This window comes from Saccostrea echinata, unplaced genomic scaffold, assembly GCF_033153115.1.
Source record: "Saccostrea echinata isolate AGI-Se365-2 ecotype Australia unplaced genomic scaffold, CSIRO_AGI_Sech_v1 ptg000110l, whole genome shotgun sequence".
In the NCBI taxonomy this organism is placed as follows: domain Eukaryota; kingdom Metazoa; phylum Mollusca; class Bivalvia; order Ostreida; family Ostreidae; genus Saccostrea; species Saccostrea echinata.
Genome location: NW_026889859.1, coordinates 21,069 through 93,157, shown reverse-complemented (window position 1 = coordinate 93,157; position 72,089 = coordinate 21,069). Strand labels below are relative to the sequence as shown.

Here is a 72,089-nt window from a genome sequence, read left to right as displayed (position 1 = left end):
TGTGACCCTTGACCTTTGACCTTCAATATTTGTTCAAGTTCAAAGGTCAAGGTCATTTCAAATGTTTAAAATTTTCATTTTTTCTATCTTTCAAGCCATTTATGGATTCTTTTTTAATAAAGATTAACTTTAGAGAGTAAAATATGAAAAATATATGATATTTAAAGAAGGTGGAAAGACCTCTAATTGTTCGAGAACAATTAGTCTACTAGTTATTATTATTATTATTTTTCCGTTACCGCCTTTTGAACCGAAAGACTTTTCGAAGAACTTTATAGTTCATGATACTCGACATCAAAAGTTATTTCGAAAAACTACCCAACGAGTATGACCTATGACCCCTTTCGGAGTTCTTGCCCTTTGAACGAAGAACCTTGTTATCGCTACTCCTTCGAAACCATAAACCCCAGAGGTACGAAACCGTTACCAATGTTTTCGACTACTTGAGAGGACTTTTCAATCTTTCATTGCGAAATGATTTGTCGGGCCCTTTATTAAGTTATCGCCCCTGAGAGTTTTCGATGTTTATGAATAATGAAATATTTTTCAAAACGACAAGTCATAAAGACATGGGACCAACTGCATTAAATTCTTTGACATTTGACCTTGAAATTTATATAGAGGTCAAAGGTCAAGGTCATTCAAAATATGAGAAAATTAGCTTTTTAAATATCTCTTTTGTCTTTCGACATATACTGAATACCTTTGCATCTATAATATGTCCTTCTAAAACTATTTTAAGGATTTCATTCTTGTCCCCCAAGCTTGACCCATTCAAAAGTTGTCACCCCTTTTGCAATAAAACCTTGTTATCGCTACTCCTCCGAAACCGTAAACCGTAGAGATTCCAAACCTTCATCAGTGTCTTCGACTCATTTAGTACACTCTTCAATCTATGTAGTGCAAAAGGATACTTCGGCCCCTTGTATGAGTTAATGTCCCTGAAAGTTTTCGCTGCTTACATTTAATGAGCTTTTTTTCAAAGGGTCTATCCTAGAGACATGGGACCAACTGCATGGGCATGTTTGACCTTGAAATGTAGGTCAAGGTCAAAGGTCAAGGTCATTTAAAACCATAAGAAATTCCTTATATGTATGTAAAAATGTAACAATCAACTAAATGACCTTGACCTTGAACTTTGACCTTGACCTTTGACCTTGAACTTTGATGACCTTGGCCTTTGACCAAAAGGTCAGAATCAATAATTAAATTACTCCTCTTCTCAACAAAAAAAAAAAAAAAAAAAAAAAAAAAAAAAAAATCAAACCAATAGCAACGTAGAATATTTCTCAAAAACTCGTACAACACCTTGGATCGACATAAAATTTCGGGGGAACTGCAAAACAGACCTGAAAGAAACTTTCCTGAAAGTTTTACGCTGAATCTCTGAAGTATATAGAAATTATGAATGTTAACGGCAAACACTACATTTTTTCTCGTATCTGAAATTTAGGTGCCGATGAACATAAAAATGAATTGAAGCTTTTATCGGTTATTTCTTCAGTTGTTATGAATAGCAGTCGATTCTCTTGATATGATATGATATTTTAATACCAAGCATTCTTGATTTATTTAGTATGTGGAATTTATTTCAATTTTATTTAGAATTAATATTAATCGAATGAATGTCGAAAACAGCGATTTTTCAGAGCAAATAGATTTTCACGCTCTCATTGACACCTTTTTCTATCTAAAATGCATATCTGAGATTTTAATTTATGCTACTTACATTTAATTCAGTCCACACAGAGATGCTTATTTCAATCTTACCTAGTATTTCAGGATATTCAGTCATATCCGAACCCGATCCGATATTTTCATATATTTGTAAACAAAGTCACGGCACTGCAGTACTAATGCATCATAGGCTCTAAATGATTAACTCAATGCATTCAAGTTATACACCAACTCAAATAATTTTTTTAAACCGAAAATCTGCATTCGTATTATACACCAATCGTGTTTCTCAAAACTATCTAATACTGATTACTACATTCCATAACAAACAAATCGCCACGTGCTTTTAGATTCCTATTTATTCCTAAACAATATATTTACTACCTGCATCTTCATCGGAATGCATGGCCTAATGGTTAGCGCACCTGCCTTTCAATTCAAGGGTTTTGGGTTCCATCCCTGCTGGAGGAGCAATTTTTTTTTTTTTTTTTTTTTTTTTTTGCATTTTTTGCATTTTTCTTCTTTTTTTTTTTCAACCCAAATGACACGGAAATACTTAAAAAGGTGGAAAGGCCTCTAATTGTTCTCTGAACAATTAGTCTCCTAGTTATTCTTCTTCTTCTTCTTCTTCTTCCGCTGATTTTTTGTTTCGATGTTTATCGAAAAGATTATTCGTTGACCGTAAAGGTCATAAAAAGTTAGGAACAAATTTGACCCAACGCGTATAACCTATGACCCCTTTTGCAGTTATTGCCCCTTTTGATAGAAACCTTGTTATCGCTACTCCTCCGAAACCATAAACCGTAGAGGTACTGAACCTTCGCAAATGACTTCGACTAATTGAGGGGACTCTTCAATCTTTTCATTGCGAAAGTATTCGTCAACCCCTTTTATGAGTTATTGCCCCTGAAAGTTTTTGATGTTTACAAATAATTAAAAATTTTCAAAACAATAAGTTATAGAGACATGGGACCAACTGAATAAGATTCAATGACCTTTGACCATATAATATATGCAAAGGTCAAAGGTCAAGGTCATTCAAAATATAAGAAATTAAGCTCTTTTTATATCTCTTTTGTCTTTCAACATATACTAAATATCTTTGCATCATTAATATGTCCTCTTAAAACTATTTCAAAGATTTCGTACTTGTCCCCTAAGATTTACCCCTTTAAAAGTTATTGCCCCTTTTACTGAAAACCTTGTTATCGCTACTCCTCCGAAACCGTAAACCGTAGAGACACAAAACCTTCACTAATGTCTTCAGGGTCTTTAGACACAACTTCAATCTATTCAGTGCGAAAGTATCCATTGACCCCTTATATGAGTTATTGCCCTTTAATGTATTTGCGCTTACTATTAAACCTTATAACTTCAAAACTAAAAGGCATAGAAGCATGGGGTCAAGTGCAATGTGACCCTTGACCTTTGACCTTGAAAATTTGTTCAAGGTCAAAGGTCAAGGTCATTTCAAATTTGTTAAATTTTTCATTTTTTCTATCTTTCAAGCCATTTATGGATTCTTTTGGTATAAAAATTAACTTTATAGAGTAAAATGTGAAAAATATATGAAATTTAAAGAAGGTGGAAAGACCTCTAATTGTTCGAGAACAATTAGTTTACTAGTTAGGTCTTTCCACCTTTCTGTGGAAAGACCTCTTGAAATGCTTATGTTTATTAGGTCTTTCCACCTTTCTGTGGAAAGACCTCTTGAAATGCTTATGTTTATTATTATTATTATTCTTCTTCTTTTTCTTCCCGGACTTTTGAAACCGCAAGACTTATCAAAAAACTTTATAGTTCATGATACTGGACATTAAAAGTTATTCCGAAAAACGACCCCCCATGTTTGACCTATGACCTCTTACAAAGTTATTGCCCCTTTCGCAAGAATAGCTTGTTATCGCTACTCCTTTGAAACCGTAAACCGTAGAGGTATGGAATCTTCACAAATGTCTTTGACTAATTGGGGGGACTCTTCAATCTTTTCATTGCGAAAGTATTCGTCCACCCCTTTTATGAGTTATTGCCCCTGAAAGTTTTTGATGTTTACGAATAATTAAAAATTTTCAAATCGATAAGTCGTAGAGACATGGGACCAACTGCATAAGATTCATTGACCTTTGACCTTAAAATGTATGCAAAGGTCAAAGGTCAAGGTCATTCAAAATGTGAGAAATTAAGCTCTTTTTATATCTATTTTGTCTTTCAACATATACTAAATATCTTTGCATCATTAATATGTCCTCTTAAAACTATTTCAAAGATTTCATACTTGTCCCCTAAAATATACCCCTTTAAAAGTTATTGCCCCTTTTACTGAAAACCTTGTTATCGCAACTCCTCCGAAACCGTGAACCATAGAGGCACAAAACCTTCACTAATGTCTTCAGGGTCTTTAGACACAACTTCAATCTATTCAGTGCGAAAGTATCCGGTGACCCCTTATATGAGTTATTGCCCTTTAACTTCGTTACACTTACTATTTAACCTTATAACTTTAAAACTAAAGGTCGTAGAAGCATGGGGTCAAGTGCAATGTGACCCTTGACCTTTGACCTTGAATATCTGTTCAAGGTCAAAGGTCAGGGTCATTTCAAAAATTTATAATTTTTCATTTTTTCTATCTTTCAAGCCAATTATGGATTCTTTTTGTATAAAAATTAACTTTAGAGAGTAAAATATGAAAAACATATGAAATTTAAAGAAGGTGGAAAGACCTCTAATTGTTCGAGAACAATTAGTCTACTAGTTATTATTATTATTATTCTTCTTTTTCTTCCCGGACTTTTGAAACCGCAAGACTTATCAAAAAACTTTATAGTTCATAATACTGGATATCAAAAGTTATTCCGAAAAACGACCCCCCATGTTTGACCTATGACCTCTTACAAAGTTATTGCCCCTTTCGCAAGAATAGCTTGTTATCGCTACTCCTTTGAAACCGTAAACCGTAGAGGTACGGAACCTTCACCAATGTCTTCAACTAATTGAGGGGACTCTTCAATCTTTTCATTGCGAAAGTATTCGTCAACCCCTTTTATGAGTTATTGCCCCTGAAAGTTTATGAAACTTACGAATAATTAAAAATTTTCAAAACGATAAGTCGTAGAGACATGGGACCAACTGCATAAGATTCATTGACCTTTGACCTTAAAATATATGCAAAGGTCAAAGGTCAAGGTCATTCAAAATATGAGAAATTAAGCTCTTTTTATATCTCTTTTGTCTTTCAACATATCCTAAATATCTTTACATCATTAATATGTCCTCTTAAAACTATTTCAAAGATTTCATACTTGTCCCCTAAGATTGACCCCTTTAAAAGTTATTGCCCCTTTTACTGAAAACCTTGTTATCGCTACTCCTCCGAAACCATAAACCGTAGAGACACAAAACCTTCACTAACGTCTTCAGGGTCTTTAGACACAACTTCAATCTATTCAGTGCGAAAGTATCCGATGACCCCTTATATGAGTTATCGCCCTTTAACGTCTTTGTGCTTACTATTAAACCTTATAACTTTAAAACTAAAAGTCATAGAAGCATGGGGTCAAGTGCAATGTGACCCCTGACCTTTGACCTTGAAAATTTTCAAGGTCAAAGGTCAAGGTCATTTCAAAATTTTTTAAATTTTCATATTTTCTATCTTTCAAGCCATTTATGGATTCTTATTGCATAAAAATTAACTTTAGAGAGTTAAATATGAAGAATATATGAAATTTAAAGAAGGTGGAAAGACCTCTAATTGTTCGAGAACAATTAGTCTACTAGTTATTATTATTATTCTTTTTCTTCCCGGACTTTTGAAACCGCAAGACTTATCAAAAAACTTTATAGTTCATGATACTGGATATTAAAAGTTATTCCGAAAAACGACCCAACGTGTTTGACCTATGACCTCTTACGAAGTTATTGCCCCTTTCGCAAGAATAGCTTGTTATCGCTACTCCTTCGAAACCGTAAATCGTAGAGATACAGAACCTTCACCAATGTCTTTGACTACTTGAGAGGACTTTTCAATTTATTCATTGCGAAATGATTTGTCGACCCCTTCAATGAGTTATTGCCCCTGAAAGTTTTTGAAGTTTACAAATAATGAAAAATTTTCAAAATGATAAGTCGTAGAGACATGGAACCAACTGCATTAGATTCTTTGACCTCAGACCTTGAAATTTTTGTGAAGGTCAAAGGTCAAGGTCATTCAAAATTTGAGAAATTAAGCTCTTTTTATATCTCTTTTGTCTTTCATTATATACTAAATCTCTTTGCATCTTTAATATGTCCTCTTGAAACTATTTCAAAGATTTCATACTTGTCCCCTAAGATTTACCCTTTTAAAAGTTATTGCCCCTTTCACTGAAAACCTTGTTATCGCTACTACTCCGAAACTGTAAACCGCAGAGACAGGAAACCTTCACTAATGTCCTCAGGGCCTTTAGACACAACTTCAATCTATTCAGTGCGAAAGGATCCGATGACCCCTTATATGAGTTATTGCCCTTTAACGTCTTTTCTCTTACTATTAAACCTTATAACTTTAAAACTAAAAGTCGTAGAAGCATGGGGCCAAGTGCAATGTGACCCTTGACTTATGAACTTAAATAATTGTTCAAGGTCAAAGGTCAAGGTCATTCAATTTTTTTTCAAAATTTCATTTTTCCATCTCTCAAGCCATTTCTTGTTTCTTTTGTATAAAAATAAACAATAGAGGGTTAAATATGAAAAATATATGAAATTTAAAGAAGGTGGAAAGACCTCTAATTGTTCGAGAACAATCAGTCTACTAGTTATTATTTTATTTCTCACCAGGACTTTTGAAACCGCGAAACTTATCAAAAGAATTTATAGTTCATGATACTGGATATAAAAAGTTATTCCGAAAAACGACCCCCCATGTTTGAACTTTGACCTCTTATGCAGTTATTGCCCCTTTCACCGTAAAGCTTGTTATCGCTACTCCTTTGAAACCTTAAACCGTAGAAGTACGGAACCTTCACCAATGTATTCGACTAATTGAGGGGACTCTTCAATCTTTTCATTGCGAAACTATTCGTTGACCCCTTCAATGAGTTATTGCCCCTGAAAGTTTTTGAAGTTTACAAATAATCAAAAAACTGCATTAGATTCTTTGACCTTTGACCTCGAAATTTATATGAAGGACAAAGGTCAAGGTCATTCCATATATAAAAAATATATTTTCTTCTATAGCTCTTTTGTTCTTAAAGATTTATTATCTATCGTTACATAATTAATGTGTACTCTTTAAGCTATTTACAATATTTCATTCTTGTCCCCTAAGTTTAACCCTTTTGAAAGTTATTGCCCCTTGTGCAAAAAATCTTGTTATCGCTACTCCTCTGAAACCGTAGACCATAGGGACATCAAACCTTCAATAATGTCTTCAGGGTCTTTAGACACAACTTCAATCTATTAAGTGCAAAAGTATCCGATGACCCCTTATATGAGTTATAGCCCTTTAACGTCTTTGCGCTTAATATTAAACCTTATAACTTTAAAACTAAAAGTCGTAGAAGCATGGGGTCAAGTGCAATGTGACCCTTGACCTTTGACCTTGAATACTTTTCAAGGTCAAAAGTCAAGGTCATTTCATTTTTATTCAAATTTTCATTTTTTCTATCTTTCAAGCCATTTATGGATTCTTTTTGTATAAAAATTAAGTTTAGAGAGTGAAATATGAAAAATATATGAAATTTAAAGAAAGTGGAAAGACCTCTAATTGTTCGAGAACAATTAGTCTACTAGTTAGGTCTTTCCACCTTTCTGTGGAAAGACCTCTTGAAATGCTTATGTTTATTAGGTCTTTCCACCTTTCTGTGGAAAGACCTATTGATTTTCTTCTGTTTATTATTATTATTAGGTCTTTCCACCTTTCTGTGGAAAGACCTATTGATATTCTTCTGTTTATTAGGTCTTTCCACCTTTCTGTGGAAAGACCTATTGATTTTCTTCTGTTTATTATTATTATTATTCTTCTTATTATTAGGTCTTTCCACCTTTCTGTGGAAAGACCTATTGATTTTCTTCTGTTTATTATTATTATTATTAGGTCTTTCCACCTTTCTGTGGAAAGACCTATTGAAATTGTTCTGTTTATTATTATTATTATTATTTTTCCGCCGAATGGTTTTTTGTTTCAAAAGATATCGAAAAGATTCATGGTCCATAAGAATGTACTTTGTAAAAGATTTTTGCAGTTGACCCTGCGTATATGAACTTTGACCCCTTAAGGAGTTACAACCCCTTTCGCAATAAAACCTTGTTATCACTACTCCTTTGAAACCATAAACCGCAGAGGTATGGAACCTTCACCAATGTCTTCGGCTACTTGAAGGGACTCTTCAATCTTTTCATTGCAAAAGTATTCGTCGACCCCTTTTATGAGTTATTGCCCCTGAAAGTTTTTGATGTTTACGAATAATTAAAAATTTTCAAAACGATAAGTCGTAGAGACATTGGACCAACTGCATAAGATTAATTGACCTTTGACCTTAAAATATATGCAAAGGTCAAAGGTCAAGGTCATTCAAAAAATGAGAAATTAAGCTCTTTTTATATCCTTGTTGTCTTTCAACATATATTCTATATCTTTGCATCTTTAATATGTCCTCTTAAAACTATTTCAAATATTTCATACTTGTCCCCAAAGTTTGACCCCTTTAAAAGTTATTGCCCTTTTCATTAAAAATCTTGTTATCGCTACTCCTCCGAAACTGTAGACCGTAAAGACATCAAACCTTCACTAATTTCTTCAGGGTCTTTAGACACAACTTCAGTCTATTGCCCCATTCTATCAGTTATTACCCTTTAATGTCTTTTTGCTTACTGTTAAACCTTATAACTTTAAAACTAAAAGTCGTAGAAGCATGGGGTCAAGTGCAATGTAACCCTTGACCTTTGACCTTCACTATTTTTTCAAGGTCAAAGGTCAAGGTCATTTCGAAATTTTTAAAATTTTCATTTTTTCCATTTTTCAAGCAATTTCTGGTTTCTCTTGTATAAAAATAAACAGTAGAGAGTTAAAAATGAAGAATATATGAAATTTAAAGAAGGTGGAAAGACCTCTAATTGTTCGAGAACAATTAGTCTACTAGTTAGGGCTTTCCACCTTTCTGTGGAAAGTCCTATTGAAATTGTTCTGTTTATTATTATTATTATTTTTCCGCCGCGTGTTTTTGAGTTTCAAGATTTATCGAAAAGATTCATGGTCCATAAGAATGTACTTGGTAAAAGATTTTTGCAGTTGACCCTGCGTATATGAACATTGAACCCTCGAGGAGTTATAACCCCTTTCGCAATAAATCCTTGTTATCGCTACTCCTCCGAAACCGTAAACCCTAGAGTTACGAAACCTTCACCGATGTCTTCAACTACTTGAGAAGACTTTTCAATCTTGGTATTGCGAAATGATAGTTCCAGCACTTTGAAGAGTTATTGCCCCCTGAAAGTTTTTGTTCTTTTACGTATAATGAAAAAAATTTAAACGATTAATCGTAGAGACACGAAACCAACTGCATTGGATTCTTCATCATCTGACCTTCAAAATCTGTTCAAGGTCAAAGGTCAAGGTCACTCTAAATATGAGAAATATAGCTCTTTTTATATCTCTTTTGTCTTACAACATATATTACATAACATTAAATACATCACATGTCCTTTTAAAACTATTTTCAGATTTCACTTTTCAACCCCTAAGCCTGACGCATTAAAAAGTTCTTGCCCCTTGTGCGAAAAACCTTGTTATCGCTACTCCTCCGAAACCATTGACCGTAGAGATGCGAATCCTTCGACAGTGTCTTCGACTACTTTACGGACTTTGACCTTGAAATTTAGGTCAAGGTCAAAGGTCAAGGTCATCCAAAATACGAGAAATACAGAATATATGAAAGGGGGGGGGGGTGTTAAACCAATATAAATGTATGAAATAAACTATTCCACGCTTTCATTATCTTGTTTTCTTCTTAAAATGCATGTAGATCAGTTTATTTATCATAGCTGCATTTAATATAACCCACATGGAAGCTTGTTTCATTCAGGAATCTTCTTACTGAGCCTGCAACAATCTTCTAAAGGATCCGCAGTCAGGTCGCTTTGAGTCCAGTCCATGTTTTCCAATATGACGACCTACATACCATTAGCCTCGAGTCCGATTTATTTCATCGGCACTTTTCTAAGTAGTTTAACTAAATCAGAACATTTAACACCTCAAATTAAACCTTCGAATGCACAGTGCACAAAAATAGAATTACGATATGCACAGTAAAACACATGTCATGCATGCATTGTACTTCCATGGTAACTATGTAAACAAATGCCATCAACACGGAAGCAAAAAGAAAAAAGGAGAGAGAGAGAGAGAGAGAGAGAGAGAGAGAGAGAGAGAAAGGAAGAGAGAAGAGAAAGGAAGAGAGAAGGGGAAAGAGAGAAAAATTGGCCCCTAAATCGCAAAAAAAAAAAAAAAAAAAAAATCTTTTTTTGGAGCTGCGCGAAGACCTTTTGAACTCTACAGAGAAACGAGCCCGACAATAAATCTATAGCAAAAGACGAATTTTTTTAGTTTTATTTATTTTCTTGTATTTTTCTTCTTCTTCTTTCTTTCTTTCTTTTGTTCTTTTGAAAGCCAAATGATATGGAAACATGTTTCTCAAAACTATCTTATTCTGATTACTACATTGTACAACATCTTTTTATTCCTAAATAGGTATTTTACTGCATACATCTTCATCGGAATTCGTGGCGTAGTGGTTAGCGCGCCTGCCTTTCAAGCTAAGGGTTATGAGTTCGATCCCTGCTTGAAGAACATTTTTTTTTCCATTTTTCTTCTTTTTTACAGCCCAAATTACATGGAAACGCTTAAAAAGGTGGAAAGACCTCTAATTGTTCTGTGAACAATTAGTCTACTAGTTATTATTATTTTTCTTCCGCTGATTTTTTGTTTTGAGGTTTATCGAAAAGATTTCTTCTTCATCGTAAAGGTCATAAAAAGTTATGAACAAATTTGACCAAACGCATATAACCTATGACCCCTTTCGTAGTTATTGCCCCTTTCGCAAGAATTGCTTGTTATCGCTACTCCTCCGAAACCGTAAACCCTAGAGTTACGAAATCTTCGACTACTTGAGAAGACTTTTCAATCTTGGTATTGCGAAATGATAGATCGAGCACTTTGAAGAGTTATTGCCCCCTGAAAGTTTTTGTTCCTGACGAATAATGAAAAAAATTTAAACGATTAATCGTAGAGACACGAAACCAACTGCAATGGCTTTTTCATCATTTGACCTTCAAAATTTGTTCAAGGTCAAAGGTCAAGGTCACTCTGAATATGAGAATCATAGCTCTTTCTATATCTCTTTTGTCTTACAACATACATTGCATAACATCAAATATATCAAATGTCCTTATTAAACTGTTTTCAAATTTCTCTTTTAAACCTGTAGAGCCTGACGCGCTAAACAGTTCTTGCCCTTGTGCGAAAAACCTTGTTATCGCTACTCCTCCGAAACCATTGACTGTAGAGGTTCGAAACATTCAACAGTGTCTTCGACTACTTTAGAAACTTTGACCTTGAAATTTAAGTCAAGGTCAAAGGTCAAGGTCATTTAAAACATGAACTTTTTATGTCTCTTTCATCTTTCGACACATATTATTAGGGCTTTCCACCTTTCTGTGGAAAGTCCTATTGATTTTCTTCTGTTTATTATTATTAGGTCTTTCCACCTTTCTGTGGAAAGACCTATTGATTTTCTTCTGTTTATTATTAGGTCTTTCCACCTTTCTGTGGAAAGACCTATTGATATTCTTCTGTTTATTAGGTCTTTCCACCTTTCCTTGGAAAGACCTCTTGAAATGCTTATGTTTATTATTATTATTTTTTTTCTTCCCGGACTTTTGAAACCACAAGACTTATCGAAAAACTTTATAGTTCATGATACTGGACATTAAAAGTTATTTCGAAAACCGACCCCCCGTGTTTGACCCATGACTTCTTACGAAGTTATTGCCCCTTTTGCAAGAATAGCCTGTTATCGCTACTCCTTCAAAACCGTAAACCGTAGAGGTACAGAACCTTCACCAATGTTTTCGACTACTTGAGAGGACTTTTCAATCTTTTCATTGCGAAACGATTTGTTGAGCCCTTTGATAAATTACTGCCCCTGAGAGTTTTTGATGTTTACGAATAATGACAAAATTCTCTAAACGATAAGTCGTAAAGACTTGGGACCAACTGCATTAGATTTTGTGACCTCTGACCTTGAATTTTTTGTAAAGGTCAAAGGTCAAGGTCATTCAAAATATGAGAAAATTAGCTTTTTTAATATCTCTTTTGTCTTTCAACATATACTGAATATCTTTGCATCTATAATATGTCCTTCTAAAACTATTTCAAAGATTTCATTCTTGTCCCCCGAGCTTGACCCATTCAAAAGTTGTCACCCCTTGTGCAACAAAACCTTGTTATCGCTACTCCTCCGAAACCGTAAACCGTAGAGATTCCAAACCTTCATCAGTGTCTTCGACTCATTTAGTACTCTCTTCATTCTATCATTGCGAAAGCATTCTTTGGTCCCTTGTATGAGTTACTGCCCCTGAAAGTTTACGCTGCTTACATTTAATGAACTTTTTTTTTAAACGGTGTATCCTAGAGACATGGGATCAACAGCATGGGCATGTTCGACCTTTGACCTTGAAATATAGGTCAAGGTCAAAGGTCAAGGTCATTTAAAAACATTAGAAATTCCTTATATATGTGTAAAATATGGCAATTTACCAAATGACCTTGAACTTTGACCTTGACCTTTCACCTTGACCTTGGGTCAAATGGAAAAGTAAGGACATGCATTCAGCTCCAGTATCAGGTAAAAACATAGAAAAGTAAAGATTTCCCTCTTTTTTTTTTAATGACCTTGACCTTTGACCTTGACTCAAAGGTCACAATAAGGCTTAAGGATGTGGAAGTAGTTACAATTCGTAGTTTAAAAGAGGCATAAAATAAATAATTCACCCCCCCCTCCCTTCTTAAAAAAAAAAAAAAAATCACATCAACAACAATGTAGAATGTTACTCTAGAATTCAAACCAGACCTCGGATCGACACCAGATTTGGTACAAATGTAGTATAGACCTCAGAGAAACTTTCTGGAGAGTTTTACGGTGAGTCTTATAAGTTTATAGAAGTCATGAAGTTTCACGGCAAAAACTACAAGTTCTGTTGTGTTTGAAATTTAAGTGCAGGTGAACGAAGAAATGATCTAAACCTTTTATCGGCTATTTCTTCAGATGTCTTTAGTGGCATTTAATTCTCCTGATATGATACGACATTTTAATACCAAGCATTCTCTCTTTCTTTTACATTTGGAATTTATTTGATTTTTATTTAGAATTAATCAGTTTCCAGAAATAGCGATTTTCGGTATATTAAAAACAATTCTCGCTTTCAATGTCGTGTTTCCCTTCTAAAAATGCATGTTGGGAATTTAATTTGGGCTACACATATTTAATTTAACCCAAAGAAATGCTTATTTAAATGTTTCATATTTATTTCAGGATATTCAGTCAGAAATGTTAAAATCCGAACCCGATCTTTTAAGCTTACAACGAAGCTATTTACAAAAAATTCAGCATGCTCACAATATCGATGAATCGGGCTACAGTCCATTAATACATTTTCATTAGGGAACAGTGTTAATGTTTTCTTACGCAGCCCGTCCCTTATTATTTAATATACTGCTTGCAAATTCAGGAACTATTTCCTTTTACGGAACTTCTTTCTTCCCCTACCGATTCTAAAAATACGCTTGCAATTATTCTATAGTCCTAAACATTTTAACGCACTATTGTTATTGGAGTGCGTGGCCTAATGGTTATCGCACCTGCCTTTCAAACCAAGGGTTTTGAGTTCGATCCCAGCTGGAGGAGTTTTTTTTTTTTTTTTTTTCCTGTTGCATTTATTGCATTTTTCATTTTTTTTCAGCCCAAATGACACGGAAACACTTAAAAAGGTGGAAAGACCTCTAATTGTTCTCTGAACAATTAGTTTACTAGTGTTTTATTAGGTCTTTCCACCTTTCTGTGGAAAGACCTATTGAAATTGTTCTGTTTATTATTAAGGTCTTCCGTCTCCAACGGAAGACCTTATTGTTTTCGTTCGGTTTCTTTTTCCCTATTATTAAGGTCTTCCGTCTCCAACGGAAGACCTTATTGTTTTCGTTCGGTTTCTTTTTCCCTATTATTATTATTATTATTATTATTATTATTCTTACCGATTTTGTGCACGCAAGTTCTCGGTAACGTCTTGGCCGATTTTCATGAAACTTTCAGATCTGATAGGTATTGATCTGAACCTTATTGGAATTTTTTTTCGTTGATGACGTCACTTTCCATCTCGAGATATTTAGGATTTTCTGATTTTCAGAGGGTCGGCTTGTCCTGGAAACTCCTCCGAAACGACTTAAGATATTGAGTCAAGATTTTCAGTGAAGGTAGGGGAAGGTTTGTAGATTTGCAGGCAGGTGTCCAAATCTCTCTAGCTCAAAAGGCGCCGAAGCTCGGTAGGGCTCAAAAAATGTCTCAGAAACATCTCACAAAATTTTACACCTTTTCTTTCATATCTTCATACATGTTAAGAATTTGTTAAAACATATAGAAGAAAAGTTGTGCAGAATGATACGACCTTTCATTTGATATCAAGAAAAAGGGACTGACCCCTCAAATTAGGGGCTGAGAGGGGCCAAAAGTCTTTCATCTATAACTCTTTAACCATCAATAATTTGTAATACATTACTGAAGCAAAAATGTTTATCTTAACAATTTACAACAATATATGATAAGATTTTGATCATATGTTACGTAATAAGGGGTCACAAGGGGCCAGAATGCAAAATCTTTGACGCTTTATATTTCGAAAAGGAAGAATATTTTGATAAGCAATACTGAACAAAAGATGGTCAGAATAATGTTCTAAACAACATGCACTCTTTCAATTTTTGTCAGACGGCCCCATTAAGGACCTGAAGGGGTGGCCCCTAAATATTTCCATTCAGTATATCTCCACAACGAAAAGAAATCTCTGAATAGTTGTTGAACAAAAAGTCTTCAAAATCACAAGACCTTTCATTTGATATCAAGAAAAAGGGGCTGACCCTTCAAATTAGGGGCTGAGAGGGGCCAAAAGTCTTTCATCTATAACTCTTTAACCAGCAATAATTTGTAATACATTACTGAAACAAAGATGTTTATCTTAATGATTTACAACAATATATGATAAGATTCTGATCATATGTTATGTAATAAGGGGTCACAAGGGGCCAGAATGCTAAATCTTTGACGCTTTATATTTCGAAAAGGAAGAATATTTTGATAAGCAATACTGAACAAAAGATGGTCAGAATAATGTTCTAAACAACATGCACTCTTTCAATTTTTGTCAGACGGCCCCATTAAGGACCTGAAGGGGTGGCCCCTAAATATTTCCATTCAGTATATCTCCACAACGAAAAGAAATCTCTGAATAGTTGTTGAACAAAAAGTCTTCAAAATCACAAAACCTTTCATTTGATATCAAGAAAAAGGGGCTGACACTTCAAATTAGGGGCTGAGAGGGGCCAAAATTCTTCCATCTATAACTCGTTAACCAGCAATAATTTGTAATACATTACTGAAGCAAAGATGTTTATCTTAATGATTTACAACAATATATGGTAAGATTCTGATCATATGTTATGTAATAAGGGGTCACAAGGGGCCAGAATGCTAAATCTTTGACGCTTTATATCTCGAAAAGGAAGAATATTTTGATAAGCAATACTGAACAAAAGATGGTCAGAATAATGTTCTAAACAACATGCACTCTTTCAATTTTTGTCAGACGGCCCCATTAAGGACCTGAAGGGGTGGCCCCTAAATATTTCCATTCAGTATATCTCCACAACGAAAAGAAATCTCTGAATAGTTGTTGAACAAAAAGTCTTCAAAATCACAAAACCTTTCATTTGATATCAAGAAAAAGGGGCTGACACTTCAAATTAGGGGCTGAGAGGGGCCAAAATTCTTCCATCTATAACTCGTTAACCAGCAATAATTTGTAATACATTACTGAAGCAAAGATGTTTATCTTAATGATTTACAACAATATATGGTAAGATTCTGATCATATGTTATGTAATAAGGGGTCACAAGGGGCCAGAATGCTAAATCTTTGACGCTTTATATTTCGAAAAGGAAGAATATTTTGATAAGCAATACTGAACAAAAGATGGTCAGAATAATGTTCTAAAAAACATGCACTCTTTTAATTTTTGTCAGACGGCCCCATTAAGGACCTGAAGGGGTGGCCCCTAAATATTTCCATTCAGTATATCTCCACAACGAAAAGAAATCTCTGAATAATTGTTGAACAAAAAGTCTTCAAAATCACAAAACCTTTCATTTGATATCAAGAAAAAGGGGCTGACCCTTCAAATTAGGGGCTGAGAGGGGCCAAAATCTTTCATCTATAACTCTTTAACCAGCAATAATTTGTAATACATTACTGAAGCAAAGATGTTTATCTTAACGATTTACAACAATATATGATAAGATTCTGATCATATGTTACGTAATAAGGGGTCACAAGGGGCCAGAATGCAAAATCTTTGACGCTTTATATTTCGAAAAGGAAGAATATTTTGATAAGCAATACTGAACAAAAGATGGTCAGAATAATGTTCTAAACAATATGCTTCCTTTCACTTTTTTGTCAAACGGCCCGATTAAGGACTTGGAGGGGTGACCCCTAAATATTTTCATTCAGCATATCTCCACAACGAAAGGAAATCTTTGAATATTTCTTGAAAAATCGTTTCCAAAATCACAAGACCTTTCAATTGATATCAAGAAAAAGGGGCTGACTCCTTAAACTAGGGTCTCAGAGGGGCCAAAAGTATGTCATCTATAGCTCTTTGATAATGGTATATAAATCAAAAGAATGAAATCTAATTAGGGAAGTCTATATATTATTATCTTTTAACAAAGATCATAATCAAAATCATATCTCATCTTATCGAGAAATCGGACGGAAGACCTACTCGTTGCTCGCAACGAGATCTCATCTAGTTATTATTATTATTCTTACCGATTTTGTGCACGCAAGTTCTCAGTAACGTCTTGGCCGATTTTCATGAAACTTTCAGATCTGATAGGTATTGATCTGAACCTTATTGGAAATTTTTTTCGTTGATGACGTCACTTTCCATCTCGAGATATTTAGGATTTTCTGATTTTCAGAGGGTCGGCCTGTCCTGGAAACTCCTCCGAAACGACTTAAGATATTGAGTCAAGATTTTCAGTGAAGGTAGGGGAAGGTTTGTAGATTTGCAGGCAGGTGTCCAAATCTCTCTAGCGCAAAAGGCGCCGAAGCTCGGTAGGGCTCAAAAAATGTCTCAGAAACATCTCACAAAATTTTACACCTTTTCTTTTGTATCTTCATACATGTTAAGAATTTGTTAAAACATATAGAAGAAAAGTTGTGCAGAATGATACGACCTTTCATTTGATATCAAGAAAAAGGGGCTGACCCCTCGAATTAGGGTCTCAGAGGGGCCAAAAGTCTTCAACCTATAACTCTTTAACGATCAATAATTTGTAATACATTATTGAAACAAAGATGCTTATCTTAACGATTTACATCAATATATGATAAGATTCTGATCATATGTTACATAATAAGGGGTCACAAGGGGCCAGAATACTAAATCTTTGACGCTTTATATCTCGAAAAAGGGGAATATTTTGATAAGCAAAACTGAACAAAAGATGGTCAGAATAATGTTCTAAACAATATGCACCCTTTCAATTTCTGTCAAACGGCCCCATTAAGGACTTGGAGGGGTGGCCCCTAAATATTTCCATTCAGCATATCTCCACAACGAAAAGAAATCTCTGAATAGTTGTTGAACAAAAAGTCTTCAAAATCACAAGACCTTTCATTTGATATCAAGAAAAAGGGGCTGGCCCCTCAAATTAGGGACTCAGAGGGGCCAATAGTCTTTCACCTATAACTCTTTAACGATCAATAATTTGTAATACATTACTGAAGCAAAGATGCTTATCTTAACAATTTACGACAATATATGATAAGATTCTGATAATATTTTATGTAATAAGGGGTCACAAGGGGCCAGAATACTAAATTTTTGATGTTTTATATCTCGAAAAGGGGGAATATTTTGAAAAGCAATACTGAACAAAAGATGGTCAGAATAATGTTCTAAACAATATGCACTCTTTCAATTTCTGTCAAACGGCCCCATTAAGGACTTGGAGGGGTGGCCCCTAAATATTTCCATTCAGCATATCTCCATAACGAAAAGAAATCTCTGAATAGTTGTTGAACAAAAAGTCTTCAAAATCACAAGATCTTTCATTTGATATCAAGAAAAAGGGGCTGACCCCTTAAATTAGGGGCTCATAGGGGCCAATAGTCTTCAACCTATAACTCTTTAACGATCAATAATTTGTAATACATTACTGAAGCAAAGATGCTTATCTTAACGATTTACAACAATATATGATAAGATTCTGATAATATGTTACGTAATAAGGGGTCACAAGGGACCAGAATACTAAATCTTTGACGCTTTATATCTCGAAAAGGGGGAGTATTTTGATAAGCAATACTGAACAAAAGATTGTCAGAATAATGTTCTAAACAATATGCACCCTTTCAATTTCTGTCAAACGGCCCCATTAAGGACTTGGAGGGGTGGCCCCTAAATATTTTCATTCAGCATATTTCCACAACGAAAAGAAATCTCTGAATAGTTGTTGAACAAAACGTTTTCAAAATCACAAGACCTTTCAATTGATATCAAGAAAAAGGGGCTGACCCCTCAAACTAGGGGTTCAGAGGGGCCAAAAGCAATTCATCGATAGCTCTTTGATAATGTTTATAAATCCAAGGATTGAAATCTAATTAGGGAAGTCTTTATATATTATTATCTTTTAACAAAGATCATAGTCAAAATCATATCTCATCTTATCGAAAAATCGGACGGAAGACCTACTCGTTGCTCGCAACGAGATCTCATCTAGTTATTATTATTATTATTATTCTTACCGATTTTGTGCACGCAAGTTCTCGGTAACGTCTCGGCCGATTTTCATGAAACTTTCAGATCTGATAGGTATTGATCTGAACCTTATTGGAAATTTTTTTCGTTGATGACGTCACTTTCCATCTCGAGATATTTAGGATTTTCTGATTTTCAGAGGGTCGGCTTGTCCTGGAAACTCCTCCGAAACGACTTGAGATATTGAGTCAAGATTTTCAGTGAAGGTAGGGGAAGGTTTGTAGATTTGCAGGCAGGTGTCCAAATCTCTCTAGCGCAAAAGGCGCCGAAGCTCGGTAGGGCTCAAAACATGTCTCAGAAACATCTCACAAAATTTTACACCTTTTCTTTCATATCTTCATACATGTTAAGAATTTGTTAAAACATATAGAAGAAAAGTTGTGCAGAATGATACGATCTTTCATTTGATATCAAGAAAATGGGGCTGACCCCTCAAATTAGGGGCTCAGAGGGGCCAAAAGTCTTTCACCTATAACTCTTTAACGATCAATAATTTGTAATACATTACTGAAGCAAAGATGCTTATCTTAACGATTTACAACAATATATGATAAGATTCTGATCATATGTTACGTAATAAGGGGTCACAAGGGGCCAGAATGCTAAATCTTTGACGCTTTATATCTCGAAAAGGGGGGATATTTTGATAAGCAATACTGAACAAAAGATGGTCAGAATAATGTTCTAAACAATATGCACCCTTTCAATTTTTGTCAAACGGCCCCATTAAGGACTTGGAGGGGTGGCCCCTAAATATTTCCATTCAGCATATCTCCATAACGAAAAGAAATCTCTGAATAGTTGTTGAACAAAAAGTCTTCAAAATCACAAGACCTTTCATTTGATATCAAGAAAAAAGGGCTGACCCCTCAAATTAGGGGCTCAGAGGGGCCAAAAGTCTTCAACCTATAACTCTTTAACGATCAATAATTTGTAATACATTACTGAATCAAAGATGCTTATCTTAACGATTTACGACAATATATGATAAGATTCTGATCATATGTTACGTAATAAGGGGTCACAAGGGGCCAGAATGCTAAATCTATGACGCTTTATATCTCGAAAAGGGGGGATATTTTGATAAGCAATACTGCACAAAAGATGGTCAGAATAATGTTCTAAACAATATGCACCCTTTCAATTTTTGTCAAACGGCCCCATTAAGGACTTGGAGGGGTGGCCCCTAAATATTTCCATTCAGCATATCTCCATAACGAAAAGAAATCTCTGAATAGTTGTTGAACGAAAAGTCTTCAAAATCACAAGACCTTTCATTTGATATCAAGAAAAAAGGGCTGACCCCTCAAATTAGGGGCTCAGAGGGGCCAAAAGTCTTCAACCTATAACTCTTTAACGATCAATAATTTGTAATACATTACTGAAGCAAAGATGCTTATCTTAACGATTTACAACAATATATGATAAGATTCTGATCATATGTTACGTAATAAGGGGTCACAAGGGGCCAGAATGCTAAATCTTTGACGCTTTATATCTCGAAAAGGGGGAATATTTTGATAAGCAATACTGAACAAAAGATGGTCAGAATAATGTTCTAAACAATATGCACCCTTTCAATTTTTGTCAAACGGCCCCATTAAGGACTTGGAGGGGTGGCCCCTAAATATTTCCATTCAGCATATCTCCACAACGAAAAGAAATCTCTGAATAGTTGTTGAACAAAAAGTCTTCAAAATCACAAGACCTTTCATTTGATATCAAAAAAAGGGGCTGACCCCTCAAATTAGGGGCTCAGAGGGGCCAAAAGTCTTCAACCTATAACTCTTTAACGATCAATAATTTGTAATACATTACTGAAGCAAAGATGCTTATCTTAACGATTTACGACAATATATGATAAGATTCTGATCATATGTTATGTAATAAGGGGTCACAAGGGGCCAGAATGCTAAATCTTTGACGCTTTATATCTCGAAAAGGGGGAATATTTTGATAAGCAATACTGAACAAAAGATGGTCAGAATAATGTTCTAAACAATATGCACCCTTTCAATTTTTGTCAAACGGCCCCATTAAGGACTTGGAGGGGTGGCCCCTAAATATTTCCATTCAGCATATTTCCACAACGAAAAGAAATCTCTGAATAGTTGTTGAACAAAACGTTTTCAAAATCACAAGACCTTTCAATTGATATCAAGAAAAAGGGGCTGCCCCTCAAACTAGGGGTTCAGAGGGGCCAAAAGCAATTCATCAATAGCTCTTTGGTAATGTATATAAAATCAAAGGATTGAAATCTAATTAGGGAAGTCTATATATATTATTATCTTTTAACAAAGATCATAGTCAAAATCATATCTCATCTTATCGGAAAATCGGACGGAAGACCTACTCGTTGCTCGCAACGAGATCTCATCTAGTTATTATTATTTTTCTTCCAACCGATTTTGTGCACGCGATTTCTCAGAAACGGCTGGGCCGATTTACACCAAACTTTCAGATGTAAAAGATATTTAATTGATCTTGATAGTTTTTTTTTTTGATGACGTCACTTCCGGTCGTGAGATATTGACGATTTTCTGATTTTCAGAGGGTCGGCTTGTCCTGGAATCTCCTCCTAAACGACTAAAGCTATTGAGTTAAGATTTTCAGTGAAGATAGAGGAAAGATTGTAGATGTGCAATTGGGCATCTATATCTTTCCAGCTCAAATGGCGTTGAAGCTCGCCTGGGCTCGAAAAATAGGCTCACAAACATCTCGCAAAATTTGATACGTTTTCTTTTATATCTTTTTACCTGTAAATATTTTGTTAAAACATGTATTACAAAAGATGTGTAAAATGATAAGACCTTTCATTTGATATCAAACAAAAATGGCTGATCCCTCAAATTAGGGGCTCAGAGGGGCCAAAAGTCTTTAATGTATAACTCTTGAACGATCAATATTTTGTTATAAATTACTGAAGCAAAAATGTTTATCTTATCGATTTGCAACTATATGTTTTAAAATTTTGATCAAATGTTACGTAATAAGGGGTCAAAAGGGGCCAGAATGCTAAATCTTTGATGCTTTATATCTCAAAAAGGGGGAATATTTTGAAAAGCAATATTGAACAAAAGATGTTCAGAATAATGTTCTTAACAATATGCAACCTTTCAATTTTTGCAAAACGGCCCCATTAAGGACATGAAGGGCTGGCCCCTAAACATTTCAATTCAGTATATCTCGAAAACGAAAATAGATTTCTGAATAGTTGTTGAACAAAAAATCTTTAAAATCACAAGACCTTTCAATTGATATCAAGAAAAAAGGGCTGATCCTTTAAATTAGGGGCTCAGGGGGCCCAAAAGTCTTTCATGTATAACTCTTGAACGATCAATATTTTGTTATAAATTACTGAAGCAAAAATGTTCATCTTATCGATTTGCAACTATATGTTTTAAAACTTTGATCATATGTTACGTAATAAGGGGCCAAAAGGGGCCAGAATGCTAATTCTTTGATGCTTTATATCTCAAAAAGGGGGAATATTTTGAAAAGCAATATTGAACAAAAGATGTTCAGAATAATGTTCTAAACAATATGCAACCTTTCAATTTTTCCAAAACGACCCCATTAAGGACTTGAAGGGTTGGCCCCTAAATATTATAATTCAGCATATCTCGAAAACGAAAATAGATTTCTGAATAGTTGTTGAACAAAAAGTCTTCAAAATCACAAGACCTTTCATTTGATATCAAGAAAAAGGGGCTGACCCCTCAAATTAGGGGCTCAGAGGGGCCAAAAGTCTTTCATCTTTAACTTTTTAACGATCAATAACTTGTAGTACATTACTGAAGCAAACATGCTTATCTTAACAATTTACAACAATTTATGATAAGATACTGATCATACGTTACGTAACAAGGGGTCAAAAGGGGCCAGAATGCTGAATCTTTGACGCTTTATATCTCTTAAAGGGGGAATATTTTGATAAGCAATACAGACCAAAGATAGTCAGAATTATGTTCTTAACAATATGCTCCTTTTCAATTTTTGTCAAACGGCCCCAATAAGGACTTGGAGGGGCAGCCCCTAAATATTTCAATTCAGCATATCTCCACAACGAAAAGAAATATCTGAATAATTGTTGAACAAAAATTCTTCAAAACCACAAGACCTTTTATTTGATATGAAGAAAAAGGGGGTGACTCCTCAAATTAGGGGCCCAGAGGGGCCAAAAGTCTTTCATCTATAACTCTTTAACGATCAATAATTTGTAATACATTACTGAAGCAAACATGCTTATCTTAACGATTTACAACAATATATGATAAGATTCTGATCATATGTTACGTATAAGGGGTCACAAGGGGCCAGAATGCTACATCTTTGACGCTTTATATCTCGAAAAGGTGGAATATTTTGATAAGCAATATTAAACAAAAGATGGTCAGAATAATGTTCTAAACAATATGCACCCTTTCAATTTTTCCAAAACGACCCCATTTAGGACTTTTAGGGATGGCTCTTAAATATTTCCATTCAGCATATCTCCACAACGAAAAGAAATCTCTGAATATTTCTTGAAGAAAACGTTTTTAAAATCACAAGACCTTTCAATTGATATCAAGAAAAAGGGGCTGACCCCTAAAACTAGAGGCTCAGAGGGGCCAAAAGCATGTCATCTATAGCTCTTTGATAATGTTATATAAATCAAAAGAATGAAATCTAATTAGGGAAGTCTATAAATTATTATCTTTTGACAAAGGTCATAGTCAAAATCATATCTCATCTTTTCGAAAAATCGGACGGAAGACCTACTCGTTGCTCGCAACGAGATCTCATCTAGTTATTATTATTATTATTATTTTTATTATTTTTCCGCCGAATGGTTTTTTGTTTTAAAAGTTATCGAAAAGATTTATGGTTCATAAGAATGCACTTCGCAAAAGATTTTTACAGTTGACCCTGCGTATATGAACTTTAACCCCTCAAGGAGTTACAACCCCTTTCGCAATAAAAGCTTGTTATCGCTACTCCTTCGAAACCCTAAACCGTAGAGATACGAAACCTTCACTAATGTCTTTGACTAATTTAGTAGACTCTTCAATCTATTCAGTGCGAAAGGTTGCATAAACCCCTTTAATTAGTTATTGCCCCTGAAAGTTTTTAATGGTTACGAATAATTAATTTTTTTCTAAACGATTAATCGTAGAGACATGGGACCAATAGCATTGGCATGTGTGACCTTTGACCTTGAAATTTACATAGAGGTCAAAGGTCAAGGTCATTCAAAATATGAGAAAATTAGCTTTTTTAATATCTCTTTTGTCTTTCAACATATACTGAATATCTTTGCATCTATAATATGTCCTTCTAAAACTATTTCAAAGATTTCATTCTTGTCCCCCGAGCTTGACCCATTCAAAAGTTGTCACCCCTTGTGCAACAAAACCTTGTTATCGCTACTCCTCCGAAACCGTAAACCGTAGAGATTCCAAACCTTCATCAGTGTCTTCGACTCATTTAGTACTCTCTTCATTCTATCATTGCGAAAGCATTCTTTGGTCCCTTGTATGAGTTACTGCCCCTGAAAGTTTACGCTGCTTACATTTAATGAACTTTTTTTTTAAACGGTGTATCCTAGAGACATGGGATCAACTGCATGGGCATGTTCGACCTTTGACCTTGAAATATAGGTCAAGGTCAAAGGTCAAGGTCATTTAAAAACATTAGAAATTCCTTATATATGTGTAAAATATGGCAATTTACCAAATGACCTTGAACTTTGACCTTGACCTTTCACCTTGACCTTGGGTCAAATGGAAAAGTAAGGACATGCATTCAGCTCCAGTATCAGGTAAAAACATAGAAAAGTAAAGATTTCCCTCTTTTTTTTTTAATGACCTTGACCTTTGACCTTGACTCAAAGGTCACAATAAGGCTTAAGGATGTGGAAGTAGTTACAATTCGTAGTTTAAAAGAGGCATAAAATAAATAATTCACCCCCCCCTCCCTTCTTAAAAAAAAAAAAAAAATCACATCAACAACAATGTAGAATGTTACTCTAGAATTCAAACCAGACCTCGGATCGACACCAGATTTGGTACAAATGTAGTATAGACCTCAGAGAAACTTTCTGGAGAGTTTTACAGTGAGTCTTATAAGTTTATAGAAGTCATGAAGTTTCACGGCAAAAACTACAAGTTCTGTTGTGTTTGAAATTTAAGTGCAGGTGAACGAAGAAATGATCTAAACCTTTTATCGGCTATTTCTTCAGATGTCTTTAGTGGCATTTAATTCTCCTGATATGATACGACATTTTAATACCAAGCATTCTCTCTTTCTTTTACATTTGGAATTTATTTGATTTTTATTTAGAATTAATCAGTTTCCAGAAATAGCGATTTTCGGTATATTAAAAACAATTCTCGCTTTCAATGTCGTGTTTCCCTTCTAAAAATGCATGTTGGGAATTTAATTTGGGCTACACATATTTAATTTAACCCAAAGAAATGCTTATTTAAATGTTTCATATTTATTTCAGGATATTCAGTCAGAAATGTTAAAATCCGAACCCGATCTTTTAAGCTTACAACGAAGCTATTTACAAAAAATTCAGCATGCTCACAATATCGATGAATCGGGCTACAGTCCATTAATACATTTTCATTAGGGAACAGTGTTAATGTTTTCTTACGCAGCCCGTCCCTTATTATTTAATATACTGCTTGCAAATTCAGGAACTATTTCCTTTTACGGAACTTCTTTCTTCCCCTACCGATTCTAAAAATACGCTTGCAATTATTCTATAGTCCTAAACATTTTAACGCACTATTGTTATTGGAGTGCGTGGCCTAATGGTTATCGCACCTGCCTTTCAAACCAAGGGTTTTGAGTTCGATCCCAGCTGGAGGAGTTTTTTTTTTTTTTTTTTCCTGTTGCATTTATTGCATTTTTCTTCATTTTTTTTCAGCCCAAATGACACGGAAACACTTAAAAAGGTGGAAAGACCTCTAATTGTTCTCTGAACAATTAGTTTACTAGTTATTTTTATTATTTTTCCGCCGAATGGTTTTTTGTTTCAAAAGTTATCAAAAAGATTTATGGTCCATAAGAATGCACTTCGTAAAAGATTTTTATAGTTGACCCTGCGTATATGAACTTTGACCCCTCAAGGAGTTACAACCCCTTTCACAATAAAAGCTTGTTATCGCTACTCCTTCGAAACCTTAAACCGTAGAGATACGAAACCTTCACTAATGTCTTTGACTAATTTAGAAGACTCTTCACTCTTTCATTGCGAAAGGATTTGTAAACCCCTTTTATGAGTTATTGCCCCTGAAAGTTTTTGGAGTTTGCGAATAGGTAAAAAAAATGAAAGCGATTAATCATAGAGACATGGGACCAATGGCATTGGCATGTGTGACCTTTGACCTTGAAATTTATATAGAGGTCAAAGGTCAAGGTCACTCAAAATATGAGAAAATTAGCTTTTTTAATATTTCTTTTGTCTTTCAACATATACTGAATATCTTTGCATCTTTAATATGTCCTTCTAAAACTATTTCAAAGATTTCATTCTTGTCCCCCGAGCTTGACCCATTCAAAAGTTGTCACCCCTTTTGCAACAAAACCTTGTTATCGCTACTCCTCCGAAACCGTAAACTTAGAGATTCCAAACCTTCATCAGTGTCTTTGACTCATTTAGTACTCTCTTCATTCTATCATTGCGAAAGCATTCTTTGGTCCCTTGTATGAGTTACTGCCCCTGAAAGTTTACGCTGCTTACATTTAATGAACTTATTTTTAACCTAGAGACATGGGACCAACTGCATAGGCATATTTGACCTTTGACCTTGAAATATAGGTCAAGGTCAAAGGTCAAGGTCATTTAGAAACATAAGAAATCCCTCATATATGTGTAAAATATAGAAATTCACCAAATGACCTTGACCTTTGACCTTGACCTTTGACCTTGACATCGGGTCAAATAGAAAAGTTAGGACATGCATCCAGCTCCAGTATCAGGTAAAAATACAGAAAGTAAAGTTTGTTTTTTTTTTTTGGAATGACCTTGACCTTTGACTTGACCTTTGACCTTGACTCAAAGGTCACAATAAGGCTTAAGGATGTGGAAGTAGTTACAATTCGTAGTTTAAAAGAGGCACAAAATAAATAATTTCCCCCCCCCCCCACCCAACTTCTTTAAAAAAAAAAAAAATCACATCAACAACAATGTAGAATATTACTCCAGAGTTCAAACCAGACCTCGGATCGACACCAAATTTGGTACAAATGTAGTATAGACCTCAGAGAAACTTTCTGGAGAGTTTTACGGTGAGTCTTGTAAGTTTATAGAAGTCATGAAGTTTCACGGCAAAAACTACAAGTGCTGTTGTGTTTGAAATTTAAGTGCAGGTGAACGAAGAAATGATCTAAACCTTTTATCGGCTATTTCTTCAGATGTCTTTAGTGGCATTTAATTCTCCCGATATGATACGACATTTTAATACCAAGCATTCTCTCTTTCTTTAACATTTGGAATTTATTTGATTTTTATTTAGAATTAATCAGTTTCCAGAAATAGCGATTTTCGGTATATTAAAAACAATTCTCGCTTTCATTGTCGTGTTTCCCTTCTAAAAATGCATGTTGGGAATTTAATTTGGGCTACACTTATTGAATTAAACCCAAAGAAATGCTTATTTAAATGTTTCATATTTATTTCAGGATATTCAGTCAGAAATGTTAAAATCCGAACCCGATCTTTTAAGCTTACAACGAAGCTATTTACAAAAAATTCAGCATGCTCACAATATCGATGAATCGGGCTACAGTTCATTAATACATTTTCATTAGGGAACAGTGTTAACGTTTTCTTACGCAGCACGTCCCTTATTATTTTATATACTGCTTGCAAATTCAGGAACTATTTCCTTTTACGGAACTTCTTTCTTCCCCTACCGATTCTAAAAATACGCTCGCATTTCTTCTATAGTCTTAAACAATTAACTTACCGATTTTATCGGAATGCGTAGCGCAGTGGTTAGCGCAACTGCCTTTCAAACCAATGGTACCGGGTTCGATCCCTGCTGGACCTTTACAGAATTGCAGCAGATACTGCAAATGCAGTATTTGCTGCTATAGCGCTGCAATTGTACTTAATGTCTACTGCAAAAATGAAGTATATTTGCAGTACTTATTAGCATAATGTACTGCGCAGCAGTATATTCTAATAATCTACTGTAAATATACTGAAAATGTGCTGCAAAAACTTTTCGTATTTTCTTTTCAGTGACACAAAATTTCATATGCTGCTTTTGTACTGCAAATAAGCTGCATTTCTACTGCATTATCTTTATTATTGAGATACTGGTATTAAAGGTATACTGCATTTCTGCTGCATTATCATTATCATTCACAAGTCTGTCATAGGTGTACTGCATTTGTACTGCATTATCTTTATCAGTTAGATACTGGTATTGATGGTACTGCATTTGTACTGCATTATCTTTATCATAATTAGATATATGTACTGGCATCAAAGGTACTGCATTTGTACTGCAATATCTTTATCACTTAGATTCTGAAGGTATACCATATTTTGCCAATATATTAATTGGCTGTATTTGCATTATCTTAATAACTGTGAAAAAATGCAGCAATAATTAAAATCTAATGTTTATTACAGCTGTTTTAATGGTGACTTTTTAATAAGATATATTATATGATGTCTTAAAAACATCTGCATGAAATTTGAGACCAAGTTAAATACCAGGTGTTCAAAGGGATTTGTGGGAAATGCAAAATACATGTGTAAAAAAACTATTTGTTCTGACATTGAAAATATACTAATAGACATGATGTTTCAATATTAATGTATCTTTTATTATATCATTTTCAATAATACTTGGATAAAATTCTACATAGTTTTTCTTATCAATATTCATGTACATAAAAGGTTCCTCAGTATATATCCTCTATATGCTAGCATAATATTTGGTACCCCAATGGACACTTAATTGACATACATTTGTACTACATTTTGTACATGAGCTTCATGACAGTTTGTGGTAAATGCTAGTAAGTACAGTGTATACAAAAACTCTTAGTCTGACATTGAAACAATCAATGGACAACTAAATATATTAATCTTTTTCAATAAGATTTGGGAAAAATGCCACCTGCTTTTTTCTCTCATCAATATCTATGTACATGACAGGTTCCTCGAGATCATCTACAAGTATTACATTTGTTAAACCAATGGACACTTGACAAACATTTGTACAAGATTTCTGTACATTAAGTATTCTAGTAACAGCAACATATGTGTATCCATTTTCAGTTGCACACTGTAAAAAATATCTAATCTGACAAATACCACTCTTGTTCTTACATGTATAGGAGTTTCTTTTTTTCACAGGCTTGTACTCCTCACTATAATACATTATCTTATTGTGTAAAACTCTGTAGAAGATATGATATTCAGCAACATTTCCAAACTTATTTTCCAGTAATTGTGTAACATGTTCCTCAGGCAAAAAGGCCTTTATAGAGCCAACCACAAAAGTTTTAAGTCCAATACATATCCTAGTAAATGACTGTTGCAAAGATGACTGCATCTTTTGATAAAAAGACTTCACAGAACCTATTTCTAATTTGTCAACAAGTTCAGGAATTTTATTTTGAATGCATACAGCAGTTACAATTTGGAGATCAATTTTTTGTGTACCATGGAAAAGATTTCTAAGATCACCATTCAATCCTTCATAAAAAAAACAAGACTGGGACCAAAGTGGTCCCAAATCTTCGACTTTTGAACACAAGTGTAAAAGACAATGAACATTAAATGTAGCGTAACGCTCCGTATAAAGTTCTTCTATACCAATACAAAATCTTTTGAAACAACATCTCGCTAATTTCAGATCAGTCTGTGAAATTGAAGTCTTTAAAAGTAAGAAAGTGCCAAGTACTAAATTACAAAAATGATCATAATATTTTGAAGGGAGTACATCTTCCAAAAGGGGTACAGAGTAATAAAGAAGAAATGTTCTAAATTCAGATGCTTTCCAGTCACCATACTCATCAATTTTTTTTGGTAGGCGTGAAATCAAACAATGTGGTCTTAGTTTTTTGATTCTATCATTAAGTACATCAATATGGCTTCTAAGAGACCATTGCTCATTTTTGTGATCTTGATCAATCCAAAGCCCTAGGATCATCTTAACAACACCAAGCAAAACACAGTGCATATAATCTATGCCAGTACCTTTGATTAAATCAAACTTTGGAAATGACATCAAAAAGGATATTCCTTTGACTCCCATTTCTGGCACAGGATCTCGTCTTCTTCCACTCAAATATTCCGTTTCTACTCGATGCGCTGTAGCTTTGGTTTCCTCCATTGTCCTTAACTCGTCATGGCCTTCATTACTTTCTGACTTGTAGGGGTATATATGCGAGTTCCCTGTTGCCGATATTGCAAATGTTTCTCCAGGAGATAGACAACAAGGACACCCATAATTACCATTAAACTGGACAAAATCCATCATTAAACATCTCGCTGGTGCATCAGCTGTGCAGCTAAGAAGAATGGCTTTAACTGTTAACTGTTCTTCTTTAATACTCATGGGAATGCCTGAAAATATTTAAAAATATTCATATTTACTGATATATGAAATTTTGAACAACATATTTATGGCATGGAATTGCAATGCATATTTTGGGGGGATTTTTACTGTTTACGGTAGCTCAGTCGGTAGAGCGCTCGCTCCGTGATCGGGAGGTTGTGAGTTCAAATCTTGGCCGCGACTGACCTAAGTCAATAAAAAATGGGTAGCAACTGTTCCTTCGCCATGCGCTCGGCACTTTGAAGTGAAAGTTGCGGGTCCTTCGGATAAGACCCTAAAAACCGAGGTCCCGCGTCACCGCAGGCATTGGCACGATAAAGATCCCCCATGCTCAATGGCCCTGAGTGCCGAGTAAAGGTCAAAATTTGAAGCCCTTCACCGGTGTATGGTGACGTCTCTATATGAATGAAAAATTCTTGAATGAGACGTAAAACAACATACAATCAATCAATCAATTAAAAGGTTTTGTTACATATTGATTTATTTGTTTGAACAGAAGATTTCTCTTTTTTTCTCAAAGTCCAAGAGACATATTCATAACTCTGTTAAAAATCATTAGATCGGAACCAAGTTCAAATTTGACCTGAATGCATTATCAACTTTATATATATATACATCCCTTCAGCGGAAACTAAAAATATCTTCAGGACGGAATGATGGAACAGGGTAACAGTTTACACCATATGCACCCCTGCAATTTCATGGCAGGGGCATAAAATATAACATACACACCTGTAAAAAGCAAATTGAATTCTTTCAAAAAGGATCCAAAAAGTAGTTTCATATTTGGTTTCTGAGTTCCAAACCATAGTCCTAAGAAGATACGGTTTTCTCTTGTGAATCTAGCAATAAATTTTAGAGAAAATAGTGTTAAGTTGTTAACAGTAGAGTTATTTACAGTAAAGCTCGGTTATAACGAAGTCATAGGGACCAATGGTTTTACTTCGCTATCTCCAAAAAACTTCGTTATATCGAGATATCACTATATCTCTGTTCATTATAAACGAGTTTAACTGTATGTTTATCATTGAATTAAGTTTTACTGTATGTTTATCATTGAATGTTAAGAGTACCGTAATTTCCGAATTCATATAATTAATCAAATTGTAACTGGTACCTTGCATCAGGTGGCAATTCATTGATAACTGCATACAGAGGCCAAACACCAAATTTAGATGACTTGAACACAGCAACTCCATCAGTGTTAATTTGAAAAGAAAGGTGCAATTGAAGATTCCTCTCTTCCTTGGTTGTTCCATGGAAAAAACCACTACTATCAAAATGAGTTTTGTATACATTTCCATTGTAGACATCTTCAATAATGGATGTGTTCCCAAGTTCACTCCTTTCAATTTTGCTTTTTCTTATAATGTCAAGAACGCCTGGTCCTAAAAAATACATCATACAATATAAAATGAAATCATCAATATATTTGTTGGATATACATTAAAGTGAATTTTACATTGTTACATTTTTTTTTGCCATGGAGGGAATTTTGTGGATTGACAACTATCTATTGTATGTAGTATTAAATATGGCGTATGTATTTACCAATACTTTTATTAAATTTAACAGTATTAAAGTTTGATTTTATTTCTAATTCTTTCACATGCATGTCAGTGCAGGGCCCCAAAACAGTCCTTCATGATATTAACACATGGCCAAAATTTTTATTATATCATTGATAATCACTGCAATAAAATTTATGGTTAAACGCTAGTTACATCTTACTTGCAAGCTAGAATGATAAAATAAGTCTAAAATGAAAATGACTCACTTTTCAAAATTGTTTCCATTTGGTCCTTTAGGGGTATGGTGATGAAATATTTTATGCTAGTCAATGAACAGTTTGGACATTTTTCATATTTTGCATCCTTTTCAATGCTGAGGAAGCACTTTTCACAAAAATAGTTGTATATTAGAGGCGTTTTCAAATGCCTAAAAAAGTCTTGGTACATTGTAAGGGTTGCCCTGCATATATTATCTGGAGGACAATGCACTTCAATAAGATTTAATAAATCACAAAGGGCAACTCCTGATAAGTTGTGTCTTGTAGCAAATGTTACAATCAGCAGCATACTCATGCTAACAGTAAGCCTGCTTCCTTGATATATAGGTTCATTGTCAATATTTCTCTGATTATCACTACTTTTTTGGTCTAACTTCTGTTTTTCTTCCTCCAGCATTTCTTCCACCATTATGTCAAATTCATTTGGAACTTCATCATTGTAATCGGTTAATTCTTCAATTGTTTCTGAAACTAAAGTAAATAGTAATACATTATTGTAATGGGATGAGGTGGATAAAATAAAATAGAAAAAGTTGATGCTATAATTATTATTATTAAATGTTAAATAAAATAATTCATCATCAAATTTATAACACTGTTTTCATTACTATATTTTTTTTCTTTGGTAAAGTTCTTAGAATTGTAAAGTAAGCTGCACATATTAAAATTTTTCTTACTCTAATGTTATTTTTAAAATAATTTATAGTTATTCAGGTTCATTGTATTTCAAAACTGGCTTCATGACTGGTGTATATAAAATTATAAATCACTTATGAACTGCATTATACCCATCATTTGATTAAAATTTTGGGAAGGAAGGTTGTACACAATAAATTTGCCGTCGTAGTTCCACTCGTTAATTTCATCAACGGACACCCTTTTTCATTATTATTTACAATACCAATAGAGTGACTCCCCTTTCCAAATGTATGCACGTAATTAATTAATCAATAAAATTTATACAGATTCAGAACCGTTTTACTACCAAAAAAACTCTATATACCTGCAATTTCCTCAACATTTGACTCGTGTTCTTGCTCTTTCTCTTGTTTTCTCCACTTCGATGTCCTCGATGTTCCTGCATATGGCCCGCGTTTTTTTGACGCCATTTTTTTCTTGGGCAAATCGTGCATAAGCTATTTCGTTTCGTAACTTATTCTTCCAAAGTTCCAATTCACGGATATCTCACATTTCTGATAATATTTTTTAACTGAAATTATTATAAATAAATTGTGAATTAGTCAGTTTACTTTAGTTTATATAAATAAAAAACGGTGGATGCGCACAGGAACATCGTACGATGTATTTAACCACATTTAGTTCCGGTACGTAAAGTTCCTAGTTGAAAGCGCGGCAATATTTAGGCCTAGACAACGATGTCAAAATTATTACTAGCCCTTGTCGAATGGCAGGAGGAAGGATTTCCCCTCGGTGTGATAAATTTACGTGCCATAGATGACCCGCGTCTCCCATTTGAAGATTACACAGTTGGGTTAGACGTTTACGCCAAATGCCAAGGATTCCCGGGGTCACATCCCGCCAAAATTTTAAAGATCGGTGGTAGGTTCACAAGATTATAAATTATGAGCAATATGATCTTTAAAATCATGTGTCTCATTTATAATTTATTGTACATTTCAACAGACGATAAATATCTTGTTTTCTTGTTTTAACACTATTTTAAATGATAATAAGAATAATGTTGAAAATCTTGAGTTATTTCCCTTATTTACTGTGAAGTCTAAAACGGCTTTCACCCAAAACATGCAGTGAGAAGTCATTATAATCATGCATAATATATAATACTTTTGCTATTAAAATTTTTAATTAGTTTTAATTCAAAGGAATATGAAGATAATTAAACTCTTTCTAAATGTTTGTAACAATCAATATACATGTAACTGTACATTTTAATAGATGATAGAAGAGAATTACACAATGAAATGGATCTCCTTAGGACAACACCTAGATTGTGTTCCACTGAAGAAGAAACTTGGTAATTATACTTATTGATTTATTTATTGATTATGGTCTATTTGATTGTATTGAACTTGAAAAAAAGGGGGGTAAGCATAATTTTTTTGTTTAAAGGGGGAGGAAATAAGCACCGCCCTCAATTTTACCTGGTCTGTGAACCCCTGTCAATCAGATGAAATTAAGCCTGAGATTGGATACTGAAAATTGATTGACATTTTGTTACCTGCCGTTGTGTATATCTTGTATACCTTGGCTGGGGATCGTACCGATTATTGAATTAACAGCCAGTCTTTGATGCCTACCGCATATATGAAACATCGTGATAAAGAAGCAGCCAGAGCTGATATTATTTTTTTTACTTTATGATAAAGTAATTACCCATATATAATTTATACTTAATCAGTCTGTCAGACAATTAAATAAATGAAAAAGAAAATCAGTCATTTATCTATTTAAATTGTAATTAAGAAAGGGGGATTCATTTCACTGTACAATCTATAATGCAGTATAGGTTATCCAAATTTACACGTGCATCGATTTTACTTACAACAGAAAATACCGAACTGCATTGGAAGCATCATGTAATTTAATAAAATAATAATTTCTTTTTTATAATTATGAGATAGTCATATTGTCCAAGTTAAAAAAATTTCAAGACGTGTAATATTTCTCCGAGACATGGTGATGAAAGTTACGGTAAAATAACCTTTTTTAAGAGAAATAAGCAGTATTATAAAAGCTGTCATTGAATATGCAAGTTATGTTTAGAATTATGGATCCCGAGGAAAAAGTAGGATAAAGTGACTATATTCCCGTTTCGTCTAACTGTCGGAGAAACAATACGCAGATGCCATGACCATTTTTACGAAACTGTTCAAACATGCGTCATGGGTTAATCACATAGGAATTATATAAAAAATACTTGCCTAATTTATTATATATTTTCTACAAAATTTAGCCTTCAAACAGGATTTCTAAGTTTTAGAGACTTATTCAGGACCGCGCTTTTTTCTACTTTCGTTTTGCAAATGACTATTTCCCTCGGTGTCGTCAGCTTACAACCAAAGATTTGAAATTGATTAACGCACAAAATTAAACTAAAATTGTCTCCTTTATTCAAACATATTTTTTAAAAAAGAATTGAACTAAAGGAATCAGTCTACATAAAAAATTTAGCATGTTTTATTTCATAAATTTGACGATCAACATTACGATTGAGCAACACGCGAAGTTAAACTATGTCTTAGGAAAACATTTACAGGTAATATACAGGTAACATCCTGTGTATATGGGTAGGTATACACAAGCCAGCTTGGTTCCCTTGGGGCTTCACAGCCGTTTCAATTAAGCTCCACCCCACACCAAACTTACCTGAGGAAAACCAACCGGTTGAAAACCTCGGCCTTTAAATGGGATTTGTATCCAATATGTTTCACAGTGTGATTGCATGCAGAAATTAAAAATATTTTACTCTATAAATACAACATTTTTTATATATTAAAATTAACAGTGACTCCCCCCCCCTTTACTGATAAGTTGCTAAAATTTACATTTTCAGGTCACCTGAGTCACTCAGGTGACCTATTGCTATCCATTTTTGTCCATCGGCATTTGTCGTGCGTTTTGCGTTAACAATTGAACATTTTTAGCTTCTTCTCTGAAACCCCTCAACCAATTTCAACCAATTTTGGCATATAGCACCTATAGGTGAAGGGGAACAAAAATTGTGAATTTCATAGTCCCTGCCCCCCTGGGGCCTGAAGGGTAGGGCTGATATCACCAAAATTAATGCAATCTTTAAAAATCTTCTTCTTTACTCCTGGACATCAAGCAGTCAAACTGTTGGCCTGATTGTTATAAGGATTGAGCCCTCTACCAAAATTGTGAAATTCATGGCCCCAGGGTCGGGGGTTCTGGTGCTAGGGTGGGGCTATATACATCATATAGTGAAAGTGCATTATTTCTTTGAAAATCTTCTTGTCTGCTCCTCGATATTAAATAAACTAAGTACATAGTTATGATGAGCAAGAGTGCCTCTACCAAAATTGAGAATTTCATGACCCCAGGGCCAGGGGTTCTGGTGTTAGGTGTGGGGGGGGGGGGGGACTCTATTGATTATATAGTGAAAATGCATTAAATCTTTGAAAATCATCTTCTCTGCTCCTGGGTACGAAATAAACTAACTAAGTACATAGTTATGATGAGCATGGCTGCCTCTTCCAAAATTGTGAATTTCATGGCCCCTGGGTCAGGGGTTCTGGTAAAAGGGTGGGGGTGGGACTCTATTGATTATATAGTGAAAATTCATAATTACTTTCAAAATATTTTTTTCTACTCCTTGTTATAAAACAAAGAAACAAGTGTATAGTTATGATGAGCAAGGATGCTTTTACAAAATTTTTAAAACTTGTGGTCCCAGGGGTTCTGTTGTTTCTCGGGGGGGGGGGGGGGGGCTCTATTAGATTATATGGTGAAAATGTGTGAATTCTTTGAAAATCTTCAACTAATTGCATAGTTAGGATGATGAGGGTACCTCTTCCAATTTTGTAAATTTTCATGATCCTAGGTCATGGGTTTTGGTGTTAGGGTAGGGCTGTGTTAAATAGTGAAAATACATTATTTCTTTGAAAATCTCCTCTGCTCCTGGGCATACTGGAAGCAAACAGAGTAAAAGTTTTAATAAGCAAGGTATTTTTACCAGAATTTTGAACATCTGGACCATTTAGTCAAGTGTTCTGGTCCTGGCCAGGGCTCTATTAATTTGTAATCTACTGAGTGAGGTTATTCCCCTTTGGCATTCACCTTAAGTTTGATAATCAATCACTGTAGATAATGTATTTGAAAGGATAATAGAATAAGAGAATTATGCAAGAACATTTATTGTATAATACAAAAAGTACTTTCATAGTTTTAATAATCAGGTAGACTTGGAAATAATAGATGAATAAAAATGAAACAAAAATAACTTATCTTTTTAAATGTTCTTCAAAGGCCAAGTGAGGCCAATGTGAGAGGTTATAATATAGACATTTTGTTAAAAGTCTGCATGATAATAGTGATAAATGGGGGACAGATAGAAAGATACTAGACCAATTATTTTGTTGATCTTAATCGTGCTATTTTTCTTGCTATTGGGCAACAAAGCTTCATTTATCAGTTTATGGATCCTCTAAATTGTTGTACTCAGGTGACCGTTAAGGCCCTTGGGCCTCTTGTTTTTTTTCATGCTGGGTATGAATGATACATGTACAAACACTGCTAAAAAATACTTTAGCCTCTACGTTTACATACTAATATACCACTTACAACTAATTTTGTACATTTTTTTAATGTAACTTAAATTTTTGACATGATGATTTTAGCTTTGAGCAATATTGTAAATTTTCTATTCATTTTTCTAAAACATTTTACAGCATGCCTCAGGAAAAATCAGCTGAAAAGCAGCTTCAGGGTAAAGATAGGAATAAGAAGCAGAAAGTCGAAAAAGCAAATAAGAAGAAAATGGAAGAAGTCAATCCGATTGACAAGAAAAAGGCACAGGAAGAAATGAGAAAAAAGAAATTTGAAGAGAAAAAAAATGAGGCAATTCTGAAGAAAAAAGCCAGGACAGAGCTAAATACCAAAGTTTTGCGAGAGTTGAATATTGACTTCAATAGGTAAACATTTTTTACACAGTGATTTTTCTACATTTTTTAAAAGGGGCCTGGGCCTTTACAATTGGGAAAAATCATCGACATTTGTATCAAATTGGGAAAAATCAAAAAGATTGAAATTTAATTGGCAGGTAAAATGAAATACTGGTATATAAGTAAATGTAACATCATTTATTCAATTTATTTGCTAAAAAGTAACAAATTAGACACAGTTCTAAATTCTTAACCCTTTTTTTAATCTTTGAAAGTTGTCATTAATTGTGACCAACCTATATTTCCATTTTTTTTTGGTCATAATGGTAGACATAAGAGAAAATCTTTCTTGTAATAGCCATTGAAGATAAACTAATCTGACATGATAAATGACAAATCATTTTTTTTTTCAAACTAATTATTAAAGCTTTTTTATGACCCTAGCTAATCATATTGCTGCCATTTCTCTGCAATACTAGTTGCATCTGCCGGATGTAGAAACAGTTTGATTTTGATGCTTACTGTAGAGTTACTAGTACTTGGATTCACAAATAGAGCTACGTTTTGCCGGTTCACATGCACATTACACTTTCTTACGATGTATTTATACAACAGGTTTGACATGACCATGTGTTTTTCTAAGTCTTGTAAACGCACGACGTAATCTGTTGTTTCTTACTATTATTTTAAGAGTCTGAATGACCGAGAACAATAGCGTTCCATTTTAGATAAGTCGTACGTAAAAAATTCAATATAACAAAAACAACATCGGTTTTGTTTTGGGAAAAAAGCAATAGAAATTGGGGGAAAAATCGGTAATTTTTGAGAGGGGAAAGGGCCGATATTCGGACCTAAAGAGGATGTAGAAAAATCACTGTTACAGCACTATAGTATTATACATGTATAAAAACAAAGAAATAGAAATTAAAATAAAACACAGTTTCAGTATCAGTGTATAAGGAAAACAAGGTATAAACCAGGGTTGTCCCTAAGAATTGAAATAGCAGGTGACATTAAAAAAGTAGAAGGGGTTTTTGGGTTCCTCCCTAACAGGATGGGGGGGTTGAGGGGGAATACCAGAATAACCAAGGGATTACATCATTATAGGCGGGGAAATTCCCCTGCCCCCGGGTCTTAGGGACAACCCTGATAAACTCTTACCAATTGGCTAACAAGCAGTTTGTCACTATTTTTCAGTTAATTTGGAAGTCTTTTCTATAGCTAGCAAACTGCTGCTTAAAGCCTTAAGCAATTGTTAAATTGCATACCCATTATGAATTAATAATGTCGCATTTTTTATCAGTAGCAAAGAATAAGTCAGCCATTTCATTGCAAAAAATATTCTCTTAAAATATTGACTGGTCAATATTTTTGTAACATTTCAATTATTGACTGTTGTTCATTCATATTTTATTTATTTGTAGAATTCAAAACGAGAACAAGGACACTGAGGAAGACTTACTACCTCTACTACCTCTTCAGGACATTGACTTTACACAGTTGTGAGTAATAGTTCTCAAAGATATCTCCTCATCTTAAAATAATATGTATATTTATACAATATTTAAAAGTAAAACAATGTTAAAAATTTAAAACAAATTGCTGTTAAATTTTGAATAATATGTAACTTGTTTTTACTTGGTGTGGTAAATTAACAGTTACACATTTTTTTAACACTAATATGGTAAATCATTCTTTTTTTTAGAGCTGATGACTCTGATCATGAGGAGGATGCACTCAATGCTGAATTGATTGCTTTAACGTAAGCAAAAGTGATTTCACATTTGTATTAGATTGAAGTTTTGTTAAAAATCTGAGTTTGCATCAAAAGAGGGTTAATTGAGTTATTCAATCGCCTAAATAATGAGTGATATTTTATTATGATGTAGGTTATTATTCTAACAAAATATAAGTTTGTTCCCATTACATTGAATTTAGAGTAATAATTGTTATCCTTAGTAATTCAATTCAAATTGAAAATGTTTATGCTTCTGTAGCAAAGTATGATACATTGTATTGTGTTTATAGGGACCTGCCAGTTCAACAAGTGAATGCTAAAGGGCACAATACTGTGGCTCAAAAAGCCCCTCGAAACCGAGCACTGGAGGTGAAATATGCTGAAGCAATTAAAGAAAATGGCATTCTAAAATGCAGTAGGTTAAATTAATCATTTCAAATTGTATATCGATGCAAAATTTTTCTGTAAATTGTACAAGTCAAAGTTTAGTTATTAGAGAGGTTGAGATTAAGACGTGTACAGGTAACGTGTACGTGTGTTACATGTATAACTACATGTACACGTACCTGTTTTTGTAATTTATCAGTTGAGATTTCATAACCTGTAGGATATAAACGTGTACATGAATTTACTTAATTAACTTCAAATAAATGGTGAATTTCCTAATCAATCTGCATGCAAATAAAGTTTAAAAATCTAATTAATGTATCACAAGAATATATTCACTCATCAATTAGATTATTTTTGTTGTAAAAGCACAAGTTTGTACTTAGTGTAGACGACACTTTTCAAGTTTAGAGATTTAACTCATAAAAACCTTCTCGTCACAAAAACGGAGGACGTAATATGCGATGAATTTAGGTGATTCCCCTTGTACACGTTTGAAATCTCAACCTCTTTAATAATTATTTAAATTACAGCTTTTTAGGTTTCTAAGTTTTGACCTTTTTTTGTTCATTTTGAATATTAAAATTGTGCAACTTTTTTTTTTTTTTAGAACTTTCAGAGGCTTACAAAGAGTTGGAGGAGTTGAAATTGAAAAGCCAGAATATGTCAAAAGAAAATAATGGTATATCTCATTCTGTCATTAATTACAGTTAATTAGTGTGACAATGCAAGTTTCAATAGTCATTAAAATTGTATTGGTTCAGAATCTATGGAACTACATAAGACTAAAGTAATCATGTATAAAGTAAACACATAACAGTTGTTTAATAGTTTCAATGGGTCTGCATTAAAAAACAGAAACTTTGCAATTGTCATTGAAACCCCACATTTTTAAAAAATTGAATTATTTTACAGAGGATTACACCATGCCAAAGCCTGGTAAACTTTCGAGTGATGTGGCAAAAAGATACAAGGTAACTGATGTATTTAAAGTATTATAGGTACTAGCTGTTATGATTCAAATTATAAGTTTTAAGGGGAAAGTTTAAATCAATATGGCTGACCTTGTTCGAAAAGCCATTTAGTTTTAATTATTAAAATGGTTTTAATGACCATCTTGTTCAATGAACTCCATAGCCAAGTGGTTAATGGTTAATGTATGGAATTGTGAACCACACATCCCGAGTTCGAATCCAGCTTGGGCTTTTAATTGTTTGTATTTACTAAATTGAATATTTTGAAATTTTTTATCCCCAAAATGCAAAAAGTTTTGCTTATTTGACACATGTACAGTTTATTCATCATGATATCTTTCATAATCAATTATCTGCTGATTCAAGGGACTTTTTCCAGGTGTAGACAAGGACCACAGTATGATATAAAAATATTTAATCAAGATGTAGACGTAAATAATTTCATTGATATTTGATTAATGTAGATTTTTTCTGACTACATCTTAAAAATACAGACTAATCAGTAATCTAGTATTATTTCAGATGGTTGAACTAACACCTGGATCAGGTGTGTACCTCTATCAACATGATATTGACCACGTACAAAGAGTGCGAGACCCTTCTGCCCAAGGAACAGCTGCCTATGGTAAACGGATGGCAAAACTCCTCATGAATATATTCTTCACCAAGAAAGACTTTCCTGATTGCAAGCTGTCTCCCAATGCTAAAGGCCATCTACTGCTAGATGAAACCATAACAAGTGCAATTATCAGTATGTTTTCATTATATTGTTCTTTCACATGTCAGTCATAACATTATGGCTTTACAAATTGAATAGTCATTATTTTTAACAAAGTATACAGATTAAATAGTCATTATTTTTAACAAAGTAAACAGAGTAACATATTTGGAATTTAAAAAAAGAAAGAGATTTTGTATCTATCTCTTCTGTTTGATCACTGGATATCAGTGTATGTACATCTAACGTTTTTTATACCTCCTTCCATTTATAAAAGAGCTCCATCTGTCTTTTTCATTTCCGTATCTTTCTGTATAAATACAATTTATAATAGACCTGCATTTTAAGAATCACCTTAGACCTGACATTTTTTTTAAATTAATGATGTTTAAATTTAAATATCTATTATTTTCATTAATTTGTTTTCAGATTTTTCAGCGCAGAAGTCATGTGCAACAAAAGGGGCTATTCGTCAAGCAATGGCTGCAAAATTATCATCTGCAAGAGCTAAGAGCAAGAGGGTTGTGCAGCATGTAGAGTAGACTTCAATATACATATGTGTGTGATAAAAGAATTCACATTAGTTGTTATTAATAGTTGTTGTATTTTACAAAGGCAGCCAACCATATTCATGGTATACATCAGTTCTGTTTTGCTGTCCTAACGGGTACTTGAAATATTTGAAACACGCTGCATCTCTACTGCCAACCAAAGCTTCCATATTTGGGTATACAGTACTGCTGTGCAGTACTAATTTAAATATTTGAAACATGCTGCAACTCTACTGCCAACCAAAGCTTCCATATTTGGGTATAGAGTACTGCTGTGCAGTAGATGTTTGAAACACACTGAAACATGTCTACTGCTTAGCAGCACAAGTACTGCAGGCCAGTAGACTAGAGGTATTCAAGAATTACTGCAGGGCAGCATATACTGCCTGGCAGTCCTTTTTGCAGTACAATTGCAGTCTTAATTAACATATTTGAAACATACTGCAAGTCTGCTGCTTCATTACATTTTTCCATTTAAAAGCTCTGCAGTACATTTGCAGCACTACTGTAGCTCTACTGATAGTCTACTGGGATTTTATACTGATAATGTGCTGCATATGTACTGCAATTATGCTGCAATTCTGTAAGGGGGAGGAGCAAATTTTTTTTTTTTTCTTTTTTTGCATTTTTCTTCTTTTTTTCAACCCAAATGACACGGAAACACTTAAAAAGGTGGAAAGGCCTCTAATTTTTCTGTGAACAATTAGTTTACTAGTTATTCTTATTATTCTTATTATTCTTAATTTTCTTCCGCTGATTTTTTGTTTCGACATTTATCGAAAAGATTTTTTGTTCATCGTAAAGGGCATGAAAAGTTATGAACAAATTTGACCCAACGAATATAACCTATGACCCCTTTCGCAGTTATTGCCCCTTTCGCTAGAAACCTTGTTATCGCTACTCCTCCGAAACCGTAAACCGTAGAGGTACGAAACCTTCATCAATGTCTTTGACTAACTTAGTACTTGCTTCATTGTATCATTGCGAAACTATTCGTCAACCCCTTTTATGAGTTATTGCTAGGGCTGGGACGATACAACTTTTTCTATATCGATACGTATCCCGATATTTGAGCCACGATACGATATGTATCACGATATGTTTAATTGGTTATAACTTCTTTTTTTATATTGAAATGAACAAGACATTTCTTCGCAAATAAGAATAAATTATTCAAAGAAATTGTATATCTGTTGTAAAACTTAATTATTTTGCACAAGTGATCTTAATTATTGTGTATTTCATATTTATATTTAAATTAAGCATATTTATTTTATATATTAAACCCAAAATGTTAAGTAAACAAAGAAAAACATGAGTCAGATTTTTTTGGGCAATATGTCGATATTTTTTCATACGTATCGATATGCGTATCATCCTCACATTGAATCGATATTATCGATATCTCGATATATCGTCCCAGCCCTAGTTATTGCCCCTGAAAGTTTTTGAAGTTTACAAATAATGAAAAATTTTCAAAACGATAAGCCGTAGAGACATGAAACTAACTGCATTAGATTCTTTGACCTTAGACCTTGAAGTTTATGTCAAGGTCAAAGGTCAAGGTCATTCCAAATATGAAAAATAAAACTCTTTTTATAGCTCTTACGTCTTTCAATATTTGCAGTATATCTTAACATCTTTAATATGTACTTTTAAAACTATTTTAAAGATTTCAATTTTGTCCCCTAAGCTTAACCCTTTTAAAAGTTATTGCCCCTTGTGTGAAAAACCTTGTTATCGCTACTCCTCTGAAACCATAAACCGTAGAGACATCAAACCTTCACTAATGTCTTCAGGGTCTTTAGACGCAACTTCAATCTATTCAGTGCGAAAGTATCCGGTGACCCCTTATATGAGTTATCGCCCTTTAACGTCTTTGCTCTTACTAGTAAACCTTATAACTTTAAAACTGAAAGTCGTAGAAGCATGGGGTTAATTGCAATGTGACCCTTGACCTTTGACCTTGAATATTTGTTCAAGGTCAAAGGTCAAGGTCAATTCAAAATTTTTAAAATTTTCATTTTTTCCATCTCTCAAGACATTTCTGGTTTCTTTTGTATAAAAATAAACAGTAGAGAGTTAAATGTGAAGAATATATGAAATTTAAAGAAGGTGGAAAGACCTCTAATTGTTCGAGAACAATTAGTCTACTAGTAATTTTTCTTCCGCTGATTTTTTGTTTCGACATTTATCGAAAAGACTTTTTGTTCATCGTAAAGGTCATAAAAAGTTATGAACAAATTTGACCCAACGCATATAACCTATGACCCCTTTCGCAGTTATTGCCCCTTTCACTAGAAACCTTGTTATCGCTACTCCTCCGAAACCGTAAACCGTAGAGTTACGAAACCTTCACCAATGTCTTCGACTAATTGAGAAGACTCTTCAATCTATTCATTACGAAAGGATTTGTTGAGCCCTTTTATGAGTTATTGCCCCTGAAAGTTTTTGAAGTTTACAAATAATGGAAAATTTTCAAAACGATAAGTCGTAGAGACATGAAACCAACTGCATTAGATTCTTTAACCCTAGACCTTGAAGATTATGTCAAGGTCAAAGGTCAAGGTCACTCCAAATATGAGAAATAAAGCTCTTTTTAGAGCTTTTTTGTCTTTCAACACATACAGTATATCTTTGCATCTTTTATATGTACTTTTAAAACTATTTCAAAGATTTCAATCTTGTCCCCTAAGCTTAAACCTTTTAAAAGTTATTTCCCCTTGTGCGAAAAACCTTGTTATCGCTACTCCTCCGAAACCGTAAACCGTAGAGTTACGAAACCTTCACCAATGTCTTCGACTAATTGAGAAGACTCTTCAATCTATTCATTACAAAAGGATTTGTTGAGCCCTTTTATGAGTTATTGCCCCTGAAAGTTTTTGCAGTTTACAAATAATGAAAAATTTTCAAAACGATAAGTCGTAGAGACATGAAACCAACTGCATTAGATTCTTTAACCCTAGACCTTGAAGATTATGTCAAGGTCAAAGGTCAAGGTCACTCCTAATATGAGAAATAAAGCTCTTTTTAGAGCTTTTTTGTCTTTCAATATATACAGTATATCTTTGCATCTTTTATATGTACTTTTAAAACTATTTCAAAGATTTCAATCTTGTCCCCTAAGCTTAAACCTTTTAAAAGTTATTTCCCCTTGTGCAAAAAACCTTGTTATCGCCACTCCTCCAAAACCGTAAACCGCAGAGACAGGAAACCTTCATTAATGTATTCAGGGTCTTTAGGCACAACTTTAATCTATTCAGTGCGAAAGTATCCGGTGACCCCTTATATGAGTTATCTCCCTTTAATGTCCTTGCGCTTACTAGTAAACCTTATAACTTTAAAACTTAAAGTCGTAGAAGCATGGGGTTAATTGCAATGTGACCCTTGACCTTTGACCTTGAATATTTGTTCAAGGTCAAAGGTCAAGGTCATTTCAAAAATTTTTAAAATTTTCATTTTTTCCATCTCTCAAGCCATTTCTGGTTTCTTTTGTATAAAAATAAGCAGTAGAGAGTTAAATGTGAAGAATATATGAAATTTAAAGAAGGTGGAAAGACCTCTAATTGTCGATAACAATTAGTCTACTAGTTTTTATTAGGTCTTTCCACCTTTCTGTGGAAAGACCTCTTGAAATGCTTATGTTTATTATTATTATTATTATTATTATTATTCTTTTTCTTCCCGGACTTTTGAAACCGCAAGACTTATCGAAAAACTTTATAGTTCATGATACTGGATATTAAAAGTTATTTCGAAAAACGACCCCCCGTGTTTGACCCATGACCTCTTACGAAGTTATTGCCCCTTTCGCAAGAATAGCCTGTTATCGCTACTCCTTCGAAACCATAAACCGTACAGATACAGAACCTTCACCAATGTTTTCGACTACTCGAGAGGACTTTTCAATCTTTTCATTGCGAAACGATTTGTCGAGCCCTTTAATAAATTACTGCCCCTGAAAGTTTTTGATGTTTACGAATAATGACAAAATTCTCTAAACGATAAGTCGTAAAGACATGGGACCAACTGCATTAGATTTTGTGACCTCTGACCTTGAAATTTTTGTGAAGGTCAAAGGTCAAGGTCATTCAAAATATGAGAAAATTAGCTTTTTTAATATCTCTTTTGTCTTTCAACATATACTGAATATTTTTGCATCTATAATATGTCCTTCTAAAACTATTTCAAAGATTTCATTCTTGTCCCCCGAGCTTGACCCATTCAAAAGTTGTCACCCCTTTTGCAACAAAACCTTGTTATCGCTACTCCTCCGAAACCGTAAACCGTAGAGATTCCAAACCTTCATCAGTGTCTTTGACTCATTTAGTACTCTCTTCATTCTATCATTGCGAAAGCATTCTTTGGACCCTTGTATGAGTTACTGCCCCTGAAAGTTTACGCTACTTACATTTAATGAACTTATTTTTAAAACGGTGTATCCTAGAGACATGGTACCAACTGCTTCGGCATATTTGACCTTTGACCTTGAAATATAGGTCAAGGTCAAAGGTCAAGGTCATTTAAAAACATAAGAAATCCCTTATATATGTGTAAAATATAGCAATTCACCAAATGACCTTGAACTTTGACCTTGACTTTTGACCTTGACATTGGTTCAAATAGAAAAGTTAGGACATGCATCCAGCTCCAGTATCAGGTAAAAATACAGAAAGTAAAGATTTTTTTTTTTTTTTTTTTTTTTTTGAATGATCTTGACCTTTGACCTTGACTCAAAGGTCACAATAAGGCTTAAGGATGTGGAAGTAGTTACAATTCGTAGTTTAAAAGAGGCATAAAATAAATAATTCACCTCACCCCCCCCTTCTTAAAAAAAAAAAAAATCACATCAACAACAATGTAGAATATTACTCTAGAATTCAAACCAGACCTCGGATCGACACCAAATTTGGTACAAATGTAGTATAGACCTCAGAGAAACTTTCTGGAGAGTTTTACGGTGAGTCTTATAAGTTTATAGAAGTCATGAAGTTTCACGGCAAAAACTACAAGTTCTGTTGTGTTTGAAATTTAAGTGCAGGTGAACGAAGAAGTGATCTAAACCTTTTATCGGCTATTTCTTCAGATGTCGTTAGTAGCATTCGATTCTCCTGATATGATACGACATTTTAACACCAAGCATTCTCTCTTTCTCTTACATTTGTAATTTATTTGATTTTTATTTAGAATTAATCAGTTTCCAGAAATAGCGATTTTCGGTATATTAAAAACAATTCTCGCTTTCATTGTCGTGTTTCCCTTCTAAAAATGCATGTTGGGAGTTTAATTTGTGATACACATATTTAATTTAACCCAAAGAAATGCTTATTTTAATGTTTCATATTTATTTTAGGATATTCAGTCAGAAATGTTAAAATCCGAACCCGATCTTTTAAGCTTACAAGAAAGCTATTTACAAAAAATTCAACATGCGCACAATATCGATGAATCGGGCTACAGTCCATTAATACATTTTCCTTAGGGAACAGTATTAACGTTTTCTCACGCAGCCCGTCCCTTATTATTTTATATACTGCTTGCAAATTCAGGAACTATTTCCTTTTACGGAACTTCTTTCTTCCCCTACCGATTCCAAAAATACGCTTGCATTTCTTCTATAGTCTTAAACAATTAACTTACGTATGTTATCGGAATGCGTGGCCGAATGGTTAGCGCACCTGCCTTTCAACCCAAGGGTTTTGAGTTCGAGCCCAGCTGGAGGAGCATTTTTTTTTTTTTTTTTTTTCATATTTTGCATTTTTCTCCTTTTTTTCAACCCAAATGACACGGAAACACTTAAAAAGGTGGAAAGGCCTCTAATTGTTCTCTGAACAATTAGTCTCCTAGTTATTATTAGGTCTTTCCACCTTTCTGTGGAAAGACCTATTGATTTTCTTCTGTTTCTTATTTTTATTAGGTCTTTCCACCTTTCTGTGGAAAGACCTATTGATATTCTTCTGTTTATTAGGTCTTTCCACCTTTCTGTGGAAAGACCTATTGATTTTCTTCTGTTTATTATTATTCTTATTATTCTTATTAAGGTCTTCCGTCTCCACGGAAGACCTTATAGTGATTCTATTGTTTCTTATTATTAGGTCTTTCCACCTTTCTGTGGAAAGACCTATTGATATTCTTCTGTTTATTATTATTATTATTATTATTATTATTATTATTATTTTTCCACCCCCTGATGTGATTCTATGTTTCAAGATATATCGAAAAGATTTATAGTCTATAAGAATGTACTCTTTAAAAGATTTTTGTAATTGACCCTGCGTGTATGAACTTTGACCTCTTAAGGAGTTACAACCCCTTTCGCAATAAAACCTTGTTATCGCTACTCCTTCGAAACCGTAAACCGTAGAGGTATGGAACCTTCACCAATGTCTTCGACTAATTGAGGGGACTCTTCAATCTTTTCATTGCGAAAGTATTCGTGCACCCCTTTTATGAGTTATTGCCCCTGAAAGTCTTTGATATTTATGAATAATGAAAAATTTTCAAAATGATAAGTCGTAGAGACATGGGACCAACTGCATAAGATTCATTGACCTTTGACCTAAAAATATATGTAAAGGTCAAAGGTCAAGGTCATTCCAAAAATGAGAAATTAAGCTCTTTTTACAGCTCTTTTGTCTTTCAATATATACTATTGGTCTTTGCATCATTAATATGTACTCTTAAATCTATCTCAAAGATTTCATTCTTGTCCCCTAAGCTTAACCCCTTTAAAAGTTATTGCCCCTTGTGCGAAAAACCTTGTTATCGCTACTTCTCCTTAACCGTAAATCGCAGAGACACGAAACCTTCACTAATGTCTTCAGGGTCATTAGTCCCAACTTCAGTCTTTTAGTGCAAAAGGATCTGCTGACCCCTTATATGAGTTATTGCCCTTTAACGTCTTTGCGCTTACTATTAAACCTTATAACTTTAAAACTAAAAGTCGTAGAAGGATGGGGTTAAGTGCAATGTGACCCTTGACCTTTGACCTTGAATATTTGTTCAAGGTCAAAGGTCAAGGTCATTTCCAAATTTCTAAAATTTTAATATTTTCCATCTCTCAAGCCATCTCTGGTTTCTCCTGTAAAAATAAATAAATAGTAGAGAGTTAAATGTGAAGAATATATGAAATTTAAAGAAGGTGGAAAGACCTCTAATTGTTCGAGAACAATTAGTCTACTAGTTATTATTATTCTTTTTTTTTTTAGACAAAATTTTGTGCACGCGATTTCTCGAAAACTATTCAATGAATTTCCTTGAAATTTTCAGGGATAAAAGGTCTTTATATGAATTTTATATAAAATTCCGTTTTTTGGTAAATTCGGTTCCAGTGCCAAGTTATGGACAATTTTCTGATTTTAAAATGCAATTTTGTCCGTGAGTGTTCTCAAGAATGGCTTAAGATATTAACTGGAGACTTGTTAGAGATGATAGAACATGATTTCTAGATTGGAGAGGGCACCTTTTCGTTCGTCGTCGGCACTTCCGGTCGCTTACGGAAGTGATCAAAGAAATCGTTAAATTTCAACTTTCTTTTTTTAAATCAATTCTTACATCACAAAATTGCATCTCTTTGGTAGTTTTGAAATATGTTGGTCCCACCGGAAACAAAAACGTCAACTTCCGGTTATAAGAGAAAAACTACATAATTTGAGTATTTTTCTTTCCCATTAATATCTTTTGTAGATAAAGTATTTGGAATGAATTTTAAATATGTTATTCAGACAGCAAATGTCTAGAGTAACCTCAAATATCTTTCAAAAATTCATTTCCGGTCGCGTGTTTTACTGTCCTAAAAATGAGAAGTTGTCTGAGCAAGATCTCGGAAACGGTAAGAGATTAAGACACCAGACTTATATGAGCAACGGACCTTAAGATGTAGCCAAAACCTCTTGGGTTCAGAGCGTCAGCTGTCACTTCCGGTCGTCACAGGAAGTGATCAATGAAATTGAAAATTTCAACTTTTCTTTTTTTAATTAAAAAATGCATCACTTTATTGTATCTTTTTCGCAGATTCGAAAGATGTTGGTCCCACCGGAAACGAAAACGACAACTTCCGGTTATAAGAGAAAAACTACAGAATTTGAGTATTTTACTTTGCTATAAATATTCTTCATAGATAATGTATTTGAAATGAATTTTAAATATGTTATTCAGACAGCAAAGGTCTAGAGTAACCTCAAATATCTTTCAAAAATTCACTTCCGGTCACGTGTTTTTCTGTACTCAAAATCAAAAATTGTCTGAGCGAGATCTCCAAAACAGGTAAAAGATTAAAACACCAAATTTTTATGAGTAGCAGACCTTGAGGAGTAGGCAAAACCATTTGGGTTAAACGCGTCTGTCGTAACTTCCGGTCTTCACAGGAAGTGATCAAAGAAACCAAAAAATTTAACTTTTCTTTTTTAAATTAAAGTTTGCATCATTTTATTGCATCTCTTTCACTGTTTTGAAATATGTTAGATTCCACCGGAAACAAAAACGGCAACTTCCGGTTTTAGGTGATAAACTACGTTTTTTCGATATTTAACTTTCTCATAAATATTGCTTATCGATAAAGTACTTGAAATGTTTTTATGCATTTTGTAGATACTGCAAATGTATAGAAAAACGCCAGAGATTTTTTTTTTTAATATAAAATTCACTTCGAGTCACGTGTTTACCTGTCCTCAGAATTAGAATTTGTTCTCACAATATTGCTCGGCAACAGTAAATGACTGAAGTCTAAAACTTTCAGAACTGATAGTCAGACATCAGTTTATTTGAATCGCGAGGAAATCTTGTATCGCCGTTACTTCCGGTCGTGACAGGAAGTGATGCAAAATATTGAATGGTTAATGGTTAGCACGTTGGATTTTCAAGCTGACAACCAGGGTTAAATTTCCAGAGTGTCTGAATTTCTTTTATCACCTTTTCAGCTTGAATTTACGTTTTTATTTTCAAAATTGGACGGAAGACCTCTCATTGCTCGCAATGAGTTTCTAGTTAGGTCTTTCCACCTTTCTGTGGAAAGACCTATTGATTTTCTTCTGTTTATTATTATTATTATTATTCTTCTTCTTATTATTATTATTTTTCTTCCGCTGATTTTTTGTTTCGAGGTTTGTTGAAAAGATTTCTTCTTCATCGTAAAGGTCATAAAAAGTTATGAACAAATTTGACCCAACGCATATAACCTATGACCCCTTTCGCAGTTATTGCCCCTTTCGCAAGAATTGCTTGTTATCGCTACTCCTCCGAAACCGTAAACCCTAGAGTTACAAAACCTTCACCGATGTCTTTGACTACTTGAGAATACTTTTCAATCTTGGTATTGCGAAATGATAGATCCAGCACTTTGATCAAGTATTGCCCCCTGAAAGTTTTTGTTCTTCACGTATAATGAAAAAAATTAAAACGATTAATTGTAGAGACACGAAACCAACTGCAATGGCTTTTTCATCATTTGACCTTCAAAATTTGTTCAAGGTCAAAGGTCAAGGTCACTCTGAATATGAGAATTATAGCTCTTTTTATATCTCTTTTGTCTTACAACATGTATTACATAACATCAAATATATCAAATGTCCTTATAAAACTGTTTATGAATTTCTCTTTTTAACCCGTAGAGCCTGATGCATTAAAAAGTTCTTGCCCTTGTGGGAAAAACCTTGTTATCGCTACTCCTCCACAACCATTGAGCGTAGAGATGCGAAACCTTCAACAGTGTCTTCGACTACTTTAGAAACTTTGACCTTGAAATTTAGGTCAAGGTCAAAGGTCAAGGTCATCCAAAATACGAGAAATACGGAATATATGAAAAGGGGGGGGGGTTAAACCAATATAAATGTATGAAATAAACTATTCCACGCTTTAATTATCTTGTTTTCTTCTTAAAATGCATGTAGAACATTTTATTTATCATAGCTGCATTTAATATAACCCACATGGAAGCTTGTTTCATTCAGGAATCTTCTTACTGAGCCTGCAACAATCTTAGGATCCGCAGTCAGGTCGCTTTGAGTCCAATCCATGTTTTCCTATATGACGACCTACATACCATTAGCCTCGAGTCCGATTTATTTCATCGGCACTTTTCTAAGTAGTCTAACTAAATCAGAACATTTAACACCTCAAATTAAACCTTCGAATGCACAGTGCACAAAAATAGAATTACGATATGCACAGTAAAACACATGTCATGCATGCATTGTACTTCCATGGTAACTATATGTAAACAAATGCCATCAACACGGAAGCAAAAAGAAAAAAGGAGAGAGAGAGAGAGAGAGAGAGAGAGAGAAGAAGAGAAAGGAAGAGAGAAGGGGAAAGAGAGAAAAATTGGCCCTTAAATCGCAAAAAAAAAAAAAAAAAAAAAAAAAAAAAAAAACATCTTTTTTTGGAGATGCGCAAAGACCTTTTGAACTCCATAGAGAAACGAGCCCGACAATAAATCTATAGCAAAATACGAATTTTTGATTTTTTATTTATTTTGTTGCTTTTTTCTTCTTCTTCTTCTTTCTTTCTTTCTTCTGTTCTTTTGTAAGCCAAATGATATGGAAACATGTTTCTCAAAACTATTCAATTCCGATAACTACGTTGTACAACAATTTTTTATTCTTGAATAGGTAGTTTACTGCATAAATCTTCATCGGAATTGGTGGCGTAGTGGTTAGCGCGCCTGCCTTTCAAGCTAAGGGTTCCGAGTTCGATCCCTGCTGGAAGAACAATTTTTTTTTTTTTTTTTTTTCCCTTCAGTTTTCTTCTTTTTTTACAGCCCAAATTACATGGAAACACTTAAAAAGGTGGAAAGACCTCTAATTGTTCTGTGAACAATTAGTCTACTAGTTAGGTCTTTCCACCTTTCTGTGGAAAGACCTATTGATTTTCTTCTGTTTATTATTATTAGGTCTTTCCACCTTTCTGTGGAAAGACCTCTTGAAATGCTTATGTTTATTATTATTATTATTATTATTATTATTCTTTTTCTTCCCGGACTTTTGAAACCGCAAGACTTATCGAGAAACTTTATAGTTCATGATACTGGACATTAAAAGTTATTTCGAAAAACGACCCCCCGTGTTTGACCCATGACCTATTACGAAGTTATTGCCCCCTTCGCAAGAATAGCCTGTTATCGCTACTCCTTCGAAACCATAAACCGTAGAGATACAGAACCTTCACCAATGTTTTCGACTACTCGAGAGGACTTTTCAATCTTTTCATTGCGAAACGATTTGTCGAGCCCTTTTATAAATTACTGCCCCTGAGAGTTTTTGATGTTTACGAATAATGACAAAATTCTCTAAACGATAAGTCGTAAAGACATGGGACCAACTGCATTAGATTTTGTGACCTCTGACCTTGAAATTTTTGTGAAGGTCAAAGGTCAAGGTCATTCAAAAAATGAGAAAATTAGCTTTTTTAATATCTCTTTTGTCTTTCAACATATACTGAATATCTTTCCATCCATAATATGTCCTTCTAAAACTATTTCAAAGATTTCATTCTTGTCCCCCGAGCTTGACCCATTCAAAAGTTGTCACCCCTTTTGCAACAAAACCTTGTTATCGCTACTCCTCCGAAACCGTAAACCGTAGAGATTCCAAACCTTCATCAGTGTCTTCGACTCATTTAGTACTCTCTTCATTCTATCATTGCGAAGGCATTCTTTGGTCCCTTGTATGAGTTACTGCCCCTGAAAGTTTACGCTACTTACATTTAATGAACTTATTTTAAAAATGGTGTATCCTAGAGACATGGGACCAACTGCATCGGCATATTTGAACCTTTGACCTTGAAATATAGGTCAAGGTCAAAGGTCAAGGTCAAATCCCTTATATATGTGTAAAATATAGCAATTCACCAAATGACCTTGAACTTTGACCTTGACATTGGGTCAAATAGAAAACTTAGGACATGCATCCAGCTCCAGTATCAGGTAAAAATACAGAAAGTAAAGATTTCTTGTTTTTTTTTTTTTTTTTTTTTTTTTTTTTTTTTTTTTTTTTTTAATGACCTTGACCTTTGACCTTGACCTTTGACCTTGACTCAAAGGTCACAATAAGGCTTAAGGATGTGGAAGTAGTTACAATTCGTAGTTTAAAAGAGGCATAAAATAAATAATTCCCCCCCCCCCTTCTTAAAAAAAAAAAAAAAAAAAAAAAAATCACATCAACAACAATGTAGCATATTACTCTAGAATTCAAACCAGACCTCGGATCGACACCAGATTTGGTACAATTGTAGTATGGACCTCAGAGAAACTTTCTGGAGAGTTTTACGGTGAGTCTTATAAGTTTATAGAAGTCATGAAGTTTCACGGCAAAAACTACAAGTTCTGTTGTGTTTGAAATTTAAGTGCAGGTGAACGAAGAAATGATCTAAACCTTTTATCGGCTATTTCTTCAGATGTCTTTAGTAGCATTTAATTCTCCTGATATGATACGACATTTTAATACCAAGCATTCTCTCTTTCTTTTACATTTGGAATTTATTTGATTTTTATTTAGAATTAATCAGTTTCCAGAAATAGCGATTTTCGGTATATTAAAAACAAATCTCGCTTTCATTGTCGTGTTTCCCTTCTAAAAATGCATGTTGGGAATTTAATTTGGGCTACACATATTTAAATTAACCCAAGGAAATGCTTATTTAAATGTTTCATATTTATTTCAGGATATTCAGTCAGAAATGTTAAAATCCGAACCCGATCTTTTAAGCTTACAACGAAGCTATTTACAAAAAATTCAGCATGCTCACAATATCGATGAATCGGGCTTACAGTCCATTGATACATTTTCATTAGGGAACAGTGTTAACGTTTTCTCACGCAGCCCGTCCCTTGTTATTTTATATACTGCTTGCAAGTTCAGGAACTATTTCCTTTTACGGAACTTCTTTCTTCCCCTACCGATTCTAAAAATACGCTTGCATTTCTTCTATAGTCTTAAACAATTAACTTACGTATGTTATCGAAATGCGTGGCCGAATGGTTAGCGCACCTGCCTTTCAACCCAAGGGTTTTGAGTTCGAGCCCAGCTGGAGGAGCATTTTTTTTTTTTTTTTTTTTTTTTCCATTTTTTCTCCTTTTTTTCAACCCAAATGACACGGAAACACTTAAAAAGGTGGAAAGGCCTCTAATTGTTCTCTGAACAATTAGTCTCCTAGTGCTTTATTAGGTCTTTCCACCTTTCTGTGGAAAGACCTCTTGAAATGCTTATGTTTATTAGGTCTTTCCACCTTTCTGTGGAAAGACCTCTTGAAATGCTTATGTTTATTATTATTATTTTTTTTCTTCCCGGACTTTTGAAACCACAAGACTTATCGAAAAACTTTATAGTTCATGATACTGGACATTAAAAGTTATTTCGAAAAACGACCCCCCGTGTTTGACCCATGACTTCTTACGAAGTTATTGCCCCTTTTGCAAGAATAGCCTGTTATCGCTACTCCTTCGAAACCGTAAACCGTAGAGGTACAGAACCTTCACCAATGTTTTCGACTACTTGAGAGGACTTTTCAATCTTTTCATTGCGAAACGATTTGTCAAGCCCTTTGATAAATTACTGCCCCTGAGAGTTTTTGATGTTTACGAATAATGACAAAATTCTCTAAACGATAAGTCGTAAAGACTTGGGACCAACTGCATTAGATTTTGTGACCTCTGACCTTGAATTTTTTGTAAAGGTCAAAGGTCAAGGTCATTCAAAATATGAGAAAATTAGCTTTTTTAATATCTCTTTTGTCTTTCAACATATACTGAATATCTTTGCATCTGTAATATGTCCTTCTAAAACTATTTCAAAGATTTCATTCTTGTCCCCCCAGCTTGACCCATTCAAAAGTTGTCACCCCTTGTGCAACAAAACCTTGTTATCGCTACTCCTCCGAAACCGTAGAGATTCCAAACCTTCATCAGTGTCTTCGACTCATTTAGTACTCTCTTCATTCTATCATTGCGAAAGCATTCTTTGGTCCCTTGTATGAGTTACTGCCCCTGAAAGTTTACGCTGCTTACATTTAATGAACTTTTTTTTAAAACGGTGTATCCTAGAGACATGGGATCAACTGCATGGGCATGTTCGACCTTTGACCTTGAAATATAGGTCAAGGTCAAAGGTCAAGGTCATTTAAAAACATAAGAAATCCTTTATATATGTGTAAAATATAGCAATTCACCAAATGACCTTGAACTTTGACCTTGACCTTTGACCTTGACCTTTGACCTTGACATTGGGTCAAATAGAAAAGCTAGGACATGCATCCAGCTCCAGTATCTGGTAAAAAGACAGAAAGTAAAGATTTCTTTTTTTTTTTTTTTTTTGATTGACCTTGACCTTTGACCTTGACCTTTGACCTTGACTTAAAAGTCACAATAAGGATGAAGGATGTGGAAGTAGTTACAATTCGTAGTTTAAAAGAGGCATAAAATAAATAATTAACCTCCCCCCCCTTTTTTAAAAAAAAAAAAATCACATCAACAACAACGTAGAATATTTCAGTCAAATTCAAACCAGACCTCGGATCGACACCATATTTGGTACAATTGTAGTATAGACCTCAGAGAAACTTTCTGGAGAGTTTTACGGTGAGTCTTATAAGTTTTTAGAAGTCATGAAGTTTCACGGCAAAAACTACAAGTTCTGTTGTGTTTGAAATTTAAGTGCAGGTGAACGAAGAAATGATCTAAACCTTTTATCGGCTATTTCTTCAGATGTCGTTAGTAGCATTTAATTCTCCTGATATGATACGACATTTTAACACCAAGCATTCTCTCTTTCTTTTACATTTGGAATTTATTTGATTTTTATTTAGAATTAATCAGTTTCCAGAAATAGCGATTTTCGGTATATTAAAAACCATTCTCGCTTTCATTGTCGTGTTTCCCTTCTAAAAATGCATGTTGGGAATTTATTTTGGGCTACACATATTTAATTAAACCCAAAGAAATGCTTATTTCAATGTTTCATATTTATTTCAGGATATTCAGTCAGAAATGTTAAAATCCGAACCCGATCTTTTAAGCTTACAACGAAGCTATTTACAAAAAATTCAGCATGCTCACGATATCGATGAATCGGGCTTACAGTCCATTAATACATTTTCATTAGGGAACAGTGTTAACGTTTTCTCACGCAGCCCGTCCCTTGTTATTTTATATACTGCTTGCAAGTTCAGGAACTATTTCCTTTTACGGAACTTCTTTCTTCCCCTACCGATTCTAAAAATACGCTTGCATTTCTTCTATAGTCTTAAACAATTAACTAACGTATGTTATCGGAATGCGTGGCCGAATGGTTAGCGCACCTGCCTTTCAATCCAAGGGTTTTGAGTTCGATCCCAGCTGGAGGAGTTTTTTTTTTTTTTTTTTTTTTTTTTCATTTTTTGCATTTTTCTCCTTTTTTTTTCAACCCAAATGACACGGAAACACTTAAAAAGGTGGAAAGGCCTCTAATTGTTCTCTGAACAATTAGTCTCCTAGTGTTTATTATTATTTTATTTCTCACCAGGACTTTTGAAACCGCAAGACTTATCGAAAAACTTTACAGTTCATGATACTGGATATTAAAAGTTATTTCGAAAAACGACCCCCCGTGTTTGACCCATGACCTCTTACGAAGTTATTGCCCCTTTCGCAAGAATAGCCTGTTATCGCTACTCCTTCGAAACCATAAACCGTAGAGAAACAGAACCTTCACCAATGTTTTCGACTACTCGAGAGGACTTTTCAATCTTTTCATTGCGAAACGATTTGTCGAGCCCTTTAATGAATTACTGCCCCTGAGAGTTTTTGAAGTTTACGAATAATGACAAAATTCTCTAAACGATAAGTCGTAAAGACATGGGACCAACTGCATTAGATTTTGTGACCTCTGACCTTGAAATTTTTGTGAAGGTCAAAGGTCAAGGTCATTCAAAATATGAGAAAATTAGCTTTTTTAATATCTCTTTTGTCTTTCAACATATACTGAATATCTTTGCATCTGTAATATGTCCTTCTAAAACTATTTCAAAGATTTCATTCTTGTCCCCCGAGCTTGACCCATTCAAAAGTTGTCACCCCTTGTGCAACAAAACCTTGTTATCGCTACTCCTCCGAAACCGTAAACCGTAGAGATTCCAAACCTTCATCAGTGTCTTCGACTCATTTAGTACTCTCTTCATTCTATCATTGCGAAAGCATTCTTTGGTCCCTTGTATGAGTTACTGCCCCTGAAAGTTTACGCTGCTTACATTTAATGAACTTTTTTTTAAAACGGTGTATCCTAGAGACATGGGATCAACTGCATGGGCATGTTCGACCTTTGACCTTGAAATATAGGTCAAGGTCAAAGGTCAAGGTCATTTAAAAACATAAGAAATCCTTTATATATGTGTAAAATATAGCAATTCACCAAATGACCTTGAACTTTGACCTTGACCTTTGACCTTGACCTTTGACCTTGACATTGGGTCAAATAGAAAAGCTAGGACATGCATCCAGCTCCAGTATCTGGTAAAAAGACAGAAAGTAAAGATTTCTTTTTTTTTTTTTTTTTTGATTGACCTTGACCTTTGACCTTGACCTTTGACCTTGACTTAAAAGTCACAATAAGGATGAAGGATGTGGAAGTAGTTACAATTCGTAGTTTAAAAGAGGCATAAAATAAATAATTAACCTCCCCCCCCTTTTTTAAAAAAAAAAAAATCACATCAACAACAACGTAGAATATTTCAGTCAAATTCAAACCAGACCTCGGATCGACACCATATTTGGTACAATTGTAGTATAGACCTCAGAGAAACTTTCTGGAGAGTTTTACGGTGAGTCTTATAAGTTTTTAGAAGTCATGAAGTTTCACGGCAAAAACTACAAGTTCTGTTGTGTTTGAAATTTAAGTGCAGGTGAACGAAGAAATGATCTAAACCTTTTATCGGCTATTTCTTCAGATGTCGTTAGTAGCATTTAATTCTCCTGATATGATACGACATTTTAACACCAAGCATTCTCTCTTTCTTTTACATTTGGAATTTATTTGATTTTTATTTAGAATTAATCAGTTTCCAGAAATAGCGATTTTCGGTATATTAAAAACCATTCTCGCTTTCATTGTCGTGTTTCCCTTCTAAAAATGCATGTTGGGAATTTAATTTGGGCTACACATATTTAATTAAACCCAAAGAAATGCTTATTTCAATGTTTCATATTTATTTCAGGATATTCAGTCAGAAATGTTAAAATCCGAACCCGATCTTTTAAGCTTACAACGAAGCTATTTACAAAAAATTCAGCATGCTCACGATATCGATGAATCGGGCTTACAGTCCATTAATACATTTTCATTAGGGAACAGTGTTAACGTTTTCTCACGCAGCCCGTCCCTTGTTATTTTATATACTGCTTGCAAGTTCAGGAACTATTTCCTTTTACGGAACTTCTTTCTTCCCCTACCGATTCTAAAAATACGCTTGCATTTCTTCTATAGTCTTAAACAATTAACTAACGTATGTTATCGGAATGCGTGGCCGAATGGTTAGCGCACCTGCCTTTCAATCCAAGGGTTTTGAGTTCGATCCCAGCTGGAGGAGTTTTTTTTTTTTTTTTTTTTTTTTTTCATTTTTTGCATTTTTCTCCTTTTTTTTTCAACCCAAATGACACGGAAACACTTAAAAAGGTGGAAAGGCCTCTAATTGTTCTCTGAACAATTAGTCTCCTAGTGTTTATTATTATTTTATTTCTCACCAGGACTTTTGAAACCGCAAGACTTATCGAAAAACTTTACAGTTCATGATACTGGATATTAAAAGTTATTTCGAAAAACGACCCCCCGTGTTTGACCCATGACCTCTTACGAAGTTATTGCCCCTTTCGCAAGAATAGCCTGTTATCGCTACTCCTTCGAAACCATAAACCGTAGAGAAACAGAACCTTCACCAATGTTTTCGACTACTCGAGAGGACTTTTCAATCTTTTCATTGCGAAACGATTTGTCGAGCCCTTTAATGAATTACTGCCCCTGAGAGTTTTTGAAGTTTACGAATAATGACAAAATTCTCTAAACGATAAGTCGTAAAGACATGGGACCAACTGCATTAGATTTTGTGACCTCTGACCTTGAAATTTTTGTGAAGGTCAAAGGTCAAGGTCATTCAAAATATGAGAAAATTAGCTTTTTTAATATCTCTTTTGTCTTTCAACATATACTGAATATCTTTGCATCTGTAATATGTCCTTCTAAAACTATTTCAAAGATTTCATTCTTGTCCCCCGAGCTTGACCCATTCAAAAGTTGTCACCCCTTGTGCAACAAAACCTTGTTATCGCTACTCCTCCGAAACCGTAAACCGTAGAGATTCCAAACCTTCATCAGTGTCTTCGACTCATTTAGTACTCTCTTCATTCTATCATTGCGAAAGCATTCTTTGGTCCCTTGTATGAGTTACTGCCCCTGAAAGTTTACGCTGCTTACATTTAATGAACTTTTTTTTAAAACGGTGTATCCTAGAGACATGGGATCAACTGCATGGGCATGTTCGACCTTTGACCTTGAAATATAGGTCAAGGTCAAAGGTCAAGGTCATTTAAAAACATAAGAAATCCTTTATATATGTGTAAAATATAGCAATTCACCAAATGACCTTGAACTTTGACCTTGACCTTTGACCTTGACCTTTGACCTTGACATTGGGTCAAATAGAAAAGCTAGGACATGCATCCAGCTCCAGTATCTGGTAAAAAGACAGAAAGTAAAGATTTCTTTTTTTTTTTTTTTTTTGATTGACCTTGACCTTTGACCTTGACCTTTGACCTTGACTTAAAAGTCACAATAAGGATGAAGGATGTGGAAGTAGTTACAATTCGTAGTTTAAAAGAGGCATAAAATAAATAATTAACCTCCCCCCCCTTTTTTAAAAAAAAAAAAATCACATCAACAACAACGTAGAATATTTCAGTCAAATTCAAACCAGACCTCGGATCGACACCATATTTGGTACAATTGTAGTATAGACCTCAGAGAAACTTTCTGGAGAGTTTTACGGTGAGTCTTATAAGTTTTTAGAAGTCATGAAGTTTCACGGCAAAAACTACAAGTTCTGTTGTGTTTGAAATTTAAGTGCAGGTGAACGAAGAAATGATCTAAACCTTTTATCGGCTATTTCTTCAGATGTCGTTAGTAGCATTTAATTCTCCTGATATGATACGACATTTTAACACCAAGCATTCTCTCTTTCTTTTACATTTGGAATTTATTTGATTTTTATTTAGAATTAATCAGTTTCCAGAAATAGCGATTTTCGGTATATTAAAAACCATTCTCGCTTTCATTGTCGTGTTTCCCTTCTAAAAATGCATGTTGGGAATTTAATTTGGGCTACACATATTTAATTAAACCCAAAGAAATGCTTATTTCAATGTTTCATATTTATTTCAGGATATTCAGTCAGAAATGTTAAAATCCGAACCCGATCTTTTAAGCTTACAACGAAGCTATTTACAAAAAATTCAGCATGCTCACGATATCGATGAATCGGGCTTACAGTCCATTAATACATTTTCATTAGGGAACAGTGTTAACGTTTTCTCACGCAGCCCGTCCCTTGTTATTTTATATACTGCTTGCAAGTTCAGGAACTATTTCCTTTTACGGAACTTCTTTCTTCCCCTACCGATTCTAAAAATACGCTTGCATTTCTTCTATAGTCTTAAACAATTAACTAACGTATGTTATCGGAATGCGTGGCCGAATGGTTAGCGCACCTGCCTTTCAATCCAAGGGTTTTGAGTTCGATCCCAGCTGGAGGAGTTTTTTTTTTTTTTTTTTTTTTTTTTTTCATTTTTTGCATTTTTCTCCTTTTTTTTTCAACCCAAATGACACGGAAACACTTAAAAAGGTGGAAAGGCCTCTAATTGTTCTCTGAACAATTAGTCTCCTAGTGTTTATTATTATTTTATTTCTCACCAGGACTTTTGAAACCGCAAGACTTATCGAAAAACTTTACAGTTCATGATACTGGATATTAAAAGTTATTTCGAAAAACGACCCCCCGTGTTTGACCCATGACCTCTTACGAAGTTATTGCCCCTTTCGCAAGAATAGCCTGTTATCGCTACTCCTTCGAAACCATAAACCGTAGAGAAACAGAACCTTCACCAATGTTTTCGACTACTCGAGAGGACTTTTCAATCTTTTCATTGCGAAACGATTTGTCGAGCCCTTTAATGAATTACTGCCCCTGAGAGTTTTTGAAGTTTACGAATAATGACAAAATTCTCTAAACGATAAGTCGTAAAGACATGGGACCAACTGCATTAGATTTTGTGACCTCTGACCTTGAAATTTTTGTGAAGGTCAAAGGTCAAGGTCATTCAAAATATGAGAAAATTAGCTTTTTTAATATCTCTTTTGTCTTTCAACATATACTGAATATCTTTGCATCTGTAATATGTCCTTCTAAAACTATTTCAAAGATTTCATTCTTGTCCCCCGAGCTTGACCCATTCAAAAGTTGTCACCCCTTGTGCAACAAAACCTTGTTATCGCTACTCCTCCGAAACCGTAAACCGTAGAGATTCCAAACCTTCATCAGTGTCTTCGACTCATTTAGTACTCTCTTCATTCTATCATTGCGAAAGCATTCTTTGGTCCCTTGTATGAGTTACTGCCCCTGAAAGTTTACGCTGCTTACATTTAATGAACTTTTTTTTAAAACGGTGTATCCTAGAGACATGGGATCAACTGCATGGGCATGTTCGACCTTTGACCTTGAAATATAGGTCAAGGTCAAAGGTCAAGGTCATTTAAAAACATAAGAAATCCTTTATATATGTGTAAAATATAGCAATTCACCAAATGACCTTGAACTTTGACCTTGACCTTTGACCTTGACCTTTGACCTTGACATTGGGTCAAATAGAAAAGCTAGGACATGCATCCAGCTCCAGTATCTGGTAAAAAGACAGAAAGTAAAGATTTCTTTTTTTTTTTTTTTTTTGATTGACCTTGACCTTTGACCTTGACCTTTGACCTTGACTTAAAAGTCACAATAAGGATGAAGGATGTGGAAGTAGTTACAATTCGTAGTTTAAAAGAGGCATAAAATAAATAATTAACCTCCCCCCCCTTTTTTAAAAAAAAAAAAATCACATCAACAACAACGTAGAATATTTCAGTCAAATTCAAACCAGACCTCGGATCGACACCATATTTGGTACAATTGTAGTATAGACCTCAGAGAAACTTTCTGGAGAGTTTTACGGTGAGTCTTATAAGTTTTTAGAAGTCATGAAGTTTCACGGCAAAAACTACAAGTTCTGTTGTGTTTGAAATTTAAGTGCAGGTGAACGAAGAAATGATCTAAACCTTTTATCGGCTATTTCTTCAGATGTCGTTAGTAGCATTTAATTCTCCTGATATGATACGACATTTTAACACCAAGCATTCTCTCTTTCTTTTACATTTGGAATTTATTTGATTTTTATTTAGAATTAATCAGTTTCCAGAAATAGCGATTTTCGGTATATTAAAAACCATTCTCGCTTTCATTGTCGTGTTTCCCTTCTAAAAATGCATGTTGGGAATTTAATTTGGGCTACACATATTTAATTAAACCCAAAGAAATGCTTATTTCAATGTTTCATATTTATTTCAGGATATTCAGTCAGAAATGTTAAAATCCGAACCCGATCTTTTAAGCTTACAACGAAGCTATTTACAAAAAATTCAGCATGCTCACGATATCGATGAATCGGGCTTACAGTCCATTAATACATTTTCATTAGGGAACAGTGTTAACGTTTTCTCACGCAGCCCGTCCCTTGTTATTTTATATACTGCTTGCAAGTTCAGGAACTATTTCCTTTTACGGAACTTCTTTCTTCCCCTACCGATTCTAAAAATACGCTTGCATTTCTTCTATAGTCTTAAACAATTAACTAACGTATGTTATCGGAATGCGTGGCCGAATGGTTAGCGCACCTGCCTTTCAATCCAAGGGTTTTGAGTTCGATCCCAGCTGGAGGAGTTTTTTTTTTTTTTTTTTTTTTTTTTTTCATTTTTTGCATTTTTCTCCTTTTTTTTTCAACCCAAATGACACGGAAACACTTAAAAAGGTGGAAAGGCCTCTAATTGTTCTCTGAACAATTAGTCTCCTAGTGTTTATTATTATTTTATTTCTCACCAGGACTTTTGAAACCGCAAGACTTATCGAAAAACTTTACAGTTCATGATACTGGATATTAAAAGTTATTTCGAAAAACGACCCCCCGTGTTTGACCCATGACCTCTTACGAAGTTATTGCCCCTTTCGCAAGAATAGCCTGTTATCGCTACTCCTTCGAAACCATAAACCGTAGAGAAACAGAACCTTCACCAATGTTTTCGACTACTCGAGAGGACTTTTCAATCTTTTCATTGCGAAACGATTTGTCGAGCCCTTTAATGAATTACTGCCCCTGAGAGTTTTTGAAGTTTACGAATAATGACAAAATTCTCTAAACGATAAGTCGTAAAGACATGGGACCAACTGCATTAGATTTTGTGACCTCTGACCTTGAAATTTTTGTGAAGGTCAAAGGTCAAGGTCATTCAAAATATGAGAAAATTAGCTTTTTTAATATCTCTTTTGTCTTTCAACATATACTGAATATCTTTGCATCTGTAATATGTCCTTCTAAAACTATTTCAAAGATTTCATTCTTGTCCCCCGAGCTTGACCCATTCAAAAGTTGTCACCCCTTGTGCAACAAAACCTTGTTATCGCTACTCCTCCGAAACCGTAAACCGTAGAGATTCCAAACCTTCATCAGTGTCTTCGACTCATTTAGTACTCTCTTCATTCTATCATTGCGAAAGCATTCTTTGGTCCCTTGTATGAGTTACTGCCCCTGAAAGTTTACGCTGCTTACATTTAATGAACTTTTTTTTAAAACGGTGTATCCTAGAGACATGGGATCAACTGCATGGGCATGTTCGACCTTTGACCTTGAAATATAGGTCAAGGTCAAAGGTCAAGGTCATTTAAAAACATAAGAAATCCTTTATATATGTGTAAAATATAGCAATTCACCAAATGACCTTGAACTTTGACCTTGACCTTTGACCTTGACCTTTGACCTTGACATTGGGTCAAATAGAAAAGCTAGGACATGCATCCAGCTCCAGTATCTGGTAAAAAGACAGAAAGTAAAGATTTCTTTTTTTTTTTTTTTTTTGATTGACCTTGACCTTTGACCTTGACCTTTGACCTTGACTTAAAAGTCACAATAAGGATGAAGGATGTGGAAGTAGTTACAATTCGTAGTTTAAAAGAGGCATAAAATAAATAATTAACCTCCCCCCCCTTTTTTAAAAAAAAAAAAATCACATCAACAACAACGTAGAATATTTCAGTCAAATTCAAACCAGACCTCGGATCGACACCATATTTGGTACAATTGTAGTATAGACCTCAGAGAAACTTTCTGGAGAGTTTTACGGTGAGTCTTATAAGTTTTTAGAAGTCATGAAGTTTCACGGCAAAAACTACAAGTTCTGTTGTGTTTGAAATTTAAGTGCAGGTGAACGAAGAAATGATCTAAACCTTTTATCGGCTATTTCTTCAGATGTCGTTAGTAGCATTTAATTCTCCTGATATGATACGACATTTTAACACCAAGCATTCTCTCTTTCTTTTACATTTGGAATTTATTTGATTTTTATTTAGAATTAATCAGTTTCCAGAAATAGCGATTTTCGGTATATTAAAAACCATTCTCGCTTTCATTGTCGTGTTTCCCTTCTAAAAATGCATGTTGGGAATTTAATTTGGGCTACACATATTTAATTAAACCCAAAGAAATGCTTATTTCAATGTTTCATATTTATTTCAGGATATTCAGTCAGAAATGTTAAAATCCGAACCCGATCTTTTAAGCTTACAACGAAGCTATTTACAAAAAATTCAGCATGCTCACGATATCGATGAATCGGGCTTACAGTCCATTAATACATTTTCATTAGGGAACAGTGTTAACGTTTTCTCACGCAGCCCGTCCCTTGTTATTTTATATACTGCTTGCAAGTTCAGGAACTATTTCCTTTTACGGAACTTCTTTCTTCCCCTACCGATTCTAAAAATACGCTTGCATTTCTTCTATAGTCTTAAACAATTAACTAACGTATGTTATCGGAATGCGTGGCCGAATGGTTAGCGCACCTGCCTTTCAATCCAAGGGTTTTGAGTTCGATCCCAGCTGGAGGAGTTTTTTTTTTTTTTTTTTTTTTTTTTTTCATTTTTTGCATTTTTCTCCTTTTTTTTTCAACCCAAATGACACGGAAACACTTAAAAAGGTGGAAAGGCCTCTAATTGTTCTCTGAACAATTAGTCTCCTAGTGTTTATTATTATTTTATTTCTCACCAGGACTTTTGAAACCGCAAGACTTATCGAAAAACTTTACAGTTCATGATACTGGATATTAAAAGTTATTTCGAAAAACGACCCCCCGTGTTTGACCCATGACCTCTTACGAAGTTATTGCCCCTTTCGCAAGAATAGCCTGTTATCGCTACTCCTTCGAAACCATAAACCGTAGAGAAACAGAACCTTCACCAATGTTTTCGACTACTCGAGAGGACTTTTCAATCTTTTCATTGCGAAACGATTTGTCGAGCCCTTTAATGAATTACTGCCCCTGAGAGTTTTTGAAGTTTACGAATAATGACAAAATTCTCTAAACGATAAGTCGTAAAGACATGGGACCAACTGCATTAGATTTTGTGACCTCTGACCTTGAAATTTTTGTGAAGGTCAAAGGTCAAGGTCATTCAAAATATGAGAAAATTAGCTTTTTTAATATCTCTTTTGTCTTTCAACATATACTGAATATCTTTGCATCTGTAATATGTCCTTCTAAAACTATTTCAAAGATTTCATTCTTGTCCCCCGAGCTTGACCCATTCAAAAGTTGTCACCCCTTGTGCAACAAAACCTTGTTATCGCTACTCCTCCGAAACCGTAAACCGTAGAGATTCCAAACCTTCATCAGTGTCTTCGACTCATTTAGTACTCTCTTCATTCTATCATTGCGAAAGCATTCTTTGGTCCCTTGTATGAGTTACTGCCCCTGAAAGTTTACGCTGCTTACATTTAATGAACTTTTTTTTAAAACGGTGTATCCTAGAGACATGGGATCAACTGCATGGGCATGTTCGACCTTTGACCTTGAAATATAGGTCAAGGTCAAAGGTCAAGGTCATTTAAAAACATAAGAAATCCTTTATATATGTGTAAAATATAGCAATTCACCAAATGACCTTGAACTTTGACCTTGACCTTTGACCTTGACCTTTGACCTTGACATTGGGTCAAATAGAAAAGCTAGGACATGCATCCAGCTCCAGTATCTGGTAAAAAGACAGAAAGTAAAGATTTCTTTTTTTTTTTTTTTTTTGATTGACCTTGACCTTTGACCTTGACCTTTGACCTTGACTTAAAAGTCACAATAAGGATGAAGGATGTGGAAGTAGTTACAATTCGTAGTTTAAAAGAGGCATAAAATAAATAATTAACCTCCCCCCCCTTTTTTAAAAAAAAAAAAATCACATCAACAACAACGTAGAATATTTCAGTCAAATTCAAACCAGACCTCGGATCGACACCATATTTGGTACAATTGTAGTATAGACCTCAGAGAAACTTTCTGGAGAGTTTTACGGTGAGTCTTATAAGTTTTTAGAAGTCATGAAGTTTCACGGCAAAAACTACAAGTTCTGTTGTGTTTGAAATTTAAGTGCAGGTGAACGAAGAAATGATCTAAACCTTTTATCGGCTATTTCTTCAGATGTCGTTAGTAGCATTTAATTCTCCTGATATGATACGACATTTTAACACCAAGCATTCTCTCTTTCTTTTACATTTGGAATTTATTTGATTTTTATTTAGAATTAATCAGTTTCCAGAAATAGCGATTTTCGGTATATTAAAAACCATTCTCGCTTTCATTGTCGTGTTTCCCTTCTAAAAATGCATGTTGGGAATTTAATTTGGGCTACACATATTTAATTAAACCCAAAGAAATGCTTATTTCAATGTTTCATATTTATTTCAGGATATTCAGTCAGAAATGTTAAAATCCGAACCCGATCTTTTAAGCTTACAACGAAGCTATTTACAAAAAATTCAGCATGCTCACGATATCGATGAATCGGGCTTACAGTCCATTAATACATTTTCATTAGGGAACAGTGTTAACGTTTTCTCACGCAGCCCGTCCCTTGTTATTTTATATACTGCTTGCAAGTTCAGGAACTATTTCCTTTTACGGAACTTCTTTCTTCCCCTACCGATTCTAAAAATACGCTTGCATTTCTTCTATAGTCTTAAACAATTAACTAACGTATGTTATCGGAATGCGTGGCCGAATGGTTAGCGCACCTGCCTTTCAATCCAAGGGTTTTGAGTTCGATCCCAGCTGGAGGAGTTTTTTTTTTTTTTTTTTTTTTTTTTCATTTTTTGCATTTTTCTCCTTTTTTTTTCAACCCAAATGACACGGAAACACTTAAAAAGGTGGAAAGGCCTCTAATTGTTCTCTGAACAATTAGTCTCCTAGTTATTATTATTATTATTATTATTATTCTTTTTCTTCCCGGACTTTTGAAACCGCAAGACTTATCGAGAAACTTTATAGTTCATGATACTGGACATTAAAAGTTATTTCGAAAAACGACCCCCCGTGTTTGACCCATGACCTATTACGAAGTTATTGCCCCCTTCGCAAGAATAGCCTGTTATCGCTACTCCTTCGAAACCATAAACCGTAGAGATACAGAACCTTCACCAATGTTTTCGACTACTCGAGAGGACTTTTCAATCTTTTCATTGCGAAACGATTTGTCGAGCCCTTTTATAAATTACTGCCCCTGAGAGTTTTTGATGTTTACGAATAATGACAAAATTCTCTAAACGATAAGTCGTAAAGACATGGGACCAACTGCATTAGATTTTGTGACCTCTGACCTTGAAATTTTTGTGAAGGTCAAAGGTCAAGGTCATTCAAAAAATGAGAAAATTAGCTTTTTTAATATCTCTTTTGTCTTTCAACATATACTGAATATCTTTCCATCCATAATATGTCCTTCTAAAACTATTTCAAAGATTTCATTCTTGTCCCCCGAGCTTGACCCATTCAAAAGTTGTCACCCCTTTTGCAACAAAACCTTGTTATCGCTACTCCTCCGAAACCGTAAACCGTAGAGATTCCAAACCTTCATCAGTGTCTTCGACTCATTTAGTACTCTCTTCATTCTATCATTGCGAAGGCATTCTTTGGTCCCTTGTATGAGTTACTGCCCCTGAAAGTTTACGCTACTTACATTTAATGAACTTATTTTAAAAATGGTGTATCCTAGAGACATGGGACCAACTGCATCGGCATATTTGAACCTTTGACCTTGAAATATAGGTCAAGGTCAAAGGTCAAGGTCAAATCCCTTATATATGTGTAAAATATAGCAATTCACCAAATGACCTTGAACTTTGACCTTGACATTGGGTCAAATAGAAAACTTAGGACATGCATCCAGCTCCAGTATCAGGTAAAAATACAGAAAGTAAAGATTTCTTGTTTTTTTTTTTTTTTTTTTTTTTTTTTTTTTTTTTTTTTTAATGACCTTGACCTTTGACCTTGACCTTTGACCTTGACTCAAAGGTCACAATAAGGCTTAAGGATGTGGAAGTAGTTACAATTCGTAGTTTAAAAGAGGCATAAAATAAATAATTCCCCCCCCCCCCCTTCTTAAAAAAAAAAAAAAAAAAAAAAAAATCACATCAACAACAATGTAGCATATTACTCTAGAATTCAAACCAGACCTCGGATCGACACCAGATTTGGTACAATTGTAGTATGGACCTCAGAGAAACTTTCTGGAGAGTTTTACGGTGAGTCTTATAAGTTTATAGAAGTCATGAAGTTTCACGGCAAAAACTACAAGTTCTGTTGTGTTTGAAATTTAAGTGCAGGTGAACGAAGAAATGATCTAAACCTTTTATCGGCTATTTCTTCAGATGTCTTTAGTAGCATTTAATTCTCCTGATATGATACGACATTTTAATACCAAGCATTCTCTCTTTCTTTTACATTTGGAATTTATTTGATTTTTATTTAGAATTAATCAGTTTCCAGAAATAGCGATTTTCGGTATATTAAAAACAAATCTCGCTTTCATTGTCGTGTTTCCCTTCTAAAAATGCATGTTGGGAATTTAATTTGGGCTACACATATTTAAATTAACCCAAGGAAATGCTTATTTAAATGTTTCATATTTATTTCAGGATATTCAGTCAGAAATGTTAAAATCCGAACCCGATCTTTTAAGCTTACAACGAAGCTATTTACAAAAAATTCAGCATGCTCACAATATCGATGAATCGGGCTTACAGTCCATTGATACATTTTCATTAGGGAACAGTGTTAACGTTTTCTCACGCAGCCCGTCCCTTGTTATTTTATATACTGCTTGCAAGTTCAGGAACTATTTCCTTTTACGGAACTTCTTTCTTCCCCTACCGATTCTAAAAATACGCTTGCATTTCTTCTATAGTCTTAAACAATTAACTTACGTATGTTATCGAAATGCGTGGCCGAATGGTTAGCGCACCTGCCTTTCAACCCAAGGGTTTTGAGTTCGAGCCCAGCTGGAGGAGCATTTTTTTTTTTTTTTTTTTTTCTCCATTTTTTCTCCTTTTTTTCAACCCAAATGACACGGAAACACTTAAAAAGGTGGAAAGGCCTCTAATTGTTCTCTGAACAATTAGTCTCCTAGTGCTTTATTAGGTCTTTCCACCTTTCTGTGGAAAGACCTCTTGAAATGCTTATGTTTATTATTATTATTATTATTATTATTATTCTTTTTCTTCCCGGACTTTTGAAACCGCAAGACTTATCGAGAAACTTTATAGTTCATGATACTGGACATTAAAAGTTATTTCGAAAAACGACCCCCCGTGTTTGACCCATGACCTATTACGAAGTTATTGCCCCCTTCGCAAGAATAGCCTGTTATCGCTACTCCTTCGAAACCATAAACCGTAGAGATACAGAACCTTCACCAATGTTTTCGACTACTCGAGAGGACTTTTCAATCTTTTCATTGCGAAACGATTTGTCGAGCCCTTTTATAAATTACTGCCCCTGAGAGTTTTTGATGTTTACGAATAATGACAAAATTCTCTAAACGATAAGTCGTAAAGACATGGGACCAACTGCATTAGATTTTGTGACCTCTGACCTTGAAATTTTTGTGAAGGTCAAAGGTCAAGGTCATTCAAAAAATGAGAAAATTAGCTTTTTTAATATCTCTTTTGTCTTTCAACATATACTGAATATCTTTCCATCCATAATATGTCCTTCTAAAACTATTTCAAAGATTTCATTCTTGTCCCCCGAGCTTGACCCATTCAAAAGTTGTCACCCCTTTTGCAACAAAACCTTGTTATCGCTACTCCTCCGAAACCGTAAACCGTAGAGATTCCAAACCTTCATCAGTGTCTTCGACTCATTTAGTACTCTCTTCATTCTATCATTGCGAAGGCATTCTTTGGTCCCTTGTATGAGTTACTGCCCCTGAAAGTTTACGCTACTTACATTTAATGAACTTATTTTAAAAATGGTGTATCCTAGAGACATGGGACCAACTGCATCGGCATATTTGAACCTTTGACCTTGAAATATAGGTCAAGGTCAAAGGTCAAGGTCAAATCCCTTATATATGTGTAAAATATAGCAATTCACAAATGACCTTGAACTTTGACCTTGACCTTTGACCTTGACATTGGGTCAAATAGAAAACTTAGGACATGCATCCAGCTCCAGTATCAGGTAAAAATACAGAAAGTAAAGATTTCTTGTTTTTTTTTTTTTTTTTTTTTTTTTTTTTTTTTTAATGACCTTGACCTTTGACCTTGACCTTTGACCTTGACTCAAAGGTCACAATAAGGCTTAAGGATGTGGAAG

At 34.3% G+C, this 72,089-nt stretch overlaps 2 protein-coding genes across 2 annotated transcripts; one reads left to right on the top strand and one right to left on the bottom strand.

Moving 5' to 3' along the window:
• Positions 1 to 28,416: 28,416 nt before the first annotated feature.
• LOC133177269 (uncharacterized) lies at positions 28,417 to 33,276 on the bottom strand. The gene is made up of 5 exons (XM_061312336.1): positions 33,171 to 33,276; positions 32,156 to 32,638; positions 31,496 to 31,766; positions 31,111 to 31,220; positions 28,417 to 30,386 (listed from the first exon to the last, which is right to left on the bottom strand). Exons 1-5 carry the CDS (start codon positions 33,274 to 33,276, stop codon positions 28,897 to 28,899), a joined length of 2,460 nt encoding a protein of 819 aa, XP_061168320.1. The 3' UTR covers positions 28,417 to 28,896.
• Positions 33,277 to 33,543: 267 nt separating this feature from the next.
• Positions 33,544 to 42,129, top strand: LOC133177267 (uncharacterized). Its single transcript, XM_061312335.1, has 11 exons — positions 33,544 to 33,727; positions 34,085 to 34,163; positions 37,558 to 37,678; positions 38,878 to 38,948; positions 39,195 to 39,272; positions 39,476 to 39,532; positions 39,799 to 39,923; positions 40,506 to 40,577; positions 40,811 to 40,869; positions 41,392 to 41,620; positions 42,017 to 42,129. Exons 1-11 carry the CDS (start codon positions 33,544 to 33,546, stop codon positions 42,127 to 42,129), a joined length of 1,188 nt encoding a protein of 395 aa, XP_061168319.1.
• The last annotated feature ends 29,960 nt before the right edge of the window (positions 42,130 to 72,089 follow it).

Excerpts from the sequence above, each read along its gene's own strand:
- LOC133177269 (XM_061312336.1), bottom strand. The coding sequence starts at position 33,276 with ATGGCGTCAAAAAAACGCGGGCCATATGCAGGAACATCGAGGACATCG. Across the intron at positions 32,639-33,170 it reads AAATGTTGAGGAAATTGCAG|TTTCAGAAACAATTGAAGAA; the intron begins GTATATAGAGTT and ends TATTTACTTTAG. Across the intron at positions 31,767-32,155 it reads AATGGAAACAATTTTGAAAA|GACCAGGCGTTCTTGACATT; the intron begins GTGAGTCATTTT and ends TGTATTTTTTAG.
- LOC133177267 (XM_061312335.1), top strand. The coding sequence starts at position 33,544 with ATGTCAAAATTATTACTAGCCCTTGTCGAATGGCAGGAGGAAGGATTT. Across the intron at positions 39,273-39,475 it reads GACATTGACTTTACACAGTT|AGCTGATGACTCTGATCATG; the intron begins GTGAGTAATAGT and ends TCTTTTTTTTAG. Across the intron at positions 40,870-41,391 it reads ATGTGGCAAAAAGATACAAG|ATGGTTGAACTAACACCTGG; the intron begins GTAACTGATGTA and ends GTATTATTTCAG.